At 47.5% G+C, this 61236-nt stretch overlaps 2 protein-coding genes across 2 annotated transcripts; both read right to left on the minus strand.

Moving 5' to 3' along the window:
* Positions 1-27570: 27570 nt before the first annotated feature.
* On the minus strand, positions 27571-42628 carry LOC130476781 (gamma-aminobutyric acid receptor-associated protein-like 1). Its single transcript, XM_056848770.1, has 4 exons — positions 42539-42628; positions 35207-35285; positions 33003-33121; positions 27571-27641 (listed from the first exon to the last, which is right to left on the minus strand). The coding sequence occupies exons 1-4, from the start codon at positions 42626-42628 to the stop codon at positions 27576-27578; spliced, it is 354 nt and encodes a 117-aa protein (XP_056704748.1). The 3' UTR covers positions 27571-27575.
* An 11903-nt stretch (positions 42629-54531) lies between these two features.
* TMEM52B (transmembrane protein 52B) lies at positions 54532-58595 on the minus strand. The gene is made up of 5 exons (XM_056848347.1): positions 58542-58595; positions 57984-58027; positions 57261-57299; positions 56108-56280; positions 54532-54851 (listed from the first exon to the last, which is right to left on the minus strand). Exons 1-5 carry the CDS (start codon positions 58593-58595, stop codon positions 54532-54534), a joined length of 630 nt encoding a protein of 209 aa, XP_056704325.1.
* Between the last annotated feature and the right edge of the window lie 2641 nt (positions 58596-61236).

Raw genomic sequence — 61236 nt, forward strand, 5'->3', positions numbered from 1 at the left:
AAAGATGCACAGTAGGCGCATGAGGACAGAAAATAAACTCCAAACGAGAATGCAAATGTTTATTATGGGGGGGGGGAACCATTACAATGATTAGAATGTTGACTAACTCCCTAAGGAGACCATTGCATAAGTATGGATGTTGCCGGCAATAGTCTGATTCCAATCGCAGCTGGGTTGTGGGACGGGGAAATTAGCTATTAAGAAATTAGCCCTTAAGAAATTAGCTAATGATCCTAATATTATAATAAAATCAGCTGATAAAGGGGGCAGTATCGTTATTTTGAGTAGACAGGATTACGAAAATGAGGCATATAAACAACAACTCAATGATTCCAACTATTATAAAAAGGTACCCTATGATCCTACAGAAAAGACCAGTCACTTCATATGGACTACGGTTAATGAGGCGTTAGCTACTGATGTTATATCATAGAAATTGTTTGACTACCTAATTAATAGGTTTCCACAAATGCCCTCATTTTACATTCTACCTAAGGTGCATAAGGGCATTATCCCTCCACCAGGAAGGCCGATAGTAGCAGGGGTAAACTCCCTTCTAGATCCTATAGCAAAATTTCTAGAATCACATCTACACAAATTCACATTAAGAACAGACTCCTACATAAAAGATACGAGGTATTTTATTTCGGAAATAGAAAAAATTCAAGTACCACCTGACAGCATGTTGGTCACACTTGATGTGAATGCCCTGTACACAAATGTACCTATGGAAGAAGTGAGACAGATCATTTGGGATCTGCTTATCTCTGAATCTTACTCACCTTCATATCTACACGTTCTCCTAAATTTATTAGACCTAGTGATGGAGAACAATTTTGTTGAATTCCAAAAAGACATTTTTTTGCAGATAAAAGGAGTGGCGATGGGTAGTGCCGTTGCGCCTTCCATTGCAAATATCTTTATGATTTCATTTGAACAGAATAATATATACAATAACAGTCCATTTTCAGAAGATATCTTCTATTACCGTTGTTTTGTGGATGATTTGTTCCTGGTGATTAAAAATAATGCCAGTTTCATTTGAGAAATGGTTAAATGGTAGGAATCCTCACATTAAATTTGAAGGTAAATCAGACTCTCGAGAGATACCATTTCTTGACACCATTGTCTATAAAAACACAAATGGAACCATAGGAGTCAGTCCATATCGAAAACCTGCGGATCGCAATCATTTATTGCATTATGGTTCATTCTACACGGAACCCCTAAAAAACAGCTTGCCCTATAGCCAGTTTCTTAGGCTCAAACGAAATGCAAGCAGGGAGGATGACTTTAAAATAGCAGCTAAAAAACTAAGCCTTGACTTAAAGAGAAGGCAATATCCCGACCCTGTGATCAACAGCGCTTTACACAGAGCATCTGCTAAACAAAGATCAGAAGTATTTGGATTAGATAGGAAGAAGGATACAAATGCAATAACTTTCTCACTTCAGTATACTTCACTGACCTCCACAATTAAAAAAGCCATTATTAAACATTGGGATGTACTTAGATGTACTTAGAAACATACCGGGCTGACACTGAATTTGTCTGATAAATTCAAGGGACAAAAACTTGAAATGTAACAAACAAAATTAATCGCAGACCTTCAGGACAAAAATAGCAAGAGGTACCCAACCACATTGCTTTATAACTGAAAATAATCTCTGCTGCTGATAGATTTGTTGGAAATCTCATCATTGCTCAAAAAAGCTTCAGAATTTTTCATCAGAACGACAACCGAAAAAACGAACAAACCCCCGGCTTAAAAATGAGGTGAAGGAAACATGCCAATATCAGGGCCGATTCAAATTTCCTTTGTGATGAAAATGTTGTGGGGGAAAATGAGATTAGACTCATGAAGTTGGACATGCAGAAATATTGTGTGCATGATGGATTATCAACATGTGTGTCTTCTACAGCATGAACTGTATAATATGTATCCCCACCCAGGGTTGCCACCGGCAGGAGGTTTTTGGGGCGGAGCCTGAGGAGGGCAGGGTTTGGGGAGGGGAGGGACTTCACTGCCATAGAGTCCAATTGCCATAGAGTCTGATGGCCAAAGCAGCCATTTTCTCCAGGTAAACTGAACTCTATCAGCTGGAGATCAGTTGTAATAGCAGGAGATCTCCAGCTAGTACCTGGAGGTTGGCAACCGTACTCCCCCCCCCCCCCCGAATGTTAGAAAAATGCCAACTGGTTAGAAAAGATCTGTGGCGCACACCTTGGTTACATCTAGATTAGATTATTGCAGTTTGGGGATATATGCTAGAGCAGGGGTCGGCAAACTCATTAGTCAAAAGAGCCAAATATCAACAGTACAACGATTGAGATTTCTTTTGAGAGCCACATTTCTTAAACTTAAACTATATAGGTAGGAACACTGTTTATTAACTTAATAAACTTTAATTAAAGTTTAAGTCTTAATTAAACTATAGGTACACTGAATAAAACTTGATATCATACTTAATAGTGATCTTCTTTATTGATAAAAATTAAATTGTAAGTCCCCCCCCCATTTCCCCCTCCCCGTCCGGAGTCCTCGTCTGGAGGCCTGGTCAACCACCATAAAAGCCTATTGGTAGACCTGGCCTCCGGCTGAGTCCCATTGGGAGGCCAGGTCTACCCATTGGCTTTCTTGGCAGTAGACCTGGCCTCCGGAGGCCCATAGAAGCCAATTGGTAGAGCTGGCCTCTGAAGGGGGACTTTTTCCCCTCCTCAGAGTCCAGGCCTACCGCCAAGAAAGCCAGTGGGTAGACATGGCCTCCCAATGGGACTCAGCCGGAGGCCAGGTCTACCAAAGGAAGCCCGCCCCGCCCAACAGCTGATAGGCGGGGGGGCAGGAACCGCCGAGCCGCCCACCCAGCAATCATGCGGCTAGAGGGGAGGGAAGGCTTTAGCCTCCCAACCATTGAGGGCAAGGGAAAGGGGGGCCCGGCCATTCTCCACGGCGGGGGGGGGGAGAGACAGCGCGCGCCCACTCTCTCTCTCAGGCGTGCTGGCTCCGCAGCCCGGCTGCCTGCTCGAGCGGGCGCAAGAGCAGGGGCTCTGAACCAAGTTTGGAGAGCCGCACTCAACGGGCCAAAGAGCCGCATGCGGCTCTGGAGCCGCAGTTTTGAGAGCCCTGTGCTAGAGTGTTGGCCCCGGTGTCATTGTGCGGGGTGACAATTGCCCTCCCATTTTCCTGGCCAGTTTCTTCCCGCCACCCAGCTGAGAGGTGGCGGGCATCGGTGGCAGTAAATCTTCCGCTGGAAGTGGGCACATGGAAAGCCTGCAGGTAAGCCAACATGTTTCTCTGTTTTGTATACGCTGCAAACAATACAACCCACTCGAAATGTAAAACAGTTCTTTAAGGTAAGTGACTTCATTTCTCTTATGTGGATGTGTGTGTTAAGTGGCGTCAAGTCGCTTCCGACTTATGGCGACCCTATGAATCAATGTCCTCCAAAACGCCCTATCTTTGACAGCATTGCTCAGGTCTTGCAAACTGAGGGCCGTGGCTTCCTTTATTGAGTCAGTCCATCTCTTGTTGGGTCTTTCTCTTTTCCTGCTGCCCTCACCTTTTCCTAGCATGACTGTCTTTTCCAGTGACTCTTGTCTTCTCATAATGTGACCAAAATACGATAGCCGCAGTTTAGTCATTTTAGCTTCAAGGGTCAGTTCAGGCTTGATTTGATCTGGAACCCGCTGATTTGTTTTTTTGGCAGTTCACGGTATCTGTAATACTCTCCTCCAACACCACATTTCAAAGGAATCTATTTTCTTCCTATCAGCTTTCTTCACTGTCTAGCTTTCACACCCATACATAGTCATAGGGAATACGATGGTATGTATTAACCTGATCTTTGTTGCCAGTGACACATCCTTACACTTCAGAATCTTTTCTAGCTCCTTCGTGGCTGCCCTTCCCAGTCTCAATCTCCCTTTGATTCCTTGCAGTCTCCCTTTTGGTTGATGATGGAGCCAAGGAATAGAAAGTCTTGAACAATTTCAGTTTCCTCATTGTCAACCTTAAAGTTGTGTAATTCTCCTGTAGTCATTACTTTTGTCTTCTTGATGTTCAGCTGCAGTCCTGCTTTGGCACTTTCTCTTTTCACTTTCAGCAGTAGTAGTTTCAAGTCTTCGCTATTTTCTGCCAGTAAGGTGGTATCATCGGCATATCTCAAACTGTTAATGTTCCTCCCTCCAATTTTCACTCCACCTTCATCGAAATCTTATGTGGGTGGCGCCTTCAAATATTTAAGGTCAGATGACATCTTGGACACAGAGTGCTTGATGGGTAAGAAAGAATTGGTTGCCAGCATCCAGTTCTGCTGTGTCTATTCCATGATTCCACATACAATATGAGGGGGACTTCTTCAGCCCCCTACTTAAACTGAAGGAAATGGAAGGGCACACGTGGACGGACCCCTCACGAGAGGTGTTCAGTCATCAGTTACAAAGAACACGCCGCCTCTCCATCTGTTTTTAACAAGTAGACTGATTGGAAGGGAAGATGAAATGCAGGCAAACTTGATTGCTGGATGATAAGGAGAATGTTAAAGCTTTTTTGGCATCATCTTTGCCAGGTGGTACTGAAAACTGTGTGTGTGCATTTCTCTCTGTTTGTGTGTGTGTGTGCACAACAATCATCTCATTTTGCAAATGAGGATATTGGTGCTGATCGTCTTATACCTTGTCTGCTCTGTTAAATGCAGGCAAGTCATGAAAATAACTTGCAGGTGGCAGCAACCCCTGGCAGATCTTCCCCAAGGGAAAGTGGAGGGTGCTTTGCATGCAAATTTTCTCCCCTAGAAGGAGGAGGAGGAGGAGGAGAAGAGCTGGTGTTTATATCCCGACTTTCTCTACCTTTTAAGGAAAATCAAACCGGCTTACAATCTCCTTCCCTTCCTCTCCCCACACAACAGATTCCTTGTGAGGTAGGTGGGGCTGAGAGAGTTCGGAGAGAACTGTGACTAGCCCAAGGTCACCCAGCAGGCTGCATGTGTAGGACTGGGGAAACCAACCCGGTTCATCCGATCAGGACAGGAAGGTCCCACCAGGGTCATCTATAGAATCATAGAATCATAGAGTTGGAAGGGACCCCCTGCACAATGCAGGAAATTCACAACTATCTCCCCCATCCACACCCCTAATGACCAGAAGATGGCCAAGATGCCCTCCCTCTCATCATCTGCCTAAGGTCACAGAATCAGCTTTGCTGACAGATGGCCATATAACCACTTTTTAAAAACCTCCAGGGAAGGAGAGCTTACCACCTCCCGAGGAAGCCTGTACCACTGAGGAACCGCTCTGACAGTTAGGAAATTCTTCCTAATGTCTAGAAGGAAACTCTTTTGATTTAATTTCAACCCATTGGTTCTGGTCCGACCTTCTCGAGAAACAGAAAACAACTCGGCACCCCCCTCTATATGATAGCCCTTCAAGTACTTGAACATGGTTATCATATCCCCTCTCAGTCTTCTCTTCTTCAGGCTAAACATACCCAGCTCCTTAACCTTTCCTCATAGGATTTGGCCTCCAGACCCCTCACCATCTTTGTTGCCCCTCTCTGGACACGTTCCAGCTTGTCTACATCTTTCTTAAATTGTGGTGCCCAAAACTGAACACAGTACTCTAGGTGAGGTCTAACCAGAAATCTAGTCCAGCCCCCTTCCAACACAGGAACTAAGGTATCCAGTCGATACTTAAATCACTCCAACAATGAATAATCCACTACCGCATGAAGAAGAAGAAGAGTTGGTTTTTATATGCCAACTTTATCTTTTCAAAAATTGTTTATGCATTAAATTTATGATGTTAGCCACCCTGAGCTGGCTTTGCCAGTGGATGGCAGGGTAGAAATCAAATTCTATTCTGTTCTAACAGACCTTTGCACCATATTCAAATGAATTTTTGAGGCAACCATAGTGCGAAGCATGATGTTAAAATATATACTATCCACTTTAGAAAAAAAGCAACTCACGCCTGTTTTTGAACCGCAAGTTTGCAGGCTGTCCTGTAATTCTGTTTCATGTAAATTTCCTTTTCCAAAAGGGAGAGGACCCAACTGTTTGGGTTGAACACATGAAGCTGCCTTATACTGAATCAGACCCTTGGTCCATCAAGGTCAGTTATGTCCACTCAGACAGGCAGCGGCTCTCCAGGGTCTCAGGCAGAGGTCTTTCCCATCACCTACTTGCCTAGTCCCTTGAGCTGGAGATGCCGGGAGTTGAACCTGGGACCTTCTGCATGCCAGGCAGATGCTCTACCACTGAGTCACAGCCCCTCTCCATGGCTCTCCAGGGTCTCAGGCAGGGGTCTTTCACATCATCTACTTGCCCAGTCCCTTTAACTGGAGATGCCGGGGAATGAACCTGGGACCTTCTGTGTGCCAAGCATGTGTGAGTGAATGACATTTCTTTTGCGGCTTCTTTCATCCCGATATCTCCTCTATCCCATCAGCTGAAACTGGCTCAGTTATATTATTCTCAGATCGTAACAGAAAGAATAATTAAAACTGTATATTGCTTTGATGAGATAGGCAAGACTTGCTTGTCTGGTGGCATCTTCTGTTTCGTGTTCTCTTTTTCTTTCAGCATCTGTCTCTTGTCTCTCCAGTTCTATTTCCAGCTTACATTCTTGTTTCAACTTTGCTATCTTCACGACTTTGATCTCTTCCTCAAAAAAAGACTTGCTCTTAATTACATTTGTCTTTCCCCAAAAAATTGTACCTCATATCTTTGTCTGTCTCCTGCCAATGCATTTGCATCGCCGTTTCTCAAACCACACGGAAGCGCTGCTCCGAATTGTTGTCATTAGCGGCTACAGTATTTCCTGTAATTAAGACAAAGTTTCTTTTTAAAATTCATTACATTAAAATATTGCAATCTTCCTTAATGATCTCATTTCCAAGTCTTCTCACAATGGACTAGAAACAAATTAAAATGTTGCAAATACTGGTAATTGCTCTGGAAAATGGGGTAGGTGGAATCATAAAGAAGAAGAAGAAAAAGAAGAGTTGGTTTTTATATGCCGACTTTCTCTACCACTTAAGGAACAATCAAATTGGCTTACAATCACCTTCCCTTCTCCTCCTCACAACAGACACCTTGTGAGGTAGGTGGGGCTGAGAGAGTTCGGAGAGAACTGTGACTAGCCTAAGGTCACCCAGCTGGCTTCCTGTAAAGGAGTAGGGAAACCAGCCCAGTTCACCACTCATATGGAGGAGTGGGGAATCAAACCCAGTTCTCCAGATTAAAGTCTGCCGCTCATAACCATCACTCTTAACCACTACACTATGCTGACTCTCTTCACCATTTACACCATACTGTAAATGGGTTATATCATTCACATGGAATGGTAGTGTGGCGAAAGATGCCCAGTTTGTTGACCATTGGCCTTGAATTGAATTAGTGTCAGGACTTTGTGTTTGAAAAGCCAGGCATGACCGCCTGCCTCCTTTCCTCTATGGGAGGAAGATGCTTGAGAGCATCTCTAATTGAGAACCTGTGTGGTGTGGTGGTTAAAGGTCTTTTATGCGTGGGGATTTTACCTTGGGTTCGACGCCATCTTGACCCACACTTTTCTGATCCGATTTCTCAAAATCCTTTGCATGGCATTTGTTTGTCCCGAAGAAAGTCCTGGTGTAGTTTTTGTACTGCAGAATCACCAGCAAAAATCCGGACTGTCTGAGTCCCTGCCCCTTGAAAATGCTGCTTTGTAATTGGCTGTAGCATTTATTGTTAGGAAAACATCATCTCCCCCCCCCCCCACAGCTCCCAGCGCAATGGAACTCTGAAATGCCTCCACAAAGGATGGGGGGATACCAGCACTGCAGCCTGGGGATCAGCTGCCCATCTCCTGCGATTTCCTGGGAGTAAGCCCTTTTGACTAACATGGGGCTTACTAACCAGTAGATCACTTCCAAGTACCTATGCAAACACTTGCTTCCTCCCCGTCTAGGCTGACCATATTCCCTTGAGACAAAAACGGGACATTGGGATGGCAAAAAAGGGACAGGGGTTATGTAATAACCTGGATGGCTCAGGCTAGCCTGATCTCGTCAGATCTCAAAAGCTAAGCAGGGTCAGCCCTGGTTAGTATTTGGATGGGAGACCAAGGAATACCAGGGTTGCTGTGCAGAGGAAGGCACTGGCAAACCACCTCTGTTAGTCTCTTGCCATGAAAAAGGGGTCACCATATGTCGGCTGCAACTTGAAGGCACTTTACACACACACACAACCTGATCGGAGCACATTTTCTATGAAAATTTACCCAGCCATACCTGCCTGCAGCATAAGAATTGTCCGAACTGAAGGAAGCAAACGTTGGAAGTGTAATGAGGTACAAAACGGGACAAAATTGACATTTTAATTAAAGAGACGGCTGGGAAATATGATAAAAATGGGACTGTCCCTTTCAAAATGGTACGTATGGTGAGAGAAAGTTGTTTGACACTAAGGTTACGGATGCCAGCTCAGGGTTAGGAAATGCCTGGAGATTTTGGGGATGGAGCTGGACGATAAGGAGAATGTTAAAGCTTTTTTGGCATCATCTTTGCCAGGTGGTACTGAAAACTGGGCGGAGTTTGGGGAGGGACTTCAATGGGGTATGATGTCATAGAGTCCAATTTCCAAAGTGTCCCTTTTCTCCAGGCGAACTGATATCTGTCGCCTGGAGATCATTTGTTATAGCGGGAAATCTCCAGCCACCAACTGGAGGTTGGCAACCCTAGGTCCATGGGTATATAGGCCTGATTCATGCAATCTTACCACCTTCAATGATACCTCTTGAATGAAGTGAATCGAGAGCTTGTTCCATGCCATCCTTGAATTACATCAAAAATTCAATCATTTTAATTTAATTTTAATAAATGCCAGATCGTTTTGCCAGCCCGTCCCTTTAGACAGTATTCTCAAACAAACCTCATCTTCGGTTTCTTTTTTTCCCCATAACCCAAAGGCATTTCGAAGGTCACTTTGCTTCTTGAAAGAGGTGGCGACGGCCCGTTATTTCACAATAATCCACATCCGTGGTTTTTTGTGTTTGGTTTTGAGTAATGACCCGCAGACCAAAGAACCTCAGAAGAGAATTACTGCCGGATAGAGATGTTCTTTATCGTTCTTGATAAAAAAAAAAAAAAAAACCTGTCTCAGGGCAGTGTTTTAATAGAAATCCCTTTCCCTTTTAAATTGAAAGCTCATTTCATTCTTTTGAAGGCGTACCTTCTGAGCAAACGAAATGACTGCAATAAACTGCAATACGTTTTCCTGGGATTCTGTTTTCGAATGGGAATGAATTATCTGGTGAAAGCTGCACTGATATTAAGGGGGGGGGGATTTTCAAGTCAACTGTAGCTTTGATTGTAGTTTGAGTCCTGGAGATGCCATTTTCCCCTATGCGTCCTACTGATCATACAGAATAATGTACAAACTCCATATAACTTACGGAGAACAAAAAATTCACGACAGCTGAATAAAGAATTTATGGTCTGATCTGTTGTTTGCTTAGAGATTCTGGAGGAAACAATAGATATTATTAACTTTAAAAAGGGGGCGGAGACTGCAGTAGAGATGTGAAGGCTATATATTTAAAATTACATCCTTCAATAATTGTAATTCTAAAAACTGTATTTATGCCATTAAATGCTCATGTCCTGCCTGGTACATTGGCAAAACCAACAGGACAATTAAATATAAGATAGGAGAATACTTATCCAGATTAAGAAATCGAATTATGGAAGCTCCCTTAACGGAACATTTCATAGAAAAAAATCACATGGAGACAGATCTTTCTTTCTTTTTTTATTTGGAGATATATCAAACGTAACCACGATATTACAGACACAGAATTACTACTAAGACAACAAGAAACAAAGTACATACACCTATTTGGATCTTTACATCCTCATGGTTTAAATACATCAATGGATTTGTACAGCTATTTGTAATATTGCTACTGTACCTTTAAGACTCTACACCAACAGATGCATGCAATCAGTTGAGCTGTTTTAATTCAACCAAGCTTTGTGTTGAGCAGTAAGGACATTTGATCCCATCCAACGGAGGAGCGTGTTACTATACAGCCCGAGTGTGAGTAATTTATAATACACTAATATTGATATTATATATTATTTGAAATGCATTGATTTCTATCCATTTGGCAAATATATTGTAATACAGCACATATTTATGTTATACAAGACCTTACGAACTGTAAATGTTACATCAGGCCTAGTATGTATAATTATAAAATATATCAATTGATGGCAATATGAAAATGATTTTTTAACAGTGGCAGCTGAAGAAGACCCCCCCCCAGTGGTCGAAACAGGGAATATCCGGCACCCTGTATTATATATATATATATATATATATATATATATATATATATATATATATATATATATATATATATATATATATATATATATATATACACACACACACACACACACACACACACACACACACACACGTGATCTACTACTGCCACTCGTTCTACTTAGGAGTCAATATACTCCAAACAGCAGTAACGAAAGATACCTGCTACTAGGGCTGTCGATTCGGTTCGACCCATACTGAAAAACAGCCTAATTTCCCCTGATTCGGCGGTTTTTAGTTTAGGATGAACTGAACTCAAAAATGGCAGGAAAACGGGGGAGCCGAAATCAGCGAGTTCGGGAGTTCACGAATAAATTCGGCAAATTCAGGGTGCAGCAGCATAACTGTCAGTAAGCTGCATTCTCCCCTGGCCAATCGGTGGCCAAGCTGGTCTTCTTCTGGCCAATCAGTCAGGATTGAGTACTGGAGGAATCAGCTACTGCACGGCCTGGCCAGGGAGAGAAAGAGAGAGAAATCCTCGTGGGGGGGGGGGCATGTGCACATTCACTCCTTTCCGTGGCTGCAGGGGGTGCATTTTTGGGGGTAGAGACCCCAAACTTTCAGCGGAGCTTCAGACGAGCCTTCTTAAGAGACCCCCCCCCCAAGTTTTGTAAACATTGGGTCAGGGGGTCCCGAGATATGGGCTCCACCCCTTTTCCCTCCCCTCTTTTCCATTTCCGTGGCTGCAGGGGGTGCTTTTTTGGGGGTGCAGCCCCAAAACTTTCAGCATAGCTTCAGACGAGCTTTCTTAAGAGACCCCCCAAGTTTTGTAAAGATGGGTTCAGTAGGGGCAGAAATATGGGCTCCCCCCTTTTCTCTTTCTGTGGCTGCAGAGGGCGCATTTTTGGGGGTACAGCCCCCAAACATTCAGCATAGCTTCAGATGAGCCTTCTTAAGAGACCCCCCAAGTTTTGTAAACATTGGGTCAGGGGGTCCCGAGATATGGGCTCCACCCCTTTTCCCTCACCCCTTTTCCATTTCTGTGGCTGCAGGGGGTGCTTTTTGGGGGGTGCAGCCCCCAAACTTTCAGCATAGCTTCAGACAACCCTTCTTCAGAGACCCCCCAAGTTTTGTAAAGATGGGTTCAGTGGGGGCAGACATATAGGCTCCCTCTTTTCTCTTTCCGTGGCTGCAGGGGGCGCATTTTTGGGGGTGCAGCCCCCAAACATTCAGCATAGCTTCAGACGAGCCCTCTTAAGAGACCCCCCAAGTTTTGTAAACATTGGGTGAGGGGGTCCCGAGATATGGGCTTTCCCCTTTTCCCTATTGGGATGAATGGATCACCCGATCCTGTATGCATCTCCAGAGCGGCGAATCCAAGGCAAAACCTCCCGTGCTTAAATAGAATCATATTGGATTACCCAGTCCTCCCAGCCCCTCCTGATGGAACAGAAGACAGCCACAGTAAGACCCCTTTGGGGACTTTAATCTATAATTTTTCTCCTGTGTGTGTGTGTGGGGGGGGAAGCAGAGTCTGTGTGTGTGTGGGGAGGGAGCAGTTTCGGGGGGGGGAAGCCAAAGGGGGCTTTCGCCCATTCTGCCTGGGGTGTGTGTGCCCCCTCGAGTCTCTCTCTCCCTGGTTTGAGGGGGGGGGGGGCTTCAGTTGTGTGTCCTCAGATTTTCCCTCATTCATAAGATCTGTTAGGTCTATTTTGATGCTTGCTCAAAACTGGTTTTCAAATGGTGACTTAAAGAATGCATTTTCCTGGTCCCCACTCGAGTCCGATGCAAAAGGGGAAATTCCACCCCCTCCTGCTCATTATGCATAGCTAGCTGGCTAAGTCCCTTTCCATGGTTTGCAAACTCCCAGGTGTCAGGTGTTGCTTTGCATGGTTGTGTTGCTTTGCAGTTCTGTTGCTTTGCAGTTCTGTTGCTTTGCAAACTTCTTTGCACCTGTCCTGCCCTTGCTCCCCGCAGCTCAGCTGTTTGTCGGGGCTGGGAGTTTTGTGCGTGGGCGGCAAGCTCTGCTCAGACATGCACATTAAGGGTGGGGGACCCCTTTCGGGGCCCATATCTCAGCCCCCCCGACCCAATCTTTACAAAACTTGGGGGGTCTTGCAAGAAGGGTCCTTTGAAGCTCTGCTGAAAGTTTGGGACCTCTACCCCCCAAAATGCCCCCCCGGAGCCACGGAAAGGCGCGGTTGTGTTTTTAATGGCTTTATTCAGCCGAATTTTTTCCCCGAACTTTGAATTCGCGCTGAATTGCACGGACCCGAAGCGGGGGAGTTCGGACTTCGGCATATCCTGAATCCAGACGGGCCGAATTCGGCCGAATCCGAACTATACCGATTTTTTTTTTTAACAACCCTACCTGCTACTTCCACCACCAAGTCTGGACGCTATTGAGAGTATATCCACGTCTCCTTGGTGCAAGTTTGGCGAGATACTCGCATAAAAGACTTTTTGATTGTGATTTAGACATTTGTAATTACAAGTTGTTTATGATTTATCCTGCATAGTATTGCACAGACAATGGTTGTATAATTGTATGTTAACTATATGCCTAAATTGAACAAAGACATACCTTGCATGTATTGAATGCTTGATTTTCTTCTATTTTGGATTTGCTAACCTCCAGGTACTAGTTGGAGATCTCCTGCTATTACAACTATCCTCCAGCTGATAAGAGATCAGTTCCCCTGGAGAAAATGGCTGCTTTGGCCATTGGACTCTATGGCATTGAAGTCCCTCCCCAAACCCCACCCTCCTCAGGCTCCACCCCAAAATCCTCCTGCTGGTGGCAAAGAGGGACCTGGCAACCCTACCTATGAAATGGGTAGAAGAGAAGACAGCCTGGCCGCCTCTTTTAAAGACCGTTTCGCATTGCTCAGATTGAGCTAAGCTTTTTCAATTCTCCAACATAATATTCTTACAGATTCATCATACAGTCAGCGTCATATCGCTATTGCTTCCATCCTGATGATGGAAGTTTTCTTCTTTGAAGTTTTCTCCTTCGGAAAGATTTTGTCTGCTATATATATTACCTGCAAAGGGAAAAAAAATACAAGCTTCAAGCCATATGGACTACTATTTTTCCACTTACCTTTCTTCAGTGATGTATTCATTGTTCACATCACCTGCAAAAGAGATTAAGAAAACACTATGTGCCAGTCTTAATATTTCTATAACATATGATGTATATTTGTTATTGCTCTGTCTGTGAATATGTGTTATTGACATATACATTTGGGTTGTGATACTATTTGATATATTCACACATTGCACTTTTTGGGCTTATGCTGCTTATTTGTTGTCTCCTGGTGGTGGCCGGAGATGTCCCGGAATTACAATTGATTTCCAGGTTATAGAGATCAGTTCCTCTGGACAAAAAGGCTGCTTTGGAAGGTGGATTCTTTGCCCACTCCATCCAAAACCCCACCCCTCCCCAGCCTCCACTTGCAAAACCTCCAGGGATTTCCCAGCCCAGGCCAGATCTGGAAACTCTACGGACAAGATTGCATCTCAAGTAAGACAAACCTTCCTTTGCCAGGCTTGCTGTAATACAGGACATAGAAACTCATGTTACATTATCTTATTTTACAGACTGAAAGTGTCGAGTTCTATGTCAAAGGATGGCAGACCACTAAATTATTCCCTCTTCCAATTCATAATTCAAGAGAAATAGGTAAGGGAAAAGAAACTATGTTTTACACAGATCCATAAAATTGACAAGATGAAGCCAAATCTCAGATTCTGCTTCCACAAAAATAGCAATTCAGGTATGTACAATATATCTCTTCTAAAGACAATGGCTGGCAGCTGAAATGCATGTCCGTGAATTATCTTCGGATAGTTTGACAAGCTATGACTGGCTGATTGTTGTTCACACAGTAGAAGGAAACATCTGTAGATTTATACGGGTAATATTCCAGATGAGAAGCCAGCAGAGAGAAAACAACTGAAGCACCACTGAGAGTATGAACATAAGAAAAGCCATGCTGGATCAGACCAAGGTCCATCAAGTCCAGCAACCTGTTCACACAGTGGCCAACCAGGGGTCTCCAGGAAATCCACAAACAAGACGACTGCAGCAGCATTATCCTACCTGTGTTCCACAGTACCCAATATAATGGGCATGCTCCTCTGATACTGGAGAGAATAGGTATGCATCATGACTAGTATCCATTTGGACTAGTAGCCATGGATAGCCCTCTCCTCCATGAACATGTCCATTCCCTCTTAAAGCCTTCCAAGTTGGCAGCCATCACCACATCCTGGGGCAGGGAGTTCCACAATTTAACTACGCATTGTGTGAAGAAATACTTCCTTTGATCTGTTCTGAATCTCTCACCCTCCAGCTTCAGCAGATGACCCCTCGTTGTAGTATTATAAGAGGAGAAAAGCTCCTCCCTGTCCACTCTTTCCATACCATGCATAATTTTATAGGTTTCTATCGTGTCTCCCCTTAACCGCTTTCTTTCTAAGCGAAACAGCCCTAAGTGTTTCGACTGTTCCTTATAGGGCATTGCTCTAGCCCCTTGATCATTTCGGTTGCTCTTTTCTGCACCTTCTCAAGCTCTGCTGCACATGATCTCATCTTACAATGGACCATGTCTGAATGCGGCAGTAGGCAGGTGGAACATCTCAGCCAGATGGAAGTCAGACTAGCCCTGCTGTATTGGATGCTGTTTTTCCAGTTGTGCGTGTGACTACACATGGCCACACACGAAACCAAATCCTGACTGCCCCGTTTTGAAGAGAAAGTCGCATGGGGGAAGAGTCATGCTCATCTCCAGCAAGTTCACAGATTTACAAAAAGCAGAAGGCACCGTTTTCCTGGGATTTCATGGCGCAGACAGTGGTGAATCATAAATCTGAATATTTTTCTGTGTCAGAAATTCCCTTCAGGTGATGTTGCCAGATCAGAGAGATGTAAGCGACAACATTTCCTGACATGATATCCTTTTATGTGCTGGACGTTTTTGACTCGAAGGAATATTCAAACATACTACTTACCAGCGTTCACATGCTTTTTGGCCCTGAATTGCCTCTGAGAAAGCATGGATAAATAATTTTGCATCTTCTTTACTGTGCTGAAAAGATAGAGATGCAAAATGTTCAGTTTCTTAGCCATGAGGCTTACTGTGTGGCCTTCCTTGAGCCTGTTACCATCTCAAATTCTCTCAGAGGGTTGTTGTAAGATAGGGTTGCCAACCTCCAGGTACTATCTGGAGATCTCCCACTATTACAACTTGCCTCCAGCCGATAGAGATCAGTTCACCTGGAGAAAATGGCTCAGAGCTCCAGCCACCACCTAGTCTATAATCATCCTAAGAGAAAGAAAAGAAATAAACTGTACAGTTTTATACAGGCTCGTCTGTCGTTTATATTTGATTCTGAAAAGCCTTCCTCCAACGTTTCATGCAGCAATAAAATCTAATGTGTTTGTTTTAATTAGTCCTCAGCAAAAAGCGAAAGTACACTGACGTGCTGTTATTTTTCTGTTCCATTAGACCCAGCTATTTGCTCCTGTGTGTTTGTTTTTAATGGATTTTTCTTGATCTGTAATCGGTTCGTAGACGTGTGCGTAGCTGCCTCCCTCAGTGAAGTCTGACAATTGCAGTCGAAATAACAACTTTTTGTAAGTAAGAAATAATTTCTCAGGAAATCTGCTTTTAATTGGACAATACAATTATGAACAAGCAGGAACACATGAAGCTGCCTTATACTGAACCAGACCCTCGGTCCATCAAAGTCAGTATTGTCTGCTCAGACCCGCAGCGGCTCTCCAGGGTCTCAGGCACAAGTCTTTCACATCACCTACTCGCCTTGTCCCTTGAATTGGAGATGCGGGGGGTTGAACCTGGGACCTTCTGCATGCCAAGCAGAGGCTCTGCCACTGAGCCACAGCCCCTCCCCAATTATGAAGGAAGGTCCGCTATTCTTTGCAAGAGAGAAAAGGGGCATTGCTGAGTCCAAATGAGAGCATACTTCTGGTTGTCATATTGCATATTTTGATTGGGTTTTACTTGGAATCTGGCCATGCTACTACTTAGCATCCAATTCGTTTGCTCTCGTACCTGGCCCCGATTCCCCGCTTTCAGTTTTAAAAAGACAAGTCTCTAAGGTTGCATCTTTTGCCTTTGCTTTCCAATTAAAGCTCTGCTTTTGGGAACACTTATACAAGGTCAGCCAGCATGGTGTAGTGGTTAAGAGCAGGAGTTTGGAGCGGGGGACTCTGATCTTGGGAACTGGGTTCGATTTCATACTCCTCCACATGAACGGCGGAGGCTAATCTGGTGAACCGGGTTGGTTTCCCCACTCCTACACATGAAGCCAGCTGGGTGACACTGGGCTAGCCACAGCTCTCTCAGAGCTCTCCCAGCCCCACCTACCCAGGGTTGCCAGATCCCTCTTTGCCACCAGAAAGAGGTTTTGGGGGCATAGCCTGAGGAGGGCAGGGTTTTGGGAGGGGAGGGACTTAGATTCATAGAGTCCAATGGCCAAAGTGGCCATTTCCTCCAGGTGAACTGATCTCTATCGGCTGGAGATCCGTTGCAATAACAGGAGATCTCCAGCTAGCACCTGGAGGTTGGCAATCCTATTTCCACTGGCTTCTGAAAGTAAGTAATGGTAAGGGAAAGTATCTCATACCTCATTGGTGAATTTTCAAATTATTTAAAAAAAAACAGTTGTGGAATAAAAACTGAGTCTACCTCGTTAAAAATATAAAAAAGCAGTATTTATCAATCCTTCTCCCTGTTCTATATGTAAAGTTGAGAGCAGCAGGTAAAAAAGAAAGCGATCTTTGTTTTTGCAGAACTGGAAAATAATATCAGATACTTTTTGCGCAAAAAGAGACTCTTTAAAGGCCACACAGCCAGTGTTATTAAATTGATTTATCTGAAGAAGATATTTTAATCGTTCATCTCACATGAATCATTTCCGCAAAAGGTTGAGGTTTCGATTCGATTTGAGAAAGTAAACAAATAATTACAACTGCTATGAAGAGCTGAATTAAACAAATAAGCCCCCATATCTGCAGCAGAAGGGGGTCTATGGTGGGTAGGGTTGCCAGGTTCCTCTTTGCCATCGGCAGGAGATTTTTGAGTCGGGGCCTGAGGTCAGTTCTAATAGCAGGAGATCTCTAGCTAGTACCTGGAGGTTAGTAGTGAAAATATAGTACTAGGCTCAAACCAATTAATTTAAATAATACACAAGCAAACTATGCAAACATATATTGTGAACAATGTGTAACATCTACAGACAAGTGAAAACAGCAGTGATAGTATGTACAAGCAAATCTAAGATGGAAAGTCTTTTTCAAGGTAAGTAAGAGTCTTATCTCTAGGTTGTTTTCTTCAAAAAGCAACACGAGGAAGGCTGAAAAAGTCCACAGTAACACGGTCCGGATGCACACTAGCGTTTTCACTGCAAAATTGCAGCTTCATCAGCTGGAATCTTCATAGATATTAATTGGTTTGTCTTTGTAGATGCAATGATAGCAATCTAATACAGAGAGAATAATTCAGTCTTGTTGCGCCAAAAAGGCTGCTCAAAATGGCTATGGATCAGCCCTTTAAGAACCAGCATGGTGCAGTGGTTAAGAGTGGTGGTTAGGAGCGGTGGTCTCTAATCTGGAGAATAGGGTTTGCTTCCCCCCTCCTCCACATGAAGCCAGTTGGGTGACGTTGGGCTAGTCACAGCTCTTTTAGAGCTCTCTCAGCCCCACCTACCTCACAGGATGTCTGTTGTGGGGAGGGGAAGGGAAGGTGATTGTAAGTCGGTTTGAGACTTCCTTAAGTGGTAGAGAAAGTCGGCATATAAAAACCAAGTCCTCCTCCACCTCTTCTTCCTCTTCTAGGACTGCATTTACTCTGACTTGGTAACAGCAGGAAAAAGGTTCCGCTGTAGTATGTCTAGGGTTGCCAACCTCCATGTGGTAGCTGGAGATCTTCCACCATTGCAACTGATCTCCAGGCGACAGAGATCAGTTTCCCTGGAAAAAATGGCTACTTTGGACTCTGTGGCTTTGAAGTCCCCACCCTCTCCAAATCCCTAGGATTGCCAAGTCCCTTTTCACCACCAGCGGGAGATTTTTGGGGCGGAGCTTGAGGAGAGCAGGGTTTGGAGAGGGGAGGGGAGGGCAATGCCATAAAGTCCAATTGCCAAAGCGGCCATTTTCTCCAGGGGAACTGATCTCTATCCCTGGAGACAAGTTGTAATAGCAGGAGATCTCCAGCTATCACCTGGAGGTTGGCAACCCTACCAAACCCCACCCCTTCAGGCTCCGCCCACAAAATCTACCATGATGCTTACTGGACAAGATCCACTCTCTCACAAGGTCATTTGTGAGAATAAAGTACCATAATCCTGCCTACGCTGCCCTGTAAGAAATAAAGAAGAAAAAGCAAATCTCATCTGGAGGGGGAAATGGCTGCACTAGAAGAGAAACTTGCGGTTTCCTGCAGTTCTAAAGCATATGTTGGATAAACAGCAGATTAGGTGAATGAAGGATTCCAGATGTGCTTGAAATGATAGATGGTTGAATGAAATTACTTCCCTGTTTGTTTGAGAAAAAGTGCAGATTTTTGTCTGAAAATAAGAGCTGTGCGCTGAATCAAAAATAAAGCGGGAAGTTGGGCTAGATAATTTGTTCTTCGGAGAGATTTGAGAGATTTAATTCAAAATGTCATAAAGATGCAGCCAAACACGGGGATTCAGCTGAAACACACTTGTCAAAACTGTGAATTATAAAAAGTTTTTTTTTTTTTTAATGGATTCTGTCAGAAAAGACAGTCATTCTTCAGGGACTGACAGAATCATTTAAACTTTTTGACTAAATAACTGGTAGAATTGGTGTTCGACATTAAAGTACAGAGGACTGGAGATAGGGTTGCCAGCTCCGGGTTGGGAAATACCTGGAGATTTCTGGGGCGGAGCCTGAGGAGGGCAGGGTTTGGGGGAAGGGAGGGACTTCAATGGGTTATAATTAGGCTTGCCATCTTCCAGGTGGTAACTGGAGATCTCCTCCTATTACAACTGATCTCCAGCCAATAGAGATCAGTTCACCTGGAGAAAATGGCCGCTTTGGCCATTGGACTCTATGGCATTGAAGTCCCTCCCCTCCCCAAACCCCACCCTCTTCAGGCTCCACCCCAAAAATCTCCAGGTATTTCCCAACTTGGAGCAGGCAACCCTAGTTTTAATGCCATAGAATCCACCTTCCAAAGTGGCCATTTTCTCCAGCTGAATAGACCTCTATCGGCTGGAGATCAGTTGTAATCCCAGGAGATCTCCAGCTAGTACCTGGAGGTTGGTAACCCTACTCTTAGAGCCAGGGGTACCACTGTGCCAACTCCTCTGTTCAAATGAGGCATGGGAGGCTCCTGGCAGCATGGGATGGAATCCGTCCCCGAGGACGGCTAGAAGGAGCGTCTTCAAACTACTGCAGGCATGTGTCAGGTGTGGCTGTCCACCCTTCCACGGAGCAACCAGGGATTGGTTGGTTGACTTTGGAGGCCGAGAAGAAATATTTGTGGACTCTATAGCATTATACCCTGACAAGATCCCTCCCTTCTCTAAACCCTCTAGAGGTGTCAAACATACGGCGTGTGGGCCGGAACCACCCCTTGGAGGGCTTTTATCCGGCCCGCGGAGCAGCTGGGAAGGCCGGGGGTGCTTTGCCACGGCCGCGCTGGTCTGTGGGGCTGCTGGAAAGGCCAGGGGGTGGGGGGGATGCTTTGCTGTGGTTGCGCTGGGCTGTGGAGCCGCTGGCAAGGCCTGGTGTGTGTGTGGGATGCTTTTCTCTTTTCTTCCTCTTTTTCTGTCACTCTCTCTCCTTTTCTTTCGCTCCCTCTCTTTCTTCCTCTTTTTCTGTCCCCCTCTCCCTTCCTTCCTTCCTTCCTTCCTTCCTTCCTTCCTCCCTCCCTTTCTCCCTCCTTCTCTCTCTCTCTCTCTCCCTCTTTCTTTCTTTCTTTTCTTTCTTTCTTTCTTTCTTTCTTTCTTTCTTTCTTTCTTTCTCCCTCCCTCCCTCTCTCTCTTTCTCCCTCATTCTCTCTCTCTCTCTCTCCTTCTTTCTTTCTTTCTTTCTTTCTTTCTTTCTTTCTTTCTCTCTCCCTCCCTCCCTCCCTCTCTCCCTCATTCTCTCTCTCTCTCCCTCCTTCTTTCTTTCTTTCTTTCTTTCTCTCTCCCTCCCTCCCTCCCTCCCTCTCTCTCTCCCCCTCCCTCTCTCTCTCCCTCCTTCTCTCCCTCCGTCTCTCCCTCCCTCTTTCTTTCTTTCTCCCTCCTTCTCTCTCTTTCTCTCCCTCCCTCCTTCTCTCCCTCCTTCTCTCCCTCCCTCTCTTCTTTCTTTCTTTCTTTCTTTCTTTCTTTCTTTCTTTCTTTCTTTCTTTCTTTCTTTCTTTCTTTCTTTCTCATATTTATTTATTTATGTGCACATGGCCCAGCCCGACCAAGTGACATTTATGTCATATCCGGCCCTCCTAACAAATAAGTTCGACACCCCTGCTCTAAACCCTGTCTTTGTAACACTCTCCCCTTTTCTGTTGTTGAATTGGCTTAATGGATGATGAGCACTTCTTGCAACTGATGAAGTGAGCTCTGACTCATGAAAATTTAAAATGGAATAAATTCAGTATGCAAAGTTTCTCTGGACTCCTGGTTTACCCTAAAGCTGTAGCTAGATTGCCATCTTGTGGGGACACTGGTGTAATGTTAATGTTAACATTATGAAGAATAGGTACGGTTTATGGCTTTGTAAAGGTCTTTTGGAATTGAATGTCTGTTTTCTCCTCTCGAAAACAATTTCCACCACTCTACATAATTTTTTATGCAGTTCTCTGGGGCCCCTACCTACACAACCATTTAGGGTGTCCAACCGTCCGTGATTACAAGGAAGGCACACTCCTTTGCTACACAAATGAACTCTCCAGCATACGGAAGACTTGGAAGCTTGAAAAAATCGTTATGAAATGGGAATTTACCGGAAGCCCATTGCATCTTTATTATTCCGTTGCTTTTGTATTACTAAACGCTTTGCGTTTATTGTACATTGTGATAATTGACCTGTTGGTCTTGCACCTATCTTTTGTCAACTGTGGTTGTTTACCTTTTGGTTTTTTCAATACACCTTGTTAGCAATTTCCAGTTTGGGCATTTATGTGCCTTAGTTTGGCTTTTTGTTCTTGTGCTATTTTGTTTGAATTCAACCTCTAGGTACTAGCTGGAGATCTCCTGCTATTACAACTGATCGCCAGCTGATAGAGATCAGTTCCCCTGGAGAAAAGGGCTGCTTTGGCAATAGGACTCTATGGCATTGAAGTCCCTCCCCTCCCCAAATCCTGCCCTCTTCTGGCTCCACCCCTATTGATTGGGGTTTGTTTGTTTTTTTTTGGCTTTTTTTGAAAAATTCAGTTTGCTGCTGCCACCTCCAAACTCCCCATGGACTTTGGAGGCTGCGGCGAGGACTCAGCCAGCAGGTCAGTGAGGGAAAGAGAGAAGGAGGGAGGAAATGGCATAGGGGCCAAAGCAGCTCCGAATAATGCAAAGGAAAAAAATCGGCCTTATTCGGGATCTGCTTTTTGGCTCCGTTTAATTACTGCCATTTTTTCCAGTAAAAAAACCCACCCAGGTTTCTTTTCAGTTCAGCTTTGGCTGATTGCACACCCCTACGCAGAACCGTGCTCCAATTTCACACACATATAAGCTTCACTGCCAGCGTGGTGTAGTGGTTAAGTGCGGTGGTTTGGAGTGGTGGACTCTGATCTGGACAACCGGGCTTGATTCCCCACTCCTCCACATTAGCGACCAACGCCAATCTGGTGAACTGGATTGGTTTCTGCACTCCAACCCATGAAGCCAGCTGGGTGACCTTGGGCTAGTCACAGCTCTCTCAGCCCCACCTCCCTCACAGGGTGTCTGTTGTGGGGAGGGGATGGGTGATGGTAAGCCGGTTTGAGTCTCCCTTAAGTGATTGAGAAAGTCGGCATGTAAAAAACCAACTCTTCTGTTGCTGCTGTACTGACAAGCTGCTTCCGTCATAGTGAGAGAAATGATGATTTCACTTGGAACTCCTTAAACCCAAGAATCTCAGCCTATTGAAATAGGATTAGCTTGTCTCTTGGGACGTTTCCCTCCATCCCCTCAAAAGTCACTAAGCCACACTGTTAATCATTTCCTAAACGGGCTGATCGAAAGCTTTAGCATATGCAAGTGGAATTATATAACAATTTTTTAAAAAAAAATTAATTCATGTCTCTCACAAGAAGGTATGAGAATATGTTCAGATTTCCCCCCTCCTTTAAGATATGTTTATGTTTTGTACTTTAGATTTATAGTTGAAGGTATAGATTGATACATAATAGCTCTAAAAATTGCTGGTTAATGTCTTGTCACAGTTATGTAAAATGTGTATATGTTATGTGTTTTGTTTTATGTAGTTTGGAAAATAAAAGTTTACTTTTAAAAAAGGCACTAAGCCACTACTTTCTTAATGTATCGTAGGATACCTGCTTTATTCCTGCCTTTCTATCTGCCCCTTGGCTTGCATGTACCTATACTATACATGTCCAAGTTCTTTTCTTTGACTGGGCAAACCATAACTAACCTCCTGGTAGTTTCTGCCCATTTCCCTGTCACTTCCCCAAGCCCTGTCTGAAGCAATGACTGACTTTCCCTCCACCTAGGGTTGCCAACCTCCAGGTACTAGCTGGGGATCTCCTGCTATTACAACTGATCTCCAGCTGATAGAGATCAGTTCCCCTGGAAAAAATGGCCACTTTGGCAATTGGACTCTATGGCATTGAAGTTCCTCCCCTCCCCAAACCCCGCCCTCCTCACGCTCCGCCCCAAAACCTCCCACTGGTGGCGAAGAGGGACCTGGCAACCCTCCCTTCCCCCTGAAGAGGTTCCACTGCCTTTCACTGGCTGATGTCTCTTAGTATCTGCCTACTCCCCCAGTAGGCAGGGATTGGCTGTCCATCACAGATGTCCATACAGATATTGATCCATTGATTCTTATTTGGCTTCATGCCTAGTGCCTCAAACGTAGATGCGAAACTTCAAGAAGCCTTGTAAGTTTAAGCATGTAAACACAGACTTCAAGTTAGAGCGGTTCCTCAGTAGAGCAGGCTTCCTCGGGAGGTGGTGGTAGGCGCCTTCCCTGGAGGTTTTTAAGCAGAGGATAGATGGCCATCTGTCAGCAATGCTGATTCTGTGACCTTAGGCAGGTCATGAGAGGGAGGGCATCTTGGTCATCTTCTGGGCACTGGGTGTGTGGGTGGGGGAGGTAGTTGTGAATTTCCTGCACTGTGCAGGGGGTTGGACTCGATGACCCTGGTGGTCCCCTTCCAACTCTGATTCTATGAATCAGCCTGACTGCAATTTTGCAACATCTGCTTCTCGTGACATTCTATAAAATGAGATATTTGCAGATCTATTGTTTGCTTGATGTCATTCGTACTTAAATCCGAATTTTTAACTTGAGATAAATTGTGACTTACATATATTTACATCACCAAAGAAGGAAAGCGTCCAAATGCGTTTGGCATTTTGGATTAACTGAGTATATGGCAACCATGTTGATCTTGATGAACTAGTTATGTGATAGATCACGATGGGTAAGCCGTGTTAGTAGCAGTGGAAAAGAGCAAGAGTCCAGTGGCGCCTTAAAGACTAACAAAATTTCTGGCAGCATAGGAGCTTTTGTGAGCCACAGCTCTCTTACAGTTCTCATACAAAAGGGATTTCAAAGGGAGATTAGAGAGAATTAAAACTAATAATGAATTGAAACGAATAATGAAGCTCGAATGTATTCTCCTGGATTGAATAGAGATCTGGGGTCCCTGTCTCATTACCAATGCTAATTTCTCCATGCTACTACCCCTCTGCATATCACACCTCCTGCTAATTACTCCTGCTGTCAATTACTTGCTTTTGACATTTACATTGCAATTTTATGTCTATACTTAAGTATGGACTCACTTTCTAGCTGTATCTGAAGAAGTGAGCTGTGACTCATGAAAGCTTATGCCCTGCCAGAAATTGAGTTAGTTGTGTGATACTCACCATACTGGTTTACTGGCTATTTAGCACTGGAGAAATTATTTTTATCATGTTGTATCGCTTACTGTTGACTGTATTTATTATTAAACTATTCTTTTAACTTTGGTTTCTCCATTTATATTTTTGGAATTTGCTCTTTTGAATTCTTTCTGTAGTGTTCCCAATTATCTTTCGGCCTTCTGAAGAGTTGTATCTTCCTTCAGTATCTGGGCTAGATCTTTTTGGTACATGCATTGGATATGTGGAATAGCTTTCTTTGCCTCTGAACTCGAAGGCACGCAAACCCACCTCCTCTCAAAGGGCCTTTTTCCATGGCTGCTGTAGGCTATATTTGGGATATTTTTGGGACAGTTAAGGGAAGAATCCCATCATTTTTTGGCTGTCTTTGGAGTTGAAATTAATTTGAGAGAGCCAGCGTGGTGTAGTGGTTAAGAGCGGTGGTTTGGAGCGATGGACTCTGATCTGGAGAACAGGGTTCGATTCCCACTCCTCCACATGAGCAGCAGAGGCTAATCTGGTGAACTGGGTTGGTTTCCCCACTACTCCACATGAAGCCAGCTGGGTGACCTTGGGCAAGTCATAGTTCTCTTCGAGCTCTCTCAACCCCCCCCCCCGCCCCACCTCACAGGGTCTCTGTTGTGGGGAGGGGAAGGGAAGGCGGTTGTAAGCCGGTTTGATTCTGTCTTAAGTGGTAGAGAAAGTCGCCATATAAAAACCCACTTCTTCTTCTTGGTTTCATGCTTATTGCTGCATATCTTTGGTATCCTGTTAAACAACTTGTGACTCAAGGAGAAAAGCTTAGCAGAACTCCTTTTCACAAATAAATAGAACCCCCCCCCCCAACTCCAAGTTCTACTCCACTTCACGGTCTCTGTTTCTCAAGTAAGTGTTTATTGATTGAGCCAATGCAACATGGACTTTTTTTAATCTTACAAGAACCAGAAGCCGGCTGGAATTAAATGACACAGAAAGAATAATCAACACTGCCTTTCACAAAACCAAGACGAGAGCAAAAATGGGGAAAAAAAGTAAATGCCACAGTCCAGTTAAAATAGAAGTTAACGTAATACTTGGTCATCGCTAGCCCAGAAGGGGGAAGAGGACAAACACTCAAGATCTAGTTCCAGCATCCATTTGCCCCCTCCCCCCCGTAAGAGAGAAGAGCCAGGTGAGCGCAATGGCCCATGCGCTCTTGGACCCCAATGGAAAGCCTAGGCCATGCTGAGCTTCAGAGCATCTGGAGCATGACTCTCAAAGCCAGCCTGGGAATGTAGAGCGCCGGAGCCAGGAGGAAGGGCTGAAAGAAGAATTCAGGAGAGGAAGGGACTTCACACCCCAACCAGAAGCAAGGTTGGGTCTGGACAGCCACAATAAATTCATGAGGCAACTTGTTTTGCCCTTTGCATTAATGCCGCTCAGGAGCGGCACAGCGCTTCTTCCTCCTGTCCTCAACCTCCATGCCTCTGACAGCGTCCTCAAACGCAGTTTCACCGTCTCCCTTCACACCTCTTCTGACACCGCTGAAGGAAAAGCCTGCCCTGCCAGACCACAGCTTTCCCTAGAGCGACGGCTGTTGGAACGGCACCCCAAAGTAGAAAAAGGGGGACTTGGACCGAAGCAGAATCTCACCTGCCAATTCCTCAAACCCACCCAGAGGCCACACTGTTCTTTCCCCAATGCGCCACACATCCTTCCCAGTATCTCTTATAAAATTCCCTCAGACAATATAAAACTCAGAAATTGGGTTACAGCAATCGTATTTTGGCCCCAGTGGAAAAACTGATTAAATTTCAGCAGCAGAAGAAAGAAACGCAATAAAGTGGGACGGGAAGATGGGAGGTGGGATAATACTCTTCTCGAGAGGGCTGTGAGGTACAGATGATAGGAATGAAAGGGCGCAAACCACTTGTGCGTTTGGTCCAGGCCATAAAAGCTGTCACGACTGAAGGAGAAAAGAGAGAAAGGAAGACACACACACCCCTGCCGCCTGCCCATCCCCTGAACGAAACTGGCCTCAACAAAAAGGCGGGGAAAACTTAATCCTAAAAACTGAAGAATTAAGTACCCTGAGGTCAAGAAACAGCATCCGAAAGGGCCAAAATAAATACTAATTAGGAGTGATCATATGAAAATGTACCTATTTATTACAATAAAAACCCACAACTTGTCTAAGGCCTTAATATAGAAATATAGAGGCTTTATTAGGGCCTTAGACAAGCGGTGGATTTTTATAGGGTGTATTAGGGCCTTAGACAAGTTGTGGGTTTTTATTGTAATAAACGTATCAGATACATTTTCATAAGATCATTCCTACTTAGTATTCATTTTGGCCCTTTCGGATGCTGTCAATGAAACTGGCTTCAGGTACTGAGACGGTGCCCGACAAGAACAATCTTTCTCCATACAACGAGGCCGCATGTCACAGCATCACAAAAACCTTCGGGCCCTTTGACGGATGTTGTTGCTGTCTGGGACACCCGAGACCCAATCCATCAGTAACGCCCTGGGAGAAGCGGGTTTCTCCTTATGGCGTGACCGGCTTCAAACCCAAGCCGCTCCCCAAACCCACCTCCCAAATGGAACAGGGGATTCCCTCGGTTCTGTTTTCAGCCGTGAGCGTAATGCGGCCTGGACCAAAGATGCCACAGAAGGTGGAAGAATGAGGGATGCCAGGCCGAACGGGCAAATCGAGGGCAGCAGTCAGGAAGGGATGTCCCACCTTCTGCATGCAGTGGGAGAGAAGAGGGAGAGCAAAAGGGAGCTGTTCTTTAAAAGGGTGGACGAAGCGCCCCTTGGGCAGGGATTTCCATGTTTGCTTAGCATACCCCAGATTCCCTATGGCAGCCTGGCTGCGGTGGGCAGCCTGAATCCCACCAGGGAAACCTCTCGTGCCCCCATCCCCCTCCATGTCCTGGACATTCAGGGGAGGCCCCTTGAGCCCAAAAGAGGGGATGGGAGGGCTGGCAAAGGGTGCTCTCGGTCACAAAGTCTCTCCCCCCACATCCATTAGATAGCCAAACAAAGGCCCAATCTTCCCACCAGTGTTTAAAACAATAGTAATAACAACAAAGGTGTGGCGAAATGATGGTGCATGAAGTATGTGGTTTGTTGTCCAGTTCTTCCTCCTCCTCACGTCCACCCCGCACAAAATCCCTCCTACAAGAGCCCTTTCAGTCCGTCCCGTTTCCGAGGCCCGAACAAGGCGGCTCATTCTCCGTAGACGCTTTCATCACTGTACGCCACGTAGAGAAAATAATCTTCCTCGTGGTTATCCTGGGGGCAAAAGAAAAATGGGGGGGGGGAGAGAGAGAAGGAGGCAGACAGCATTAAACGCATGGGACAGTGCGCTCCTCACACACAAACGCACAACACAAAAAGAGCAGTATCCGAGCTTGGAGAGGTCAAGTTACTGTAAATCCAGAGGAGGCATCAAGTGACTGCATGGAGAAAACTACCCTATGGGAGTCAGCGTGGTGTAGTGGTTAAGAGCGGTGGTTTGGAGCGGTGGACTCTGATCTGGAGAACTGGGTTCGATTCCCCCACTCCTCCACATGAGCGGCGGAGGCCAATCTGGTGAACTGGATTTGTTTCCCCGCTCCCACACACGAAGCCAGCTGGGTGACCTTGGGCTAGTCACAGCTCTCTCAGTCCCACCCACCTCACAGGGTGTCTGTTGTGGGGAGGGGAAGGAAAGGTGATTGTAAGCCAGTCTGAGTCTCCCTTAAGTGGTAGAGAAAGTCGGCATATAAAAACCAACTCTTCTTCTTCTTTTTGGCATGCCCTACTGTAGTGACTCTATCCTGGCTTTAAGTCCTAGTTGGTGGGGGTGGGGGGGACAAAAAGAAGAAGAGTTGGTTTTTATACCCCACTTTTCTCTACCTTTAAGGAGTCTCAAAGCAGTTTACAATCTTCTTCCCTTCCTCTCCCCCCAACAGACACCTTGTGAGGTAGGTGGGGATGAGAGAGTTCAGAGAGAACTGTGACTGGCCCAAGGTCACCCAGCTGGCTTCGTGTGGAGCAGTGGGGAAACGAACCTGGTTTACCAGATTAGCCTCCGCCACTCATGTGGAGGAGCGGGGAATCAAACTCGGTTCACCAGACTGGAGTCCGCTGCTCATGTGGAGGAGTGGTGAATCGAACCCAGATCTCCAGATTAGACTCCGCCGCTCCTAACCACTACACCGCGCAGAGCCACGAGCTTGGACTACGAGGAGGTGTCTTCTTCTACAGACACCCTGTTGGCCCCACAGAACATTGCAAGGAAGGGAAATGAGTTCAAAGATGTCACAGGACAGTCAGCAGCTGGCACCTCCTTTCAAAGAAGGTGTCAGGTCTGTGTCTCAGTTGGTTTCGTTTTACCACTGACCAGCTCTCAAGGACTGTTATGTATACCTAAACTCTTTTGAAGCTGTGGGAACCACAGCGCTGTTTGTGTATTGTAATCTCTTGCTTTTTTCATGCTTTTATATTACCAAGTGCAAGCCAGCAAGCTCCATTGCTGTCACCTTTTCTTTGTGCTCTGTTAACCTATATGACCAGTAAAAACCAACTTCTTTGGACCTGACTGTCTCTGATGTGGTTTCTGGCTCAGATTGGGCCAAGGGCTTACATTGTGACAGCAATCCCTTCATACTTTCTACGACCTGCCTAGCGGGATCCTGGAGGACTTGGATCCCTGGGCCCTGTGCTGGGGTAGTCGACTTGCCCTGACGATCCTACCCTCCCACGGGATGTGTTATTGGAAGCAATACGGACTGATGCGGAAATCAACCGCCTAGTGGAACTTATTCGAGGCCAGTGGCAATCGCTAGCCACGGCACAACCTTGGACCTCTGAGGACTCGGATCAGAATGCCTACCACGACCTTGTGATCCTGGACGGGCTTCTGGATGAAGTACATGCTGCCCAGAACGACCTGGTCACCTTAACTCGCTTGTTGGCGAGGTTAACTTTACAGGAGGCTCAACAGCAACCTTTGGCAGCGTCCCCAATCCGCCCCGCCGTACCCCAAGCCATGGCGGGATCGGCGCCGGAAGGTGTTTCACTGGTGCCAAATGCGGCTGAATGTCAAGCAGAGGCACAACGGACTGCTGTCCAAACGGCGCTACTGTTTGTGGGACTACCTAAGGATACCACGGTAGCCGATCTAACACAGTTGTTGACCCCAACTTTTGGGGCTGGGGCACCCGCGCTAGCGGTCCAGGTCCAACCGCTGCTGGGCAGGGAGTCTGAACCACTCCTCGCCCTTTTGGAGCAGGAGCTCCTGCCGATCGTTACCACGACTGCCGCCTTGAAGCTCAAAGCCGCCCAGACTCTCGTGGACCAAAAGGCAACAGAGGCGGAGGCCAAAGCTCATACCGAACTGGAAAGAGAACAGCAGTTGGCTGCCGAACGGGCGCGAGCGGATGTGCGCCCCAAAGACACCATGCGGACCGGCCCCTCGTTGGGTCCAATGTTTTCTCCGGCTTTTGCTCCGACCCGCACCACCCAACGCGCGCGTCGCCTCGCAGAACGGCTTCAGGGCTCTGACAACTCTGACGAGGAGGACTTGTATGGGGACGGCTCCCATTGGGCCACTGGTCTGCGGTCCAGTCGAGCACGTCGTACGGGTGGTCCTGAGGACGAAGTGCACCTCTTGCGAGCCCAAAACCGGGAGTTATACGATCGTGTAGACCGCCTCCAGGACCAAATGGAACACTTGTTCCAAGAAAATGAGCGCTTGCAGCAGGCACTGACGGCTCCGGCCCAGCTGCTCCCAGCACAGCCCGTTCTCCCTGGCCCAGCAGCACCAGCAGCACCAGTTCACCCACCAGCTCAGCCGGTTGCACCAGCTCACCCACCCGCTCAGCCACCCGCTCACCCCCCGGTCCCTGGAGCCCCGGTTGTACCAATTCCCGAGGCACCCATACAACCGGGACAGCCCATGCCCGGCCAATGGAAGCAGCCTCGGCTGAAAACGAACTATGATGGTTCGCTCGAGACTCTGCCCTGTTTTCTACATCAAGTGGACAGTTACATGAGAGAACAAGGGCAATACTTTCCCACAGAGGATAGCCGAGTTCATTTCGTAGCCTCTTTATTGACGGGGAAAGCAGCTGACTGGATGGTCCTCCAATTTGACACTAGGTCCCGATCTATCCGCTCCCTCAACAATTTTATGTTTGCCTTGCGGAGACGGTTTGAGGACCCCTTTATGGGGGAACGGGCCAAAGCTGAACTGTTACAACTCCGACAGGGCTCCTCTCCAGTCCGGAAATTTGCAGATGAATTCCAGAGACTGGCCAGTAAAATTGTGGACTGGCCAGAGGCCACCCTTATTCATTATTTCAGGGAAGCCTTACACCCTGACAATCTGAACTGGTCGTATATGCGGGTGATCCCGAGAACCTGGAAGATTGGATTTTGCCAGCTGAGGAGGTCAAGAGCCGCCGACGTTTCATTTCCCTGGTCCGACAACAGAACAGAGAAAAGAGCACCCAAAAACCCCCATCAAAAGAGCCGTTTTCCAGCCTGCGAAAACCTACGCGGCCACCTCTGGATCACGAAACAAGATTCCAGAGGGGGGCTTGCCTCATTTGCGGGGAATTGGGCCACTTTGCAGCGGCTTGTCCTCAGCGCCCGGAGACCACTCGCCCCAGCATGCCACCCTGAGCTCGAGGGAGACCTCAACGCAGAGGCACCGCGGCCACCCGCAGCGCAGCGCCGGGACGACCCACACCCTCTGCACCCTATATAGACTGGGAAACTGACACTATTACCTTCGGCAATCGAACGCCCCCAACTCAGCCCCTGCGTTCTTTGTCCAGAAAAAGGAGGGTGACCTACGTTTATGCATTGACTTCCGAAAGCTTAATGCAGTTACCCAAGTCAACGCCTACCCCATACCACTGATTTCAGACATTTGGGGACAATTGCAAGAGGGATGCATTTTCTCCAAATTAGACTTAGTGGAAGCTTATTATCGGATCCGTATCCGTGAAGGGGACGAACCCCTCACTGCCTTCTCTAGCAGTTTTGGAATGTATGAATTTCTTGTGATGCCTTTCGGGTTAAAAGGGGCCCCGGGGGTCTTCATGCAACTCATTAACGAAATCCTCCATGATTTACTTTACCACGGCGTGGTAGTTTATCTGGATGACATCCTCATTTATTCAAAAACCATGGAGGAGCATGTTGCTCTGGTCAGAGAAGTTTTGCAACGTCTGCATGACCACCAGCTCTATGCAAAGCTGTCTTAATGCGAATTTCACCAGGAAAAAGTGACTTTCTTGGGGTACATAATCTCTCATCGTGGCCTTAGCATGGACCCCGCTAAAGTCCAGTCGGTACTTGACTGGACTCCTCCCTCCACCCGCAAACAAGTGCAGCAATTCCTGGGCTTTGCTAATTTCTACCGTGGTTTCATTCCCAACTTTGCTCAAGTGGCGTTGCCAATCACTGACCTCCTGAAAACAAAAGGTAAAGGGGTGTCTGCAACGTTACCCACTGCCAAAATACTTTGGACTGATCAATGTCAATCCGCCTTTGTAGCCCTCAAGCGGCTTTTCACTTCGGAACCTGTACTACAGCACCCGGACCCGAACCAAATGTTTATTGTACAGGTCGATGCGTCCGATGTAGCCATGGGGGGGGGGGTCTTCTCCAGAGAGGACCGGACGGTCTCCTTCACCCCTATGCCTACTTCTCGAAAACGTTTGCGCATGCCCAACTGAACTGGCCCATTTGGGAGAAGGAGGCATCAACCGTCCATCATGCCCTTACACTGTGGAGGCAATTCCTGGAAGGGTCCAGGGTCCCCTTCGAAGTCTGGACAGATCACAAAAATCTAGCTGCCCTCACGGGGACCCATAAACTGTCCGCAAAACAACAGCATTGGGCAGACTTCTTTGCTCAATTCCGCTTTGTTCTTAAACATGTGCCCGGGAAACAAAACGTACTTGCTGATGCCCTATCCAGGTTGCCTCAACACCCAGTAAAAATTGAGTGGCCGACAGACTCTTTATTCACCCCGGCGCACAGAGGGGCCCTGCCCGTACTGGCCGTGCAGACCCGGTCCCAAACCCAACCCCAGCCTGGAAACTGCACAGTGGCCGACAGAGTATCCAACACTAACCCACCGACTCCCTCGCCGGACCCCCTTCCGCTGCCTGTACCTGGCGCCCCGCAGCAACCAGTTTCCCCCCCCCCCATCAATCGCCACCAGCTCCTGATCCACCTTCTTCTGCGGGAGAAGGGGGGGTGATCCTCTCCAATTCCTTCCTGGACTCCCTTCGTGCTCAGTGCTTAGCCGAACTCACTGCCCAGACCCTTTCCCAGGGTTTGCTTGAGCAAGGTGGTTGTTGGTACAAAGACTCGAAATTATACGTGCCTAAGATACTTCGAAGAGAAGTCCTGCACTTGGTCCATGGAGCTAAAACTATATGACCAGTAAAAACCAACTTCTTTGGACCTGACTGACTCTGATGTGGTTTCTGGTTCAGATTGGGCCAAGGGCTTACAGAAGGTGAAAAACTTAACCCAGAACGCTTCTGTTTCGTGGAAGGAGGGGGTGTGTGGAAAGGCAAAGCTGTTCTGCTCAGGACGTGCCAGTCCAGAAGTTTCCCCCCTTACGCAAGGAAGTCAGCCGGCACTTACCTCATACAGCTGCCCCATAGTGGCACTGGTGGGAGGGATGGTGTTGTTGACGAAGAAGAACAGGGCGTCCTCCGGCCTCAGGTGGATTCGCTTCCGGATCAAGAAGTAAAACTGGCCAACTAGAGTCGGCGGGAAGGGAGAGGAAGGAGAAAAGGCCGGTCACAGATTGGCAAGCGAACATAAGAAAAGCCCTGCTGGATCAGACCAAGGTCCATCAAATCCAGCAAGTCTGTTCACACAGTGGCCAACCAGGTGTCTCCAGGAAGACCACAAGCAAGATGACTGCAGCAGCACCATCCTGCCTGTGTTCCACAGCACCTAAGATAGTAGGCCTGCTCCTCTGATCCTGGAGAAGAGGTATGCATCATAAGAACAGAAGGAAAGCCCTGCTGGATTAGACCAAGGCCCATCAAGTCCAGCAGTCTGTCCACACAGTGGCCAACCAGGTGCCTCCAGGAAGCCCACAAACAAGACGACTGCAGCAGCATTACCCTGCCGATGTTCCACAGCACCTAATATAATAGGCATGCTCCTCTGATCCTGGAGAGAACAGGCATGCATCATGACTAGTATCAATTTTTACTCATAGCCATGAATAGCCCTCTTCTCCATGACCACTCCCCTCTTAAAACCTTCCAAGTTGGCAGCCATCACCACATCCTGGGGCAGGGAGTTCCACAATTTAACTATGCGTTGTGTAAAGAAATACTTCCTTTTATCAGTCTTGAATCTGTCACCCTCCAGCTTCAGCAGATGTCCTTGCGTTCTGATATTATGAGGGAGAAAAGCCTTCTCCCTGTCCACTTTCTCCATACCATGCACAGTTTTATAGACCTCTATGTCTCCCCTTAATCACCTTCTTTCCAGGCTAAACAGACCAGGCTAAAAGTGTTTTAACCACTCTTCGTAGGGCAGAAGAGGGAAGAATAGTGAGTGGGCTAACCTTCTGGGGTATCTCCCTCCCTTCCTCCTTCTTTTTTTAAAAAAGAAGAGGTTGTGGCTCAGTGGTAGAGCATCTGCTTGGCATGCAGAAGGTCCCAGGTTCAATCCCCAGCATCTCCAGTTAAAGGGACTAGGCAGGTAGGTGATGTGAAAGACCTCCACCTGAGACCCTGGAGAGCCGCTGCCGGTCTGAGTAGACAATATTGACTCTGAGGGACCAAGGGTCTGATTCAGTAGAAGGCAGCTTCATGGTGTTCATATGATCCAACAGCTACAAATTCCCCCCAAATGCAAATATTAAACTCAGAAGTGAACTTGCTTCAGAACTTAAGTTTCCCACAGATTCAAATCATTTGTGTCTCTTTTAAAACGCTGTTCTAAGAAGAAGAAAGGGGGGGACGACAGCCCAGCCTCTTTTTTTTTTCTTTTGCAGCGGACCTGTTTGCATTTGGTAACTTTAGAGTCTGAAGGCCAGCACTGCTAAAGTGACTCTCAAGAAAAAACTGGAAAATTCACTCTGGTTTGTTCATCCCAGGTGCTGAGAACACTAACTCCCTATGCAGATGCATCTGTCAGAGCTAGGGTTACCAACACTGCATTGGGAAATTCCTGGCAATTTGGGGCTAGAGACTGGGGAAGGGAAGGGTTTGGGGAAGGGAAGGACTTCAGAGAAGTAGAATGCCATAGAGTCCCGCCTCCAAAGCAGCCACTTTCTCCAGGGAAACTGATCCGCATCAGCTGGAGATCAGTTGTAATTCCAGGAGATCCCACCTTGAGGTTGGCATCCCTAGTCATAAGGACATAAGAAAAGCCATCCTGGATCAGACCAAGGCCCATCAAGTCCAGCAGTCTGTTCACACAGAGGCCAACCAGGGGCCTCTAGGAAGCCCACAAGCAAGATGATAGCAGCAGCATCCTGCCTGTATTTCACAGCACCTAATATAATAGGCATGTTCCTCTGATCCTGGAAAGAATAGGTGTGCATCATGACTAGTAGCCATTTTGACTAGTAGCCATGGATAGCCCTCTCCTCCATGAACATGTCTACTCTCCTCTTAAAGCCTTCCAAGTTGGCAGCCATCACCACATCCTGGGGCAGGGAGTTCCACAATTTAACTATGTGCTGTGTGAAGAAATGCTTCCTTTTATCTGTTTTGAATCCCCCGCCAGAGTCTGTGCCCCTCATGTCTGCCTCCACACAGTGCTTGTCGAGAAAGTTCCTTGAAAAGCAAGAGAGAAATTACGCATTGGGGTTCCTTTACCTGTGAGATCGGAAGGGACGAGGTACTTCCTCTTATCCAGGTCAGGTACTCTGGCTTTGGGGGCCTTCTCCACTATCACCTGGATAAGAAAAGAGAGGGGGAAGAAGATCAGCAGATTATCCCTCAAACACTGGCAGCCTTCCCTGCTGCACCAAAAATGCATTTTCCTGGTTGAGGCTAAGCAGGAACGGCTCTATGACAAAATCCAAGGAATGGTGGAACTCCCTGCCCCAGGATGTGGGGATGGCTGCCAGCTTGGAAGGCTTTAAGAGGGGAGTGGGCGCGTTCGTGGAGGAGAGGGCTATCCACGTCTACTAGTAAAGATGGATACTGGTCATGATGCATCCCTATTCTCCCCAGGATCAAAGGAGCACGCCTATTATCTTAGATGCTGTGGAGCACAGGTAGGATAATGCTGCTGCAGTGGTCTTGTTTGGGGGCTTCCTAGAGGCCCCTGGTTGGCCTCTGTGTGAACAGATTGCTGGACTTGATGGGCCTCAGTCTGATCCAGCAGGGCCTTTCTTATGTTAGCTTGCCAATCTGTGACCGGCCTTTTCTCCTTCCTCTCCCTTCCCACTGACTCCAGTTGGCCAGTTTTGACCCAGGTTTCAATCCCCGCTCTTCTATGGAAACTTGCTGGGTGACCTTGGGCCGGTCATGCCCTGTCCGCCTCAACTCCCTCACAGGGTTGTTGTGAGGACAACATGGAGGAGAACAACGTAAGCCTCTCCCCCCACCCTAAATTGGGGAGAAAGGTGGGGTAAAAAGGAAATAAACAAAACAAAAAGATCAGCTGATTAAATGAAATAATTCACGCCCTCAACCCTGCTCCGGTGACACAGATCACTTGCACAAAATCTACAGCCTTCAATAATCCTTCTTAATTTAAATCTCAAAATTTAATAGCTTTTCTCGCTGCAGAAGTTAGGTCCCTGAACTGAAGAAATGTGGGCCTTTTTCTTTTTTTAGCACAGCTTTTAGGCTCAGTCACACTGCTTGGGGAAGAGAGGGAGGGAGGGAAAACTGCACTACATTTGGCTGGGACTCAAAGGATTGTTACAGCCTTTGCATATGCCCTTGAAAGCCACAAACACCCGCTGATCTGGCGTCAGGGTAGGGTTGCCAACCGCCAGGCGGGGCCTGGAGTTCCCTTGGAATTACATCTCATCTCCCGACTACAGAGATCAGCTCCCCTGGAGAAAATGGCAGCTTTGGAAGGTGGACTCTATGGCATGATGCGCCTGCCGGACTTTCTCCCCAAACTACCCAGTCCCCCCCCCCACAAATCTCCAGGAATTTCCCAACCCAGAGCTGGCAACCCTGCTTCAGTGGGATGGGTGGGCCTCTGGGCATGTACTGAACCCCTTCCACAGTGCCGCGGAAACCCCTGACCAAGTTTCTCAGAGGAGGCCAACTGAGCCCCCGGAGTAGGGTTGCCAGGTTCGGGTTATAGGGGCGGAGGCTGAGAACAGCGGGGTTCGGGGAGGGACTTCTATGCCATAGAGTCCAATGGCCAAGGCGGCCATTTTCTCCAAGGGAACTGATCTCTATCAGCTGGACATCTGTTGTTTTTAAGGTTAGGGGTTTTTCCCCTCCTTTGTTGTGACTTTGTGGAACTGTCTGTCAAAGCAAAATGTTTATGATTGCTATACAGATTTGTTTTCTGTTTTCAACTTTTATTTCTTTCCTGGTTCTCAAGATGACAAAAAACTAAAACGTGTAAACAAAGGCAACAGAACGCAGCATTTTGCATTCTCTCTAGTATCGGGTAGAGTCGCAGTTTTGCTTGCTGTCGAAAACTAAGATATTTATAATTTTACGCTCTTCTTAAGCATGCCGAATAGTACCACTTTATAAGCCAAGGTGGACATGATGCATTTGATCTTGTTAAAGGAATTTTAAAAGTTTGGAGCTGATAAGGAAGTAAATACTGCATATATTTTGCGTTTCCATAAAATGTCCACGCGCGTGCCAGAAACTGAAAAGAAAAAACCACAACCTCATCTCTTTCCCATGGCTTTCACATGAACACAGGAAGCTGCCTTATACTGAATCAGACCATCAAGGTCCATCAAAGTCAGTATTGTCTACTCAGACCAGCAGCGGCTCTCTAGGGTCTCAGGCAGGGGTCTTTCACATCACCTACCTGCCTAGTCCCTTTACATGGAGATGCTGGGGATTGAACCTGGGGCCTTCTGCACACCAAGCAGAGGCTCTACCACTGAGCCACAGCCCCTCTCAAGAACATAAGCCATGAGCACATGAAGCTGCCTTATACTGAATCAGTCCCTTGGTCCATCCAAGTCAGTATTGTCTACTCAGACCGGCAGCGGCTCTCCAGGGTCTCAGGCTGAGGTCTTTCCCATCACCTACTTGCCTAGTCCCTTTAAGTGGAGATGCTGGGGATTGAACCTGGGACCTTCTGCATGCCAAGCAGATGCACTACAAACTGGGAAACTTTGCATCTCCCCATAAAACACAGGGAAAACTCCGTACTGGGTGTCTAGCTCTCTGTTCAGAAGGGTTACTAAAAAACCAAACTGGTACACTGTGTCCTGTTTTGCTTCTTTCCCTACACAGCCAGCTTGTGAAACCGTTTCACCGAATCTACTCGCTTTATCTTTTCCAAGGTCTCCTGCCGCTAAGGCAAGGTCGTTCGCCATTCCTTCAAACATTAATCAGACATTTTTACACGCTGCACACGTGATGTCTAGGGAATAAGTTAGGTATGTTGAATGTTGTGATTCAGCTGCAGCAGGAGGATCTGGCTCCTGTCCAGCACAGATTAGACATCTATTTCTTTTTACTGCAAGTTCTCAGTTGGGGGAGGGAAGAGAACCTGGCAACTGAGCCAGCGTGGTGTAGTGGTTAAAAGCGGTGGTTTGGAGCGGTGGACTCTGATCCGGAGAACCGGGTTTGATTCCCTGCTCCTCCACATGAGCGGCGGATGCCAATCTGGTGAACCGGGTCGGTTTCCCCACTCCATCACGTAAAATCACAAAAATCACACAAGGTTGGAAGAGACCACAAGGGCCATCCAGTCCAACCCCCTGCCATGAAGGATCCCACAATCAAAGCTCTCCCGACAGATGGCCATCCAGCCTCTGCTTAAAGACCTCCAAAGACAGGGACTCCACCACCCTCCGAGGCAATGCATTCCACCATTGAACAGCCCTCACTGTCGGAAAGTTCCTCCTAATGTTTAGGTGGAATCGTTTTTCTCTTAGTTTAAATCCATTACTCTGTGTCCCAGTCTCTGAAGCAACAGAGAACAAGCTAGTTCCCTCATTAACATGGCATCCCTTCAAATATTTAAACACGGCTGTCATGTCACCCCTTAACCTTCTCTTCTCCAGACTAAACAAACCCAGCTCTTTAAGTCTCTCCGCATAGGGCATGGATTCCAGACCTTTGACCATTCTGGTCACCCTCCTCTGGACACGCTCCAACTTGTCAACATCCTTCTTAAACTGTGGAGCCCACAACTGGACACAGTATTCCAAGTGAGGTCTGACCAATGCAGAATACAGTAGTAGTATTACTTCCCTTGATCTAGACACAATACATGAAGCCAGCTGGGTGACCTTGGGCTAGTCACGGCTCTCTAAGAGCTGTCTCAGCTTCACCTACCTCCCAGGGGGTCTGTTGTGGGGAGGGGAAGGGAAGGCGATTGTAAGCCGGTTTGATTCTTCCTTAAGGGGTAGAGAAAGTCGGCATATAAAAACCAACTCTTTTTCTAAAGTCACCCAACACATTTTGATTTTCTTCTTTGCATACTTCATCGCCTTGGTTCACATGAACACATGAAGCTGCCTTCTATTCATACTGATATTCTTTTTAAAAGGCCTAGCAGCAAACATCAGGAGGAAAAGAAATCTGAAATAAAGCAATAAATCTCAGGCAAATGTTTTCAGTGAGTGCCTATCTGAATCATGGCCCAGAATATTCACCATATCCTGGAAGGTAAATATCAGAACCAAGCCTCATGACACAAACATTTGAGCCACTTCCTGCTGGGCCTCTTTGGACAAAAATCTTTAAAAACACGACTAAATTTGCAAGTTGTGCTACAGAATTTGAGCAATGTGTTCTGGCCCACATGTCCGTCCTTGAAGTCTTGGATGAGTTAAACTTAAAAGTTTCTACAAACTCCCTAAGGAGCCTTTTGTGGGTCGTTTATGCATGGGTACTCTAACTCATGTTTGCCCCCCCGTTTGTCTCTGTTCCTTGGAGCTATGCATGAGTTTTCCGGCCATTAGAGATGTCCTCGCTGCCAGCCCTCACAAATCCCAGGACTTCCCGTTCCTCTGTTAACCTGATTCTTCCCTCTCCCCTGAGCTCAGCCGGGGTGAAATCCCCATGCAGTATGCAAAAACCCGGGACACCAAAGCTTGGTTTCTATCACAGAAAGCAAGCAGCCAATTACAAAGCAGTGTGTAAAGAGGCAGGGATTCAAATGCTTCCTGCTTCCTTGGAGCTCTTTCTGAGCAGAAGAAAGGCTTTTTAAAAACAGGGTTTGGATTTCTTCCCCCCCCCCCTTTGAGATTGCTCTATTTTTTGTTCTTAAAATGCTTTTTTATGCAGCGATTGGGTTTTTTTGGGGGGGATTTTATCTCACAGCAAGCACTGCAAAGTAAGCCAGTTACAAAGCAGCATTTCAAGGGGCGGGGACTTGATTTGAGCTTGGAGACGGCTGGTACATAGATTCCCAACAGGAAAGTGTGGGTCCAGCCAGCAACGAACCTCAGGTAAAACTCCCACGCATAAATGACCATGATCTAAATCTTGCCTTAGATGGTTAATTTTCAGATCCATTAATGAATTTCCTGTGTGTTTACAGGTGTACCTTTAATTCCACAGAGAATAAGTCAAAATCTCAGCACCTTTGGATGGATGTCAAAACATCAAAACCAAAAAATGCAGATTTTGAACATTCCTGGTAAAGCCGTAAGTACTACTGGGCAGGAAACTGAGACTCAACTAACAGGCCCGAGGGGAAAAGTGTCCTGCCCCTTTAATATAGACTTAAATGTGTGGAAATGGGCAGTTGGAGTTTTTTATGGCAGGCAGGCGAATGACATAACCAGGTAAATAACAGCCCATTAAGGCCTCTCTTAAAAAGACAGGACATTTTTTTTTCTTCAGGAAGCTGGCAACCCTATCTTTAACCCTTTTATAGTTTATAGTTGCAGGCTGTATTGAGGACCATAAAGATTGTTTCACCCTGGCAAAAAGCGACTTCCCCTCCATTATCAGAATGAAATTTAAAATTGTTGGACTCATCCAATGTCAAAATGCCAATTTCTAATGAGATACAAAACAGAAATTGTGTTTACCAAAGTAGGGATACTGGGGAGAAGTGGGAACAGTTGAGAAATATTTTTCCTGTATAAAGATTATATCCTTTTTATACAAATCACCAAATGGACCTCAGATTCTGACATTCCCTGTAACAGAAGATGTGATTTGCCTCATTTTCCCCATTTGCAAAACAGGAATGACATATTAACATAATGTTCACTCTGTAGGAACCAGGAAGGGTAAGGAAAAGAACTCCAATGTCCCCTTGTGGACAAGAACAAAGTGAAGATGTACCAGTTCGGTTTCTGTGAAGACCTATTATTTTGATCTCTGTGAACAACTGGAAAAAACCAAACCATTAAGAGGAAACATGTTTCAAAACTGCAGCCAAATATGTGTCAATATATTATTTTGGGGTGGATATTCCATGTGAATAAGTGATCTCTCTCTCTAGTTTTATTCCACCCTTTCCCCATGGACTTCCCCCTCCTGTTTTATCCTCACAACAACCCTGCCAGGTAGATTAGGCCAAGCAAGACCAACCAGCCCAAGGTCACCCGAATCGACCCTCTTACCACTACACTAGTTCCCACTGAAGTTAAGCCCTGGTGAAGCCAACTGCCCCAGCTACCGAGGCTCTGGCTGGGGTGGAAACACACTGTGTTTGGAAAGCAGTATGTGCGCATGTCGGACTGAGAATTCTGTAGAACATACTAACAATAAAGGCAGGTGGGGGAAGAGTTGGCAACCCCCCCCCCCCCACAAACCTCTTCTCACAGGGACTCACAGCTAGTCCAGTTTAACTCCTCGTGAAATCAAGGATGGACATTTGTAATATGCTCCCGAGCAGACGGGTTTAAGCAACTGCCTGGAGAAATCCGTCCTGCCCCTTTAAGAGAGGCCTACGTGGGCAGCCGAAGATTCCAGGGCAGGAAGGTAAACACCACCAAGTGGTAAATAACATCTCATTAAAGCCTCCATTAAAGGGACAGGACTTTTCTTTAATCTCCAGGCAAGGTTGATTGTTACTTATTCATTTCCTGGCAATCCTGTCCGTGGATGAGTCCGCAGAAAAAAATGCCACCCTTGACTTTGCCAACTGGGTGCCATCTTTCCAGGAGACGTGACTCGGCAGGCCCGTTTATTCAGGGGAGGTTTTGCCTTGGGTTCTCTAGATGTACATTTCCCCATCCCAATGCCCCAAACGCAAAAACAAGCCCCCCCTGCACCGTTTTGAGCATTCAGATGGGGAAAATGTGCAAATCAAAGGCAAAACCTCCCATGCATAAAGGGCCTGGCCCTCAAGACCCCCTAGAAGGGGCAAGCTGTCAATCCAGGTCCAAGAGGGGTCCAACCCCCAACCCCCAGGAATGGCTCCTTCCTAGACAACTCCGGCTCCTCCCCCCCCCCTTTGAAGGTTACTGCATTAACACTGCCTTGTCCTTCCGACTCCATCTTTATTGCTGGCAGGGGGGAAGAAAGGAGGGCGAAATACAATTCTCGCAGCATCCCGATCACCTGGGCAAGATGCAATGCCCCATTTGGGAAACAAAGGCAGCCAACGCCCACCCAGGGTTGCCAACTGCCTAGAAGGGGAGGGGAATACGGGACTTAATAGGCTACTGATCCCCACCCTATGGAAACCTCCACCCCTTAAGCCTACATTAAGGCGACATTATTCCCCAGGCCGGCCGGGCCCCCCGAGACGCCCCTCTACTGGTACGGCAAGGAAGGCAGCACCGTCTGGAAAGCGGGCCCACGGAACACGCATCCTCCAGGTCACCCCATCCACACGTGCGTTTTTGTATTTCGTTTGCAAGCCCGAGTCGGACGGCAGGGAGCGAGTTTAGGGCAAGCAGAAGGGAGGATCTGCCTGTCCTTTCCATGGCCAGGGACACGGAACCCCCCGCGCACGTCTGGACGACCCTCGGTGCAGGGAAGGGAGAGTCTGCCTGTTAAAAGGCCAGGGACACGGGACTCCCCGAGCACGTCTGAACGGCCCCGGGTCGACGCAGCGGCCCCGCCACTCACCGGCACCCGGTCGGGGTACTTCTTGCGGATCTTCTCCCCCTCTTTTTTCCGGTACTCGAACGGGTGGTCCTCCTTGTACTGGAACTTCATGGCTGCCCTCGGAGTCCGCTGCGCTTCGCCTCTGCCGCCTCCCCCCCGACGGCGCCGCTCAGCTGATCGAAGGCGGCGCTTCAATCAGCCGGGGCATTGTGACGTCACGGCGATACATTCGAAGCCGCCCCCTTTCTTCTTTCCGGGCCGTACCATCTCCGCCCCGGGACGCGGGGGGGGGGGAAGCAGAGGAAGGAATCTCCCCCCTCCCGGGCCGCGCTTCCTCGCCGATGCCTTCCCCCCCCCTTGTTGGTACCCGGCCACGCAGGGCGAGGGACCCACCTGCCACGATGATCTAATTTTTGCTCTTGGCAAAAGGGAGGGGGGGGACCGATGACGAGTGTTTTTTGTGTGACCTCCCCCCCCCAGTGATCAATGGAGCAATCCCTGCGCGGCTATTGATGGAAAGGGGGGCTCGGAGCTGCTTCCTCCCCACGTCCAGGATAATAATTTTTTTAAAATTTTTTTTTAACATTAACAGATCACTTCAGGATACAATAGTTCCATATTAACATACCACACCCTCATTAGCACATTATCTTGATACTTACAGGACAATGATTAGCACATTACCTTTGATACTTTTTGCAGGACAATGATTCAGCTCAAACCCAACCCCTTTCTGACTATATATTACTTTTCCTACACACTTGGCACTGAGACACACTGTCCTTCAGTGTTACTCCTCTGAAGATGCCTGCCACAGCTGCTGGCGAAACGTCAGGAAAGAAAATACCAAGACCACGGTTACACAGCCCGGATAACCTACAAGAACCAATGAACTCTGACCGTGAAAGCCTTCGACAATATTTTTTAAAAAGCGTTTATTGGAGTGTTTGTCACTTAGAAAGGGACGGATCACCCTTGATGTGCATCCTCTGCGCAAGTACCATACAGTTGCCAGGTCCCCCTTCGTCACCGGCGGGAGGTTTTGGGGGCATAGCCTGAGGAGGGTGGGGATGCCATAGAGTCCAATGGCCAAAGCGGCCCATTTTCTCCAGGGGGGCTGATCCCTATCGGCTGGAGGTCAGCTGTAATAGCGGGAGATCTCCAGCTAGTACCAGGAGGTTGGCAACCCTACCTTACTACAACCCTCTTGGAGAGTTTTAGATGGTAACATGCTCAAGGAAGTCCACACAGTAAGCTTCACGGTTAAGAAACTGAACATTTTCCATCTCTAGTTTTCACCACAGTAAGGAAGATGCAAAATTATTTATCCCTGCTTTCTCTGAGGCAATTCAGGGCCAAAAAGCATGTGAGCGCTGGCGAGGAGTCCTATGTTTGAATATTCCTCCAAGTCAAAAACTTCCAGCATATGAAAGGATAACATGTCAGGAACTGAGATCCAGGGGAACTGATCTTTATCGGCTGGAGGTCAGTTGTAATAGCAGGAGATCTCCAGCTAGCATCTGGAGGTTAGCAACCCTAAAGTACCACCATGAGCAACTTCTCGACAGTCAAATATGTAGCACAAAATGCTGCTGTACTGTGGACTGTTGAGCAAAATGAATCAGAAAAGAATCCAGGTTAGAAGACAGAATAATTCCGGTACGTGTTGTCTAGATCGCTTTGGACACGTTTCGCAGTGGGCTTCAGCCGCAATATATTGAAAATATAGAAATATCAGTCCATAGTAGGTGAATATTGGAAGACCTCATAAGGTTCTAGTCTGGATCTCAAGAGCAGAGAGAGCTCAGGTCCCCTGGAGAAAATGGCCGCTTTGGCGATTGGACTCTATGGCACTGAAGTCCCTCCTCAAACCCCACCCGCCTCAGTCTGTGCCCCAAAAACCTCCCGCCGGTGGCAAAGAGGGACCTGGCAACCCTAGCTCCCAGCATCACTAGCAATTGCGCTGCCTTTGGGCTGGGAAGTAACTGTGTCGCCACAATAGGGTTGCCAACCTCCAGGTACTAGCTGGAGATCTCCTGCTATTACAACTGATCTCCAGGCGATAATCAGGTCACCTGGAGATAGGGATGTCAGGTCCCTCTTCGCCACCGGTGGGAGGTTTTTGGGGGGTGGAGCCTGAGGAGGGTGGGGTTTTGGGGAGGGGAGGGGCTTCAATGCCATAGAGGCCAATGGCCAAAGGGGCCGTTTTCTCCAGTGGAACTGATCTCTATCAGCTGGAGATCAGTTGTCATAGCAGATCTCCAGCTAGTACCTTGAGGCTGGCAACCCTACCTGGAGAAAATGGCCATTTTGGCAATCGAACACTATGGCGTTGAAGTCCCTCCCCTCCTCAAACCCCGCCCTCCTCAGTCTCTGCCCCAAAACCTCCCACCAGTGGCAAAGAGGGACCTGGCAACCTGATACCATGAACTCATAGGAAACTCTGGTTGCAAGTAGGGTTGCCAACCTCCAGGTGATGGCCGGCGATTCCCCGATATTATACCTATTACATATCCAGAGCCTGACCTTGTCAGGAATGGGCAGAGATGAGTTCCCCTGGAGAAAACGGCCGTGTTGAAAGGTAGACTCTATGGCATTATACCCCACTGAGGTTCCTCCCCTCTCCAAACCCTGTCCTCAGGCTCCACCCTCAAAATCTCCAAGTATTTTCCAACCCTGAGCTGGCAACCCTAGTTGCAAGTGGAGACTAAAGCGTAACGGTAATCACAAAGTCAAACAATGCTGGATAAACTTGCAGCCAAAGAAGGAGTTACCTCCGTGTGAACACCTGTTTATTAATTTATTTGCTTCTTTTCTACTCATTTTTTGTCCCACTAGGGATTTCCTAGTCCAGAGATGGCAACCCTATCAGGTGTGTTGTTAATCAACCCTTTCCCCTAACTAACCCTATTCAGTTAATTATCAAATTCTAAAAAACCTTCTGCCATTCAGTACAAAACCCTCTGGCAAAACAATGCTCTTCAAGACAATTTGGGAGGAGGAGGGCAACAAAGATGGGGAGAGGTCTGGAGACCAAGTCCTATGAGGAAAGGTTGAAGGAGCTGGGTGTGTTTAGCCTGAAGAGGAAAAGACTGAGAAGGGATATGATAACCATCTTCACGTACTTGAAGGGCTGTCATAGAGAGGAGGGTGCCAAGTTGTTTTCTGTTGCCCCAGAAGGTCGGACCAGAACCAACGGGTTGAAATTAAATCAAAAGAGTTTCCATCTAGACATTAGGACAAAATTTCTAACAGTCAGAGCGGTTCCTCAGTGGAACAGGCTTCCTCGGGAGGTGGTGAGCAGTCCTTCCCTGGAGGTTTTTAAGCCAAGGCTAGATGGCCACCTGTCAGCAATGCTGATTCTATTACCTTAGGCAGATCACGAGAGGGAGGGCATCTTGGCCATCTTCTGGGCATGGAGTTGGGGTCGCTGGGGGCATGGGGGGGAGGTAGTTGTGAATTTCCTGCATTGTGCAGGAGGTTGGACTAGATGACCCTGGAGGTGCCTTCCAACTCCATAATTCTATGGAGGGCAGTGTTGTGGCAGTGAAGCCCAGGTTGCGTGCTGAGTCCCTGGGACAGTGTTTCGGTATGACTGGACTGAGGTCGCTTTATCGTTACTAAAGCGTAACGATAATCTCAACGTCAAACAATGCTGGATAAAGTTGCAGCCAAAGAAAGAGTTACCTCCGTGTGAACACCTGTTTATTAATTTACTTGCTTCTTTTCTACTCATTTTTTGTCCCACTAGGGATTTCCTAGTCCAGAGATGTTGACAGCCACAGCAATTATCTTCGCCTGATGCATGAGAGGTAGCGGTAGATCCTTCCGGCCTCTGGTGACAAACCTAAAAGGTGAGGCATTTTAGCGATCACCTTGCCCAGATGGATCGTACACGTGGCCGGCCTCCCTCCCACTGGAGAGAAGAACTAATCCCGCTACGCTCACCGGTTAGGAATTCATCCTTCGAAGGGAAAAGCGTATTGATAACACACAATCTTGTCATTAAGTCAAAGGGATGACGAAATCAGATTGAGGATTACAAGCAGAGATGGCAATTGTTCTTTGATAGATTTGCCAGGTAAAATATGTTAATGTTCTGAGAGATGTTGCTAGAAGTAAATATGAGTTGTAGAGTTATAGAAAATCGGTTTGATTATTATGTTCTTAGTAGGTTACGTTTTATAGAATGGAAATACTGATATAGGTATTTGTTAAAGGTCAAGTCATATAATAGCACAGGTAAAGTAAGAAGATGATCGACGACATTTAGAACAGTAAGGAAGTACTATGAGTTTTGAGTTATTACTTTGTATTGTTTAAGAGATTCTATTGGGTGAAAGAATGGATAGGCGGGTTATCCTGGGTATGGATATGAAATAGAATGAATTGTTAAACTTTCCCTATGTGTCTTTCCCCCCATTTCTTTTCTGTACCTCTCAAAAAATGAAGAAAATTTGTTTTTTTTTAAAAAAAAAAAGTCAAAGAGATGGCTGCCTTATTAGAAACCCTGGGGTCACAAACACCTTTAGTCTAGCTCCCAGATTCATTTGAATTGTTATTATGGAAAACAGATTTTAAAAAAAGCATTAGTTTGGGGTCCCCCCACACTAGCTAGGGTTGCCAGCTGCCTGGAGTAGAAAGGTCCTGTCTCTTTAATAGAAACGAAATTTGGAAATTGGGTGTGTGTGTTAATCTTCTCATGGCATGGACCTAAATAACATCGTCTGGTAAACTAATAACGTCCCAGTAAGCCTGCAGGCGACAGAGATCAGTCCGCCTAGAGAAAATGGTCTCATCGCCACCGGCGAGAGAATTTTGGGGCAGAGCCTGAGGAGGGCGGGGTTTGGGGAGGGGAGGGACTTCAATGCCATAGAGTCCAATGGCCAAAGCGGCCATTTTCTCCAGGTGATCTGATCTCCATCAGCTGGAGATCAGTTGTAATAGCAGGAGATCTCCAGCTAGGGTTGCCAGGTCCCTCTTCCCTGCTGGCGGCAGGTTTTTGGGGCGGAGCCTGAGAAGGGTGGGGTTTGGGGAGGGAGGGACTTCAATGCCATAGAGTCCAGTTGCCAAAGTTGCCATTTTCTCCAGGGGAACGGACCTCTATCAGCTGGAGATCAGTTGTAATAGCAAAAGATCTCCAGCTCGTACCTGGAGGTTGGCAACCCTACTGAGAAAGACAGCTTGTTTGTTTTTTCAATGTGATTTTCTCCTCTTCTCACTTAATGGGCTTAATCTTGAAGCACTGGCATTTATTGACTGCCATCTCTGGTTGTGAGAATTTACCCACCATTGGTTGTAAAAGAACCAAATCCTTGAAAGGTTTTGTGGTCCACGCTGATTTGTGTCTGGAAGTCAGACTCCCAATTTGAGACGCACCCAGGTGAGCTAGATGTGCCCAGCTGAGGTGCTAAACTACCTTAATTGGAAGCATATGGCCTGGCTGTAGGGCACACTTGTGGGGGAAGGAGGAAGGCTGAAGGACATCTGGGGGGGGGCCTCTGGGGGAGTCACTCTGCATGCTGCTCTTCATGCATTGATAGGGTTGCCAGCTCCAGGTTGGGAAACACCTGGAGATTTGGGGGGCGGAGCCTGCGGAGGGCGGTGTTTGGGGGAAGGGAGGCCCTTCAATGCCATAGAGTCCAGTTGCCAAAGCGGCCATTTTCTCCAGGGGAACTGTCGCCTGGAGAGCAGTTGTAATAGCAGGAGGTCTCCAGCTAGTACCTGGAAGTTGGCAACCCTAAGGTGGACTCGGGCATTATACCCCACTGAAGTTCCTCCCCTCCCCAGCAGTCGGTAGGGGTGACCGCAGGGAAACAGCCCTGCATAAATGGCCTAAGTTCCCTGTCTCAGATAGGATAGACAGAAGAAATGTGCGATCAGACAAAAGTTTCATGTGCATGGAACATGGCTGACATCTAGTGTCTCCCTTTGTTCTGTGCAACTGCAGAAATTCCCTGTATCCGGCAGTGGGATTGGGGCTGAGGATTGGCTATTTGTTTGAAGCCGGAAGAACGGGTTCTGTTTTTTTTTATTTTTATGCATTTGGCACGATAATGTGTGAGTCAGGAGGCTCCAAAGCCTCCATTCCTTCTCAACATTAAGAAGTGTGTAAGTATTGGTTTTCCAAGAAGTGCTTAGATGAAGGAGGGCAGATCAGGGTTTGACTGGTTCAAACTGTATTTGCAGCCCTGAGGGTATTCGGATGGAAAAACATGGCTCGGCAGAAGCGAACGGAAAGTGTTTGTTTCTCAGAACCTGTGGCTCTGAACAACTAATAATGGACAATAGCAGCTAGAGCAGAACAACCAGGTTGGCAATATGTCAAGGAATTAGTATATTGTCATCATCTCTCGTTGGTAAACATTTACACAGAGGAGGAGGAAGAGGAGGAGGAGAAGGAGAAGGAGAAGGAGGAGGAGGAGGAAGAGAAGAAGAAGAAGAAGAAGAAGAAGAAGAAGAGGAGGAGGAGGAGTTTTTTATATGCCGAGTTTCTCTACCACTTAAGGAAGAATCAAACAATTACCTTCCCTTTCCTTCCCCACAACAGACACCGTGTGAGGTAGGTGAGGCTGAGAGAGCTGAGACTAGCCCAAAGTCACTCAGCTGGCTTCGTATGTAGGAGCGGGGAAACAAATCCAGTTCACCAGATTAGCCTTCGCCGCTCATGTGGAGGAGTGGGGGAATCAAACCCGGTTCTCCAGATCAGAGTCCACCGCTCCAGTGGTGGAAAGTGCTATCAGGTTGTAGTTGACAAGAGTTTTCAAGACCAGAGATGTTCAGATGGTTTGCCATTGCCTGCCTCTGCATAGCAGCCCTTAGGGCTGTCAATTCGGTTCGGTCCGAACTGAAAATCAACCGAATTTCCCCTGATTCGGTGATTTTCTGTTCGGACGGATCAGAACTCAAAACTGGCGGGCAACCGGGGGGGCCGAATTCAGCGAGTTCGGGAGCTCGCGAATAAATTCGGCAAATTCGGCCCCCCTTCAGGGGAGCCCGCTGAAAGGCGCGGGCTGCCCTTTAAACTGATCTGAGCCTCCCAGCTGGGAGGTGCAGGTCAGTTTAAAGGGCAGCCCGCCCCCCTTCAGCGGGCTCCGCTGGAGAGGCGCGGGCTGCCCTTTAAACTGACCTGCGCCTCCCAGCTGGGAGGCGCAGATGAGTTTGAAGGGCAGCCCGCCCCCCTTCAGCGGGCTCCGCTGGAGAGGCACGGGCTGCCCTTTAAACTGACGTGCGCCTCCTGGCCGGGAGGCGCAGATCAGTTTAAAGGGCAGCCCGCTTCCCTTCAGCGGGCTCCGCTGGAGAGGCGCGGGCTGCCCTTTAAACTGACGTGCGCCTCCCAGCCGGGAGGCACAGATCAGTTTAAAGGGCAGCCCGCCCCCCTTCAGCAGGCTCCGCTGGAGAGGCGCGGGCTGCCCTTTAAACTGATCTGAGCCTCCCAGCTGGGAGGCGCAGGTCAGTTTAAAGGGCAGCCCGCCCCCCTTCAGCGGGCTCCGCTGGAGAGGCGCGGGCTGCCCTTTAAACTGATCTGAGCCTCCCAGCTGGGAGGCGCAGGTCAGTTTAAAGGGCAGCCCGCACCTTTCAGCGGGCTCCGCTGGAGAGGCGCGGGCTGCCCTTTAAACTGACGTGTGCCTCCCGGCCGGGAGGCACAGATCAGTTCAAAGGGCAGCCCGCCCCCCTTCAGCGGGCTCCGCTGGAGAGGCTCGGCCTGCCCTTTAAACTGATCTGAGCCTCCTGGCCGGGAGGCACAGATCAGTTTAAAGGACAGCCCGAGCCTCTCCAGCGGAGCCCGCTGAAAGGTGCGGGCTGCCCTTTAAACTGATCTGCGCCTCCAGCGCAGATCAGTTTAAAGGACAGCCCGAGCCTCTCCAGCAGAGCCTGCTGAAGGGGGGCGGGCTGCCCTTTAAACTGATCTGCGCCTCCCAGCTGGGAGGCTCAGATCAGTTTAAAGGGCCCCCGCGCGCCTTCAGGGAATCCCTCTGAAGGCGCGCTGGGGCCGAATTTTCCCCCGAACTCCGGATCCCCCCGAATTACCGGGGATCCGAAGCGGGGGAGTTCGGACTTCGGCACGTACCGAACCCACAAGGGTCAAATTCGGCCGAATCTGAACTGTACCGAATTTTTTTTTTTTGACAGCCCTAGCAGCCCTGGACTTCCTTGCCAGCTTGGAAGGCTTAAGAGGAGAGTAGACATGTTCATGGAGGAGAGGGCTATCCATGGCTGCTAATCAAAATGAATACCAGTCATGATGCACGCCTATTCTCTCCAGGATCAGAGGAGCACACCTGTTACATTAGGTGCTGTGGAACACAGTCAGGATAATGCTACTGCAGTCGTCTTGCTTGTGGGCTTCCTAGAGGTACCTGGTTGGTCACCGTGTGAGCAGACTGCTGGAATTGATGGGCCTTGGTCTGATCCAGCAGAGCTTTTCTAATGTACTTATATGATTCACACCTCTTCAGTATCAGAGGAGCATGCCTATTATATTAGATGCCGTGGAACACAATAGGATATGACTGCTGCATTCATCTTGTTCATGGGCTTCTTAGAGACACCTGGTTGGCCACTGTGTGAACAGACTGCTGGACTTGATGGGCCTTGGTCTGATCCAGAAGGGCTTTTCTTATGTTCTTATGATTCACACCTCTTCAGTATCAGAGGAGCATGCCTATTATATTATGTGCCGTGGAACACAGGCATGATAATGCTGCTGCAGTCATCTTGCTTGTGGGCTTCCTAGTGAACAGACTGCTGGACTTTATGGCCACTGTGTGAACAGACTGCTGGACTTTATGGGCCTTGGTCTGATCCGGCAGGGCTTTTTTTATGTTCTTATTTCTTATGTTCTCTTTAGTATCAGAGGAGCAGGCCTGTTGTCAGATAGGGTTTCTGACACTAGGGGTTAAACAATATTCCTTCTGTGCACTCCCCCCCTCCCTCCTGTTTTGCACACGACCCACTAGCTCTGGTCAGAGATCTGCAAGTGTATGGAGACCCGCCTGTGTAAATCTTTCATCTGATACCGGGTCTCGCTCACAATGCCTGGAACTCCACCAGCCTCACCTCTGATTGCCCTTAAGTACCCGGTACTTGACCCACTGAAGTCCGTACTAGGAGAAAGAAATGTATTGTTTCCCTTATATTGCTGTAACCATTGTGTCCGTTCTATAAATGTAGCAAATTCCCAATGATTTGCATTCTAACATTCTTCGTCTTGCTGAAACCACGGACTTCCAGAATAAATCTTTGAAATCACTGCCCTGTCTGGATTTGAGCTTCTATTGCCTGGGACGCCGTGAGTTTACTGAAACCTGACACCTGTGATATTAGGTGCTGTGGAACACAGGCAGGATAAATGCTGCTGCAGTCATCTTGTCCATGGGCTTCATAGAAGCACCTGGTTGGCCACTGTGTGAACGGGCTGCTGGACTTGATGGGCCTGGGTCTGATCCAGCAGGGCTATTCTAATGTACTTATGAAGCACACCTATTCTCTCCAGGATCAGAGGAGCATGCTGAATATATTAGGTGCTGTGGAACACAGGCAAGATAATGCTGCTGCAGTCGTCTTGCTTCTGGGCTTCCTAGAGGTACCTGGTTGGCTACCGTGTGAACAGACTGCTGGACTTGATGGTCCTTGGTCTGATCCAGCAGGGTTTTTCTTATGTTCTTGGTGGTCTCCCATCCAATTACTAACCAGGGCTGACCCTGGTTAGCGTCCTAGATCTGACGAGGTCAGGCTAGCGTAGGTTTGCCAACCTCCAGCTACTAGTTGGAGATCTAGTATTACAACTGATCTCCAGTCGACAGAGATCAGTTCCCCTGGAGAAACTGTCCATTTTGGCAATTGGACTCTATGGTACTGAGGTCCCTCCCCTCCCCAAACCCCGCCCTCCTCAGGCTCCACCCCAACACCTCCCCCCCAGTGACAAAGAAGAACCTGGCAACCCTAGGCTAGGGTGCTCTATTAATATAAGCACAACCTGATCTGTGAGGTATTGAGTGACGTAGATTTTAATGTATGTTATTAATTAAAATTGCTGTGATCCACCAAGGAAGCTCAAATGCAATAAATGCATTGGTGCCCATCTAGGCCCTGTTATATGCCTCTGGTAACACAGGATGAGGAATGGACATCACCATTGGGGACTATGAGTCACATGCTGTATGTGTTATTGGAGGTGGATGAAGGCCAAAGGCTGGTAGTCGCATGATCCTAGAGTTTGCATTCAGAAGCCAGCCTGAAGTCACTTCAGTGGGACTTCTTTCCTCGAAAGCATGTCTAGTTGTGCCGCCTTAATCATTTGCAATTTGAACATCAGCCAGGATTTTTTAAAATCCTCCTTCTGAGGCACTGTATAAAAAAAACACTACACCGATTATTCACACACCACAAAGAGGAAACATTAAAAGTATAACTCACAGCCAGGCACGTGATTCACCGAGATATTCTTTTTTCCAGTGCTTTACTCCAATGGCCTTCCTCAAATGAGCACTGGCTGGTAAATGGGGATCTTGTCTCAGCCTCTGTCTTCTTAACGGCTGAGGACAGGAGACGTGGAGAAGGGTAAAAATTGTGTTAACTTGTGGAACTCCCTGCCCCAGGACGTGGTGATGGCTGCCTTCTAAGGAGGCTTGAAGAGGGGAGTGGACAGGTTCATGGAGGAGAGGGCTATCCCTGGCTACTAGTCAAAATAGATACTAGAGCTGGCAACCCTACTGATCCCATTATACTTGATGCAAAGGTACAGCACATTAGTCACTAAGACGACTGCCAGGAAACACGACAATCATGCAGAGGCATGGCAGCTAGGTTCTTGTAGATAAGCGCTCTCAGGAGCCTTTAATTATTCCATTGCTTGCATACCACCATTTGAAAATCGCTATGTTAGAGAACAGAGAGAGGTCATTTATGAATGGGAGTTTTACCGGAGGTTCGTTGCTGGCTGGACCGCCGCTTTTCAGGTGGAAATGTGCACCAGCAGCCTCCAAGCTCAAATCAAGTCCCCGCCCCTTTAAATGCTGCTTTGCAATTGGTTTACTTTGCGGTGCTCGCTGTGAGAGAAGATGCCCCCCACAAAAAAACCAATTGCCGCATAAAAACACATTTAATAGAATCATAGAGTTGGAAGGGACCATCAGGGTCATGTAGTCCAACCCCCTGCACAATGCAGGACATTCACAACTACCTCCCCCCCACTCCCTCAGTGACCCCTACTCCATGCCCAGAAGATGTCCAAGGTGCCCTCCCTCTCATGAACTGCCTAAGGTCATAGAATCAGCATTGCTGACAGATGGCCATCTAGCCTCTGCTTAAACACCTCCAGGAAAGGAGAGCTCACCACCTCCCGAGGAAGCCTGTTCCACTGAGGAACCGCTCTAACAGTTAGAAAATTCTTCCTAATGTCTAGACGGAAACTCTTTTGATTTAATTTCAACCCGTTGGTTCTGGTCCGACCTTCTGGGGCAACAGAAAACAACTTGGCGCCATCCTCTATATGACGGCCCTTCAAGTACTTGAAGATGGCTCTTGTATCCCCTCTATTCATATCACATCTTAAAAAGCATTTTAACAAAAACAAAAAATGGAGCAATCTGACAGGAAGGGAGGAGAGAAATCCAAGCCCCGGTTTTTAAAAGCCTTTCTTTTGCTCAGAAAGAGCCCCGCGGAAACATGAAGTATTTGAATCCCCGCCTCTTTACATGCTGCTTTGTGTTTGGCTGTGAGAGAAAGCAGGCTTCTGTGTCCAGTGCTTTGCCTTCTGCATGGAGATTTCAGCCAGGCTGAGCTCAGGGAAGAGGGAAGAGTCGGGTTAACAGAGGAACGGGAGGACCCGGACATAGTGAGGGCTGGCAGCAAAGTTATTTCTAATGGACGGAAAACACATACAGGCCTCCAAGGAACAACAGAGTCAGACCGGGGGCGAGCGTGAGTCCAAGTACCTATGCATAAATGACCAGAGAAATCTAATTTCTATCTATTATATTTAAAAGAAGAACAACTCATGTAGGTTCACGCTAGCCTGGAATATATTTCGGACTCTCTGACAGGGTGTGGAACTTGCAGTCCTCGATGACGTCTGACTCGGGAGGCTGGCAAGTCTCGGGGCTGTTTGCTTCTGGAGTTTTGGCCTCTGGCTGCCGTCCCTCCGGCACCGGCTCCGGATCCGGCATTCTCTCTCCGCTTCTGGAGACGGTGAATCTACTCATGCGTAAGGCCTCCTCGTAAATGGGGGGTGTCTCGCTTCTGGCAGAGGGGTGTGCTCCTGGCCCGGCGCTGTGGGAATGAGCCACGGCGAGTATCCGTCGAGCCGCTGGCCCAAACATCGAATGCAGGGCTGAAGGGGGGGGGGAACGGAAAGGTTGAGGGGCTACTGTAGTAGGGTTGCCAATCTCCAGGTGATGATTGGAGATCTCTCACTATTACAACTGATCTCCAGCCGATAGAGATCAGTTCAGCTGGAGAAAATGGGCACTTTGGCAATTGGACCCTATGGCATTGAAGTCCTTCCCCTCCCCAAACCTCGCCCTCCTCAGGCTCCGCCCCTAAAACCTCCCGCCAGTGGCAAAGAGGGACCTGGCAACCCTACCCCCTTCAGGTGTCATGGAAGAAATGTGACAACTGGGAAGCGACAGGTCACATTTCCCATCCTCTCCTGCAGGGAGAATAGCTGATGTTTCTTTGACAATCCCTGCCCCGGTGGGATCTCTTAGAGTGGGACCTCTCTCACAGATCTCTGTGTGTGTGTGTGTGGGGGGGGTGGAGATTCCTAGTGGAGAGGGATTTCCCTTAAGACAATGGCCATTTATGCTTGGTAATTAGCAGCACGTTCTAGGCTGAAGTGCCCCACATATTTTTTTTAGTTTTTCATGCTGAACCGTCATTCAGGAAGTGACTGTGAAGCCGGCACATACCTGCTTCACATTTCTTAAGAGCCACTTTAACGCAACCTTTTGTGTTTGCTCTGCCCCCGCAGCGAAGAATCCCCTCAAGGAAGCATGCAAAATCACAGCCATTTGTTAGCTATGCAAATGGTGGTTGCCAATGGAAGGAACGAAGGAGCAGGCAAGTGGGGGGTGGAATTTTTCCTTTTGTGTCGGGGCCGTGAATAGGCATTTTAAAGGTCGCGTTTTTAAAAAGGGCTTTGAGCGAGCATCAAAATTGACCCTGCATAAATGGCCAATAGGTGATATCTAGACTAGGGGTGTCAAACATATGGCCCGTAGGCCGGATCCGGCCCTTTGAGAGCTGTTATCCGGCTCGTGAGCCAACCGATGCACCCTCCCCCCAAATCCCAATCTGGCCTGGCGAGTCTGCTGTGGACTTGCGAGCCGAGGTAGCCATTCCCCCCCCCCTCGTCCCGATCTGGGCTGGCGAGGCATGGCCTGGCCTGACCAAGTGACATTTATGTCATATCCGGACCTCGTAACAAATGAGTTCGACACCCCTGATCTAGACCTTATCTTTACGGCACAGGTCTGTTCAGGGCCATGGTACCCTTCCCAATCAACGCACTGTCGGCGCCTAGGATGTCCGTTGCTCTGACGTGTCTGAGATGCTGTCTGGCCCTTTGGGGGTTCCCGTTTCACTCACAGGTGATGGTGCTTTGCAAGGTGCTGCTGTCATGATCGAACGCGATGACGGTCACCTCGTAAGGCTGGGTCCTGTTGCCGTCCCCAGACGGTGGGCAGTTAAGGCAGCAGCACTTCACGCAAACAGAGACCAGGACGCAGAGAAGGAGCAGAGCGCCAATGGCCACCGCCAGCCTGGAAGGGAAGAAGAAGGGCCTGAGCTGTCAGTGTTGGCTTTTCATGCAGGGGAAGGGTCCTAGGAAACGAGATGAAGATGAAAGTGAAGATGAAGAAGATGATGATGAAGAAGAAGAAGAGGAAGAGGAAGAAGAAGAGGAAGAGGAGGAGGAGTTGGTTTTTATATGCTGGCTTTCTCTACCACTAAGGTTTGCCAACCTCCAGGTACTAGCTGGAGATCTCCTGCTATTGCAGTTGATCTCCAGCCGATAGGGATCAGCTCCCCTGGAGAAAATGGCCGCTTTGACAATTGGACTCTATGGCATTGAACTCCCTCCCCTCCCCAAACCCCATCCTCCTCAGGCTCCCCCCCAAAAAAACCTCTGTCGGTTGCGAAGAGGGACCTGGCGTCCCTGACTACCACTTAAGGAAGAATCAAGTCGGCTTACCATCTCCTTCCCTTCCCCTTCCCACAACAGACACTCTGTATGGTAGGTGGGGCTGAGAGAGCTCTAAGGGAACTGTGACTAGCCCAAGGTCACCCAGCTGGCTTCATGTGGAGGAGTGGGGAAACCAGCCCAGTCCTTCCTTCCTTCCTTCCTTCCTTCCTTCCTTCCTTCCTTCCTTCCTTCCTTCCTTCCTTCCTTCCTTCCTTCCTTCCTTCCTTCCTTCCTTCCTTCCTTCCTTCCTTCCTAAAGGATGTTCCAGGGCTTGGTGTCTTCTGCACTGAGACCCCCTATGTCTGGCATGTATGGGCGGGCTGGTGGAGAGAAGGCACTCTGTTCATGCTCAGAGGCACACTTGTTATTTTTAATTTACAAATCTTGGGGCAGGGCAAAGGCTCTCCAAAGATATTCCAGGGCCGAGCCCTGGCTCACATTTAGTCCACAGTGAGCTCCAGAAGAACGGAGAAGTAATCGGCACAATTCATCCACACATGCTCCACAAAGAAAACAGTTACTTCTATAGGGGCTGGGGTTTGTTCTTCTTTCACTTACCAGATGTACCAGATGTGGATCAAGTTTGCATCTGGGCAGCTTTAGGAGGGGAAAAGGTTCAAGAAGAGGTTAACGTCAACAAAGCAAAGATAAAATGCATCAAAATACATTTTTTTTTAAAATGCAAACACATATCTGTGATGGCAACTCCTGCTGAGGCTGCAGTTATCCAAGGAAGGTTGAACCAGCCCCTCCTGACCCCCATGGGAAGACCCTGCAGAAAATGCTGGAGATGGGAAAATTCTTCCACTCTAATTAATTGAAAACAATAATTTTTGACAAGCAGTTCCTCCAGAGATTGATCTGTGACCTAGAGCATCCCTGACAAGTGCTCGTCCAGCCTCTGCTTAAAGACCGCCAGCGAAGGGGAGCTCACCACCTCATTAGGCAGCCGATTCCACTGTCAAACAACTCTTACTGTAAAGACATTTTTTCTAATATCCAGCTGGTACCTCTCTGCCTGCAATTTAATCCCATTATTGTGAGTCCTATCCTCTGCTGCCAACAGGAACAGCTCCAAATCAGATCCAGGTGACAATTTTAATTTTCAAGTCCTTGGAAGACAGGAGTGGCAGACACTCTCATTAAAAGACCAAGGGGACCATCCACCAAATACCATGGATCTTCTGCTTCCCAAATCCTCATCCTTCCAGAAATGGAAGCAAAGTTTCACATTTGGGAATCTCTGAGATGTTATTGTGTTTAGATTGCCGATATACTCACTGGCCAGTATTTGTGCAGCTCCCCTGAAGTTTCACTGGAGGAATCTTCAAAAAGAAAGAGATTAGGTGGTTGGAAGCTATTTTGTCCTTAATCTTCTGTCTTTCCTCATCCCATTTTCATACACACACACCCCCACAAACTGTTAGAATTTTATTCACTGTTTTTCACCCTATCTAGTCAGACCTCCCATTTGCATTTGTTTAGCAATGCGTATCTTTCTCCACTCTCCTAGAACCCCAATTCTTTCCTCTTTCTCCTCCATGGCTGAGACGCATTTTCTGCATTTTAAATTATTAGCCACCTCCCGTTTCTCATTGCCTTTCCACCTTCCTTTAACTTCCATTTTTTCTGGAGCACTCTAGCCGATCCAAAGAGGAATGCAACATGAACCTGCCTTATACTGAATCAGACCCTCGGTGGTCTCAGGCAGAAGTCTTTCCCATCCCCTAACTTGCCTTGTCCCTTTAACTGGAGATGCCGGGGATTGAACCGGGGACCTTCTGCACGCCAAGCAGAGGCTCTACCACTGAGCCACGGCCCCTCCCCAACATGACTTACCTGAGATAGCCATGACAAAGCTGAGGTGATCACAACGTGGCTACCCTTTCCCATGAGTAAATGATTGGCTTCTTCTGTTGTCTGAGGCATCTCCCTGCTTCCTAACTCATCTTCGTCCCACGCAGCCCTTCAGCCAGAAAAAGAAACAGAGAAAATCTCTTTGGTGGTGTGTTGAATCTTCTCCTCGCAGCCTCTTTGCTCTCATACAACTTTTGTTGATGTCATCAACTTCCCTCTTTTTTCTTTTCTTTTTTTGTGAGAGCGGCCCATCTCATATAGATCCCCAAAATGAAGCGTGCACCCCTTTTCAGTGCCTGTTTTACCTCTTTCTCAGAGAGACAGTGGGAAACCCTGTAAAGACTGAACTCCCTGAAAGCGCCCCTGCCGAAGGCCATATTGTTTGATCTCCTACTTTGACATAGCACCCCATCTTTTCCAGTGCTTCCAGATTATCTTGAATTCTTCATTATGCATTTTCTTAAATTTATTGTTAACAAAATTACAATAAATAAAATAAAGGAAAAGGAAAAAAATAAAAACAAACGCAGAGACAAAAAGATACTTCCGTTTCCGTTTGTATTGAATACAAACCTAATTAAGAAATTACAACCTATTCTCTAGCTACATATACAAAATTATTTTTTAAATGATTCTTACAACTAAAAAAAAAATCAAAGTTTTCTCGATCATACCTACATTCGTATTCTTCTACTCTTAAATTCTTAACCACTCCAACCTTTCGAAGACATAAGTTAAGAGCGGTGGTTTGGAGCGGTGGACTCTAATCTGGAGAACCGGGTTTCATTCCCCACTCCTCCACATGAGTGGCGGACTCTGATCTGGTGAGCTGGGTTGGTTTCCCCACTCCTCCACACGAAGCCAGCTGGGTGACCTTGGGCTAGTCACAGCTCTCTCAGCCCCACCTACCTCCCAGGGTGTCTGTTGTGGAGAGGGGAAGGGAAGGGGATTGTAAGCCAGTTTGATTCTTCCTTAAGTGGTAGTGAAAACTGGCGTATAAAAACCAACTCTTCTTCTTGGCCAGACATAATGCCTTACCTCTCAACAAATTAATTGGCAGATTCTTAAATACCCCAACCAAACAGAGAGTCTGCCTGTGTGGAAAGGCAAAGACAGAAACACTTACCCATTTTTTTTCCATCTGTGATTAATATTCTTCTATAAGATCTTCTTTTCTTATTCTGTTGATTTCACACTTTCCTGTATGCTCTCACAACTATCGCTTCATCCATCTGCTGTCTGGAAATGATGAGGCTGTTACTCTATCTGTAGTTTATCATTTAACGCCCGCTTTGAAGAAATGCCTAAAGTTATAATCAAGTTAAGCCTAAATGCTCATTTGCATATAGATGCTCTTTTTGCCCTGGAACTGGAAATTCACCTGTGACAGGTGTGTCCCCCTTCCTCCTCCTGCATCTACGAATTTATGTCTGTCCTTCCGCAAGGGAGAAGCTCCATCTGGGTCAGCAGTCTGTGTCTATGAAGTAGTTCCCCAATACTCCGTTCTTGAGTTTGACTAACTCAGTCGAGCCTCCTTCTGTCTGAAGCTCTCATGGGGCATCTTGAACCAAACCTATAGCCGGCTGCGGCTATTTCCAAAAGTTCCGCCCCTTTTCCATCCATGGGCAGGCAGGGGGAGTGTTTCTCTTTCCGTCCTACAGTTATTCCCCCACATGGGTTTAAATTAAACGGAATCTCGTAATGACCTGTTGTTTTTCTCTTGTGTAACCCCCTCAATTGCAATTCCGCTCGTGAGCATTGTGTGTGCAGTTGCATATATATGAGCAGAGTTTGTGCGCATTCATGTGTATCATCTCTCTGGGATGCTATATCGGAAATGTATCAAAGAGTTTTGCTAATCGGCCGATGTAGTTTTCAATCAGTCAGCCGTAATATAGCTTGACGACTCCTTCTCGCTTCGGCTCTGTAATTACTATGTCAGCAAATGTTTGGCCCCTGTTGGATCTCAAAAGGGTTTGTCGTCCTCTGCGGCCACCATGTCACTTTAGCAATTAAGCTGGTGAATCATTACTCCAGCGTAACTTTAAAAAGGCAGAAAGCGGAACAAATGGATTCACGAACATGTACGGGGGGGGGGGGGGGTCCCAGCAGGTGCCTGCTAACTCGCAGCTTGTTCACGCATCAAGGAGAACAGAACCAGAGCAAGGTGCGTTGAAAAGCTGTTTCTTGTTCAGGCAGCTTCGGCCCCTCCCTAACTTTAAATTAAGATACGCAGACTCAGCTGAGTGTTTTGCAATTCAAGGTTATGGTGTGGGGCGGGAGAAAGGTAACTAAGGTGTTTTATGCATGGCTACATTCACTCATGTTCACCCCCAGACTGACTCGGTTGTTCCTCGGAGTTATGCATGACTTTTCTGTTCATTAGAGATGACCTCGTGGCCAGCCCTTTCAAATCCTGGGTCTTCCCGTTCCTGTTATAACCTGATTCTTCGATCTCCCCTGAGATCAGCCTGGGTGAAATCTCCATGCATAAGCCAAAGTCCAGGACACGGAAGCTTGTGGGGGGAGGTTTCTCCCAGTAAGCACCACAGCCAATTACAAAGCAGCATTTCAAGGGGCGAAGACTCAAATTCTTCCTGATTTCCTGGAGTTCTTTCTGAGCAGAGGTTTGTATCACATAATAGTAATGGGTTTTAAAACGACGCTTGGGGTTCTC

This window comes from Euleptes europaea, chromosome 4 (genome assembly GCF_029931775.1).
Source record: "Euleptes europaea isolate rEulEur1 chromosome 4, rEulEur1.hap1, whole genome shotgun sequence".
NCBI lineage: Eukaryota > Metazoa > Chordata > Lepidosauria > Squamata > Sphaerodactylidae > Euleptes > Euleptes europaea.

Excerpts from the sequence above, each read along its gene's own strand:
- LOC130476781 (XM_056848770.1), bottom strand. The coding sequence starts at position 42,628 with ATGAAGTTCCAGTACAAGGAGGACCACCCGTTCGAGTACCGGAAAAAA. Across the intron at positions 35,286-42,538 it reads AGTACCCCGACCGGGTGCCG|GTGATAGTGGAGAAGGCCCC; the intron begins GTGAGTGGCGGG and ends TTTCTTATCCAG. Across the intron at positions 27,642-33,002 it reads CTATGGGGCAGCTGTATGAG|GATAACCACGAGGAAGATTA; the intron begins GTAAGTGCCGGC and ends TTTTGCCCCCAG.
- TMEM52B (XM_056848347.1), bottom strand. The coding sequence starts at position 58,595 with ATGGGAAAGGGTAGCCACGTTGTGATCACCTCAGCTTTGTCATGGCTA. Across the intron at positions 58,028-58,541 it reads CTTTGTCATGGCTATCTCAG|ATTCCTCCAGTGAAACTTCA; the intron begins GTAAGTCATGTT and ends TTCTTTTTGAAG. Across the intron at positions 56,281-57,260 it reads ATCCACATCTGGTACATCTG|GCTGGCGGTGGCCATTGGCG; the intron begins GTAAGTGAAAGA and ends CTTCCCTTCCAG.